Source organism: Peromyscus maniculatus, chromosome 18, assembly GCF_049852395.1.
Source record: "Peromyscus maniculatus bairdii isolate BWxNUB_F1_BW_parent chromosome 18, HU_Pman_BW_mat_3.1, whole genome shotgun sequence".
NCBI classification, from domain to species: domain Eukaryota; kingdom Metazoa; phylum Chordata; class Mammalia; order Rodentia; family Cricetidae; genus Peromyscus; species Peromyscus maniculatus.
The window spans coordinates 2,800,098-2,867,500 of NC_134869.1; the positions used below are offsets into that span (position 1 = coordinate 2,800,098).

The 67,403-nt window shown below is 47.7% G+C and overlaps 1 protein-coding gene across 1 annotated transcript; it reads left to right on the top strand.

Annotated features, from left to right (window-relative positions):
* Window positions 1–26,552: 26,552 nt before the first annotated feature.
* Ckap4 (cytoskeleton associated protein 4) lies at window positions 26,553–34,998 on the top strand. Its single transcript, XM_006986979.4, has 2 exons — window positions 26,553–27,137; window positions 32,562–34,998. The coding sequence occupies exons 1-2, from the start codon at window positions 26,700–26,702 to the stop codon at window positions 33,867–33,869; spliced, it is 1,746 nt and encodes a 581-aa protein (XP_006987041.2). The 5' UTR covers window positions 26,553–26,699; the 3' UTR covers window positions 33,870–34,998.
* Window positions 34,999–67,403: the final 32,405 nt, after the last annotated feature.

Sequence of the window (67,403 nt, forward strand, 5' to 3'; positions counted from 1 at the left end):
GCCAAGGCAAAACTTAGTGTTGGTAGTCAAACTTGGTAATGTATAAAAGTCACCCAGGCGGTACTGGTTTTGAAGTCATGAAGGGGTCACGGAGAGCTGCTGAGGCTTGGCACTGTGAGAAGCCATTGTGAAGGTGCAATCTCAGCGGCAGCTGACGGCCAGGACTGAAGGGGTCATGCAGAGAAGTTGAAGCTTGGCGCCATGAAGAGAACCTATGAGAGGCTATTGGTGAAAGGGTAGCCCAGTTGCAGCAGAAGACCCAGCATTTTGGAGATGCCAGTGCCATGGGATGACCACCAAGAACAACAGCAGCAGTGGAGTGGAGCCAGCTGGAGACTAGAAGACAAGCTGTGTGTGCTGCAGAGGGCAGAGCTGGAGGAGCGACCCAACCCCTTTGGAGGAGCCCGGAAGATGGCGAGTGGATCCCAGACACTGGACAGCTGGAATTTGGTTTTGCTTTGATTTGATTGTGACTGTGCCTTAATTTCCCCCTCTTGAAGTAAGAAAGTATTTGATTTGTTTTTTATTTTACTGGCACCCACAGTTGAGATGGGGCTAATATAAAGTTAAGGGAAGCTGGCAAGAAATAAGCCAAGCTAAGGCTGGGTGTTTATAATTAATAATAAGCCTCTGTGTGTGATTTATTTGAGAGCTGGGTGGTTGGCCCCCCAAAAGAGCAAAACAACAACAGAGAGTGTGTATTTACTGTGCACCCCTTAGGTGCTCAGGATCTTGAGGTGTTCGCATCCAGAGAATCTAACAGTGAATAGAAGAGGCCACAACTTGGCCTTAAAAAGTTTAGATTTTTTTTTAAGCTGTGCATGGAGGCACATACCTTTAGTCCCAAAGGAGGCTGAGGCAGGCAGATCTCTGTGAGTTCCACGCCAGCCTGGTCTACAAAGAGAGTTCTAGGACAGCCAGGGCTATAATACAGAGAAACACTGTCTTGAAAAACAACAAACAAACAAATCAATTAAAATAAAAAATTCAGATTTTGATAAGGGGAGATATGCAGCATAGAAAAAAAGAAAGAAATGGATTGTGATTTCATGTCCATCAAGTGGTATGAGGAAAAGCAAAGCAGAATAAAGACACAGAAGTGTGTAGGGGGCTATCTGAGATAGTCTGGTCAGGCAAGGCCTCAGTTTAAGAGTTACTTCATCTGGAGCAGAAATCTCATCATACTGAGGGTGTGAGCAGGAGTCGCAAGTGCCAAGCTTGAGTGGAAGCACACGGGCGTGTTTGAGGAGCAGACATGGGCTAGGGAGATGCTCAGTCTGTAAAGTGACTGCCGTGCCAGCATGTGAACCTGGGTCTGTCCCCCCAACACCCACGGGAAAGGCTAGGCCTGGCAGTCCAGGCACATATCTGTAACTCCAGCATTGAAGTGGGGGCTGGGGTGCAAAGACAGGGGGACCCCTGGACCTCAGTGAGCGCGCAGTCTAGTGAATCAGTGGGTTGCAGACTCAGTGAGACACTCTAGTTTGGGTGGGTGCTCCACCTCACACAGCTCCTCCCCAAACCTGCTCCGGACGACTCCCACAGGGGATACACAAGAGGCATCCTGAAAACAGACTTGTGGTTGGTTCTTCCTGTCTTGTCCCCTTCTCCTCTCTGTGGGGCCAGGGAATCTCCTGGAGCGCTTTACCCATTAAACCTGGGCTTTTCCTGATTCTGTCTGATTCTGTTTGCTGCAATGGCAGCGGAGAGGCCTTCAGGAGGCCTAAAACTTATCATCTCTGTCTCACAAACTAAAGTGATTAGTGATAGGAGAGGACACACACAGATACACATGCACAATTGTGCACACACAGTCATATGTGCATACACACAAACATGAACACACATGCACTACACACACACACACACTAACAGTAGTAATAGTGATAACACACGGGTAAAACAGAGTGAGTTAGGAAGAAGCAGGGTGAAGAAGGGGCGCTGGGAGAGGCCATGCCCTGTGACAGTGACAGAAGGTGAGTGACATGTGTAAGCACTGTTCCAAAGGACTAACTGCTTGCTGAAGACTGGCACACAACGGGCCGAGGAGGAGGCAGAAAGTCAGTGGGAGGCTGCCACATAACCCAGGCTGTGGGTGATGGGGGCCGTGCTGGTGGCAGTGCTTTTGACGCCGACCCTGGGGCCAGAGCATGTTTGTGGACATCAGCTGCATGTCACTCCCTTCAAGTCCTGTCCTGGGTTACTCTGAGAGGCAGCTTCCTGCCTCAGCTGGGGCAGGATGGAAAGGCTGGACATAACTGAATGGTATAGGAGGAAGAAGACAGGGTCACCAAGGGCCATCAGTAAAACCTCCGGATGAAACCAGACACTCTGGCGTCCTTGTAACTACTCCTCCTGGCCAAGGCAGCAGGTGCACCGGGGGATGAAGGGAGACGTGCCAAGATGGCTGCCTGAGTGCACTCAGCTGCTTTGGGCTCCAAGATAGGCACCCAGCACACACCAGCTCACACAGCAAAGAGCAGGAAGCCCCTTGGCCTTCTGCTTGCTCACACAGTTTCATATGAATCGCTTCATAGAAGAACTCTCTGACCTGTCCACTCCTTAGCAGGCACTTACTAAAAGTGTAAATATCTTCCTTTCCAAATGGGGCCAAATATAGAGTCTTCCCAGCCCCACAACCCCACCCCTGGGGAAGTAAGAAAAAAGCGAAAGTCCCTGTCTGCTGAGATAAGGGGCATTGCCTTCACCAGGGAGCATGGCTGTGAACTGCAGCCCCAGCCTCACCATTCTCTGCTCCTCAGTGTAGTGAAGAACAACAGGTTCCTAGATCCAGATGATCTCTGGGCTTGACCAAGCCGTGTATTTGCTGAAAGTTGGGTTGTGTGGTCCCACTCACTAGCTTCAGCCTCTGGACTGTCTTGGTCAACAGCACTGGCACCCCTTTCACATCTGGGAAAAAGCATGTGGCTCCCTTCTCGTGGGCTGTGGATGCTGCCAGTACACTGTTTCCTCATGTCTGCTCATTAGCTCTTGTTTCTAGTCTTCTGGGCACTGTGGAAGGTGCCGGGGAAGAAGCAGTGCCTGGAAGCCATGGTGCCCTCCAGTACAGTGAGGAGGTTCCCGAGGGTCGCCTGCTTTTCCTGTCGCTGTGAGAAAACACCTTTGGCAAAAGCAACTTAAGGGAGAAAGGGCTTATTCGGGTCCAGAGTTCAAGGTACATCTCATCCTGGTGGGGAAGTCAAGGCAGAAGGGGCTTGAAGCAGCTGGTCACATGACTTCTACAATCCGGAAACAGAGAAGGGTGAATGTGTGCTGCTACCCAGTACCCTGTCTCCATTTTATACAGTGCATGATCCCAGCCAGGGAACGGGCCTGTCCACAAAGGTGAGTCTTCCCGAATCAGCGGACACTATCAAGACAATCCCCACAGGCAGATCCATCTCTCAGTGATTCCAGATCCTGCCGACTTGACTCAACCCTAACCATCAGTGAGGGAGCTAGTTCGGGGAAGAGATAGTCATTGTCTATCATGTGTGAGACATGCCCTGTTGGTGAGACATGCCAAGGCTGGTGGGAAAAGACGAACTCCATGTGAGGGGAATTGAAACACACACACACACACACACACACACACACACACACACACACACACACACACAGACTTTAGAGAGGAAAGGAAAGGTAGGGCTGTGCATGCCTTAGTAGGAAGGAGTTCATCGGCAGTCATGAGATGGAGTGAGTAGCCTGATGCTCCAGGTGGGGCAGAGGGCAGGTTATCGGATTCGACCATTTAGTGTGCCGTTGTGTCCTGGAGAATAGAATGCTAGGGCGCTAACAAGCTGGGCCTGGAAAGCTAGATTGTGGTTGGAAAGAGACCCACTCTTGTCGTGGGTGATGAGTGTTCATCAGGAGAGTGAGATCTGTTGATCGCTCTCGGAAGCCAGGAGTTGGGTAGACTTGAGAGGGCCTACTGGAGACAAGGTTGTCTCTGCTTGGAAAACACTAAACTTAGGCAGTACCTAGTACCTCACCAGACCACTAGATGGGGCAAGTGTGCCAAGGCAGCTTGGTTGTTGGCTGCTTGAGAAGCCAGCATGGGCAGGAGAAGGCCCAGGCAGCTGCGGTTTTCACCAGCTCGAAGCTTCTTAGGCAGGTGTTCAAAATTCTGGAAGGAACTGTGATGGTTTTAAAAATTCCCCAAGACAAGGCTGGAATGTGTTTGATGGTGCAGCAGTCAGTGATGTGCGTACTGTGTAAGAGCCAAGACCCGAGTTCACCTTTTCAGGATCCACGCATAGAGGCGGGTGCCTGTAACCTGTGCATTGTTGGAAAAGGGGGATACAGACAGGTGGATCCCTGGAGTTTGCGGCCCAGGAAGCCTAGCCAAATGGACGAGTTCCAGTTTAGTGAGAGACCCTGTGTGGCGGTGGTTTCAATGAGAAATGTCCATCACCAGCTCATGTATTCGAACCCTTGGCCCTTAGTCAGTGGTACTGATTAGGGAGGATTCTGGTTGGGCAGCCTTGCTGGAGGAAGCACATTGCTGGGTAGGCTTTACGATTCCACGGCCTCACCCCACTTCCAGTTCTTTGAGCTCTCAGCTCCCTGCTTCTGCCATCCTGCGGCTGCTTGCTGTCATGGCGGAGTCCTATGCCTCTGAAACCGTGAGTCAAAACAAACTGCTTCTTCCGTAAGTCCCCTTAGGGCATTGGTATTTTGTCACAGCAACAGAAAGGTAACTAATGCCTTCTGTCTCAACAAATGAAGGTGCAGAGTGATGGGGACAATGCTTGATGTCAGCCAGGGGCTTCCTCTGCATGCACTCATGTGTGTGCACCGTTCATATTTCACCTTATACTGCCATCGAGTTTTAATGATTCTCATTTGCAATGAGAATCCCTCTTTATAATAATAGTGGATTTAAAATATATCAACTTAAAGTTCATTTTGAACTTTAAATTTAAAGTATATTAAGCCGGGTGTGGTGGCTCTTAATTTCAGCACTCGGGAGGCAGAGGCAGGAGGATCTCTGTGAGTTTGAGGCCAGCCTGGTCTACAAAAAAGAGACAGATAAAGTCTGTCTCAGAAAAAAGAAAAAAAGAAAGAAGACCAAAAACAACAACAACAAACATTTTAACTATATACACTGAGGTAAGAGTGGATTCCTACAATATCCTTAAAAAAAAAAACCCATTGATTTTTAACACTCAATTTCAAATGACTAGCAATCACCTTAAAAAACAAAAATATTTTCATTACCTTAAGTCATTGAATTTGAGAGAACATGCATCTAGATGCAAATAGACCTACCTGCCTTGTGATCTTGGGCAAGCTCTCAAAGCCTCAGTCTTGTGTGTGTGTGCACATGTGTGTGGAGGTGTATGCACATGTGTGTGGAGGTGTGCATTCATGTATGAGTGTTCATTTGTGTGGAGGTGTGCTTTCATGTGTGTGTACACATGTGTGTAGAGGTGTGCATTCATGTGTGTGTGCACATGTGGAGGCCAGAGGACCGACACTGTTCGTCTTGTTTGCTGAGATAGGGTCCCTCACTGGCTAGTGAGCCCCATGGATCCACTTGACTCCCCTCCCCAGGACTGGAGTACTAAGCATGCACCTGTACCCTGGCTTTTTTCTCTTTTAGTGTGGGTTTCAGGGATTAGTCTCTGGTCCTGATGCTTTACTAATTGAGTGGTCTCTCCAGGCTCTTCAATTCCCCCCCCCCCCCCCCCCCCCCCCCCCCGCACTTTGGAAATCTGACACACTATTTATCTTACTCACTTCTTTTGAAGAGTCAACTGATCTGTTTGAGCAGCCACTACAATAACTAACACAACACATAGCATGTGCTCCATAGACATTAGAACGATAAAGCAGTTTGTCTTGGCAGCCAAGGGTTTCCTGATCATAATTGAAGCTCAAGCCAAGCCGAGCACAGCCACAAGGTTCTTTGTAAAGAAAAAAAAAAATTGAAACTGATATCGAGGCAGGCAGCATTCTTCGTGATAGTCAAGGTCAGCAGCCCCACCCCTCTTCCTTTTAAAGCATCTGAAGATTGGTGTTGAAAGGAGAAGAGACAGGAAGCGGAAGCGAGTTAAAACGGACATCTCAGCACACACTGACTTCCTCTGCAGAGCCCTCAGTGTCCTCTGTTGCTCAACCACTGAGGCTTGCAGATGAAAGGTGCCCTGAAGGTTGGTGCAGAGTTAGGGTTGTGAGATTAATGTCAGTCCACAAATGCTGGGTAATATGCAAAGCAACCAGAAGAATCTCAGCAGCTGCCTCCAAAGAGGAGCTTTGGAAGGAAAAAAGGAGGCATGTTAGATGAACAAGCAGCTTGAGAAAATAACTCTTGAATTTCTAAGGGGCCTCTGATGTCAACTTGACATAACCTAGAACCACCTGGGGTGCGATTTCAGTGAGGTATGGTCTACATTGGGTTGGCCTATGGGCATGTCTGTGGGGCATTATCTCAGTAAGCCAATTGGTTGTGGGAAGATACAGCCCACTGTGGGCAGCATCATTGCCAAGGCAGAGCCTACTGAACTGTGTAAGAGAAGAGAAATGGAACTGAGCAAGCAAGCAAGCATGTATGTATGCCTGCATTCATCTCTCTCTGCATGTGTGCATGCCTGCACTCACCTCTCTGCATGTGTGTATGCCTGCATTCATCTCTCTCTGCATGTGTGCATGCCTGCACTCACCTCTCTGCATCTGTGCATGCCTGCATTCACCTCTCTCTGCATGTGTGCATACCTGCATTCACCTCTCTCTGCATGTGTGCATGCGTGCATTCACCTCTCTCTGCATGTGTGTATGCCTGCATTCACCTCTCTCTGCTCTCAACTGTGGATGTGTTGTGAGCAGCTGTTTGAAGTTCCTATGACCTTGACTTCAATGCTATGATAGATTCCAACCTGGAATTGTGAGTTAAGCAATCCTTGTCCCTCCTAGGTTGCATTTTGGTCAAGGTATTTTATCACAGCCGCAGAAATGAAAGTAGAAAAAGCCCAGGTCTCTAGGTTGTTCCATTGCCTTGAATCCCAGGGTCTCTGGTCCTACTTCTGCTATAGCACCTGTTACTTGTGTGGGGTACTTCTTACATGAACGGTGAGTTTTTTAAGGGACTTAAAGATTAAGATATTGCTTGTTTTTTCCCTAGTTTCCTGTTTGGCATCATAGAAAATTCTCAATTAAATGTTACATATAAGTGTAACACACACACACACACACACACACACACACACACACACACTGTAGTTTGGATGTTGAACATTTACTAAAGGCTTTGTCCCTAGGGTGGCACTATTGAGAGGTGGTGCAAAGTAGTGAAGCTTAGTGTCAGGTCTTTAGGTCACTGGGACACACTCTTAAATGAGATGGCGAGGATTTCACTCCATTCTTCCTCACTCTCTACTTCATGGCTTGGGATGTGGCCACTTTCTCCTACTTATCTACTACCGTTACCACTCAGCATGCTCACCAGAGGCCTAGGTCTAGTTAAACCTCCAAAATCATGAGCTAAGCAACCAACTTCCCTTTATTAAATTGGTTGCTGTAGGCATTTCATTTCAGTAACACAAAGTTAACAAATGAAAACAGATTAAAAAAAAAAAAGTTTGTTCTCCATAAACACAAGAACCTTGCAAGAGGAGAGGGTTCTGCTGCAGTGAAGAGCCCTTTTGTCCAGCTGGGCACCTGGAGAGCTCAGAGCTGTCTTCAGAGTGAGCTGAGGAACTTCTGAGTCGAGAGAATACTGACTTAGGCATGTTGCATGTGTGCATGTGTGTGTAAAGCAGTGCGAGGGAGGGGGAGGGAGGGAGGCTCCAGGGAGGCACTCCACCAAGGAAAGCAGCCAATGAGAACACATTTCCCAGCATCAATGCCACCGAGTTGGCTTTGGTTTGCTTTTCACACGGATGTCTAAGTTCACTCTGGAGCTGTCTGAGTTTCTCCTCGGCTCCCCAACATGTCTACCGACATCTACATACTCAGACTGTCTTCTAAGTGGGGCATGCGTGGGGGGTGTCCATAGAACAGAGGAAGAGCTGCTGTCCATCTGGACCAGAGACAGGAAGGTGGAACATCTCAGTGTACAGGTTCATGAAGTCTAAAGTGGCAGGGATGCTAAACTTCAGAAAACATGTTTCCAAGCAACTCATGGGGTCTTGGGTAAGGCCTTAAGTTTCCTCAGGGCACTGATTTTGAAATTTCTCCTGTGGTTTATCTTGTAATGTGGCAAGAGACTGCAGCTGATATCTAGGTTGCAACAGGAAAAAACGAAGGGAGAAGAGAGAGAAGGAGGCATTCCTTTCCCCAGGCTCTTGGAGAGGGTCTGGTTACGTCTGGTTTATTACACATCACTTTACTGTACTCTTAAGATAAGCACATTTCCAAAAAAATTGTTTGTTTTTATTAACATGTATTAATTATACACATTGATGACATTCAGTGTGGCATTTCCACACATGCATGCACTGTGTACTAATGAAATACAACCTCCTATTCATAACCCCCTCAACCTCTGTCTCCCCTGTCCTTTTTCCACATGTGTGTATGTGTGTGATGTGCGTATATGTATTGTGAAGTGTGTATGTTTGTGTGATGTGTGTATGTGTGTGATGTGAGTATGTGTGTATGTGTTTTTTGTGTGTGTGATGTATGTGTGTGTATGTGTGTGATGTGAGTATGTGTGTATGTGTGTGATGTGAGTATGTGTGTATGTGTGTGATGTGAGTATGTGTGTATGTGTTTTTTGTGTGTGTGATGTATGTGTATGTATGTGTGTGATGTGAGTATGTGTGTATGTGGGTTTTTTGTGTGATGTGTGTATGTGTGTGATGTGTATGTATGTGTGTATGTACATATATGTGAGTATGTGTGTGATGTGATGTGTGTATGGGCATTTGCACATGTATGGACACGTGTGTGAGCACATACACATGTGTATGCATGCATTGGATGCTGAAGGTTGATGTCTGGAATCATCCTTGATCATTCTTTCACCTCATTCATCGAGGCAGAGCTCTTAATCAAACCCAGAGCTTACTGATGGCTAACCTGGCTTGCTCTGGGGATTCCTAGTTCATTTAGGAAAACAACAATAGTAGCTTCTCCTCTGGGATCCATGACTAAGGTCATGGGCTTTGGCCTCGTTTCAACTATCAGACATGAATTCCCTTCTGTGGGACAGGCCTCAAATCCAGGCAGAGAGCAGTTGGGTGTTCACCCCGTAACAGCTGCCATTACTGCACCCACAGCACACCCTGCCTGGCAGATCTAGTGTGACATCTGTGTAAGATCAGCTCACAGATCAGCGCACAGCGCACACGGCTATGTGAGACTGTTGGTGACCAGCAGCCTGCGGATCCCTTCCGGCACTGTGGAAGCCAGCAAGCCAGGGGGAAGCATCCAGCTCAGTCCCAGCTTGACTTCTTGGTGTCCTGCAACCACCGTGTGTGGTGCTTCCAGCAGCAGGACCTTACTATCCAGTTCTGGATGCTCTTCTTTATGGCTGAGTAATATTTCATTGTGAACATACATCACATTTTCCTTATTAATTGATCTGTTGAAGGGCACTTAGGGTGATTTTGTGTCTTTGCTATTATGAATACTGCCTTGATGAACTCAGATACTTAGGTATCTTGTTGGTACACTGGTTTAGTTGCCCTTTCCCACCTGAGTGGGAAAGCTAGGTCATACAATGATCAAATTGTGGGTTCTTGAGAAACCACCATATTGTTCTCCACAATGGACATTTTTTTGGTAGTCATTATAACTGAGATGATATGGAATCTCATTGTGCCTTGGATTTGCATTTCCATGATGGCTAACAATAATAACCATTTTTCACATAATAGTTGTCCATTTGTATTTCTTCTTTTGGGAAGTATCTGTTCAGATAATTGGCTCATTTAGAAACAGTGTTATCTGGGTTCTGTTGTCAGAACTGTGATTTTACAAGTGAAAGGTTTGGGTAACCTGCATGTACCATGGCAGGTCTGCCAGTGCCATTTCCCCATCAGCATGTATTAATTTCATTCTGTGTTACACTTTGGTTATCCCCAAAACATCTCAAACTTCTCCACCAATATTATCATGTTATGGGGATCTGTGATCAGAGTCTTTGAAGTTACTATTGTGATTGCCAACATACTGACACTGACGGGAGCCAGAAGCCATTGTGGAAATGAGGTCAAAGGGTGTAGAGCCATGGTTCTCAACCTTCCTGATGCTGGGACCCCTCAATACAGCTCCTCATGATGTAGTGACCCCCAACCATAGCGCTATTTCATTGCTACTTCATAACTTTAATTTTGCTACTGTTATGAATCATGATAAAAATATCTGTGTCTTCTGATGGTCTTAGGTGACCCTCATGAAAGGGTCATTTGATCCACAAAGTGGTTGTGACCCACAGGTTGAGAACCACTGGCACAGAATGTCATATACACTTAGTTGATAAAACAGCATCTGAGAGAATTGAATAATCTTGAAAGAAGTTCCAGCCTGTGTAGTGGGTAGCCATTCCAGCTTTGATCTGGAAGTTCCAACCCCCATTGAGGCTTCGGTAACTGTCATGCCTACAAGGGGTGGGGGGTGAGGGAGGGCCCTGAAGACCCAAGCAGGAAGAGACCGATCTCGGGTCTTCATGGTCCTCCCTTGGCCCCGGCTTGTAGGCGTGATAGTTACCGAAGCCTCAATGGGGGTTGGAACTTGCAGACCAAAGCTGGAATGGCTGCCCGCTACAAGCCTGGGTAAAACACATCAAGACAGCACCCATTGCCTGCTGTAGAGATGTCTTTTGTGAAAAAGAAAACTCACCATGACTTCCCTGCCATGTGGACTGTGTCCTTAAACTAGGGGCCCAAATAAGTCCTTCCTAACTGAAGTTGCTCCTGTCAGAACTTGATCTTGTCAATGGGATCATTCTGTCAAGTTATTTGAAGAAATTACCACAGCCATGTGGGAATTCTCCCAACACAACCACTTCAAGCTTCATCAACATCCACCCTGATAAGACAGTAGCATTCACACTGAGTCAAGATCCCCACCTTCAAAGGATTAGGACACGTCAAAGACTCAGATGAATCATAGTGATTATTTTAGCAATAGTGTGTGCTTAAATTGTTGGACACAATACTATCACACACTTAATGGGCTATAGCACTGGGTAAAGACAACTTGTATAGACATTGAAACCCCAGTAATTCTTTATGAATTTGTTTATTTTTAAATTTTATATGTATGAGTGTTATGCTCACATGTATAATGTGCAAAATGTGCATATCTGCTGTGTTGGAACTCATGGAACTGTAGTTACAGATAGTTGTGATCACCATGTGGGTGCTGGGAATTTATCCCAGGTCCTCAGTAAGAGCAAAAAGTGCCCAAAACCACTGAAACATCTGCCTCCCGAACCCAGTAACTCTTGCTTTAGTGTGATAGGCTCTTTTATTACTGTTGTCTGCAATATCTCTGAGTATGCCAATGTGAACCCTGCATGTGAGAAAGAGCAGCCCACAGGGGACAGTATAGAAGGACACCTGTGAGGATGGACAGCCCACAGGGGACAGTATAGAAGGACACCTGTGAGGATGGACAGTCATGAGGACAGTATAGAAGGACACCTGTGAGGATGGACAGTCACGGGGACAGTATAGAAGGACACCTGTGAGGATGGACAGCCCACGGGGACAGTATAGGACACACATAGATCAGACCTGGGCTCAATGTTCAGAGACAAGCGCAGAAGTTTTCAAAAATGAGCTGAGCCTTGAGCTAGCCTTGAAAAGTATGTCTGCTACTCAAATGCTTATTTCTTTCAATATGTAGTTCTTTATTTGTACAATTTGATATACATTACTTATCTAATATCTTTTCTTCCTGGGAAAGTTGGGATGGAACGAGACTTTGACTCTAAAATCAAAGAGCCGGGCTCCAAATCTTGGCTCCTCTCTGTGTATCAGCTGTGTGTTTTTGGGCAAGTTACTTAAGCTCTCTGAGTCTCGTCATCATGGTAAATCAGAGATAATGGAAGTATCCACCTTAAAGGGTACAAGAGAAATGCTTAATAAATGAGTCCATTTCTATTTAAGTTTATTGACCACAACTTAGAAAATACAGAGAGAAGCAGAAGTAAAACCCACAACAGCTTCACCACACAAAGAAACCACAGTGGACAGCTGAAGTATCTTTCTAGTTTCCAGCCAAAACGTGACTCGGCTTGCTTCCCCCTTTTTGTATTGTCTGCATTCTGAGTATAAAGTTCAAGCCTGATGTTTCATTACATTTTCCTCACCTACTTATTTACCGTGGGGGTTTTGGGGTACACATGCCAGGGTGTGCATGTGGCGGCCAGAGGACAGCTGTCAGGAGTTGTCAGGTCTCTTTTCCCACCGTGGCAGTCCTGGGGACGGAATTCAGATTGTCAGGCTTGGCGGCAAACGCCTTTATCTCCCAAGCCACCTCACAGGCTCCCGAGTCTAAGTGTCCGGTTGGGTAACGTAGGCGAGCTTCCGTCTTATGACCATTGCGCGTATTAAATTGGGTTGCTGTGGTATATTCACTCAGTCATTCCCGCCTGCTAGACATTTGTCTGGATTCTAGTTACTCATCCCGTCCCTGTTCTAACAGTTAATAATCAGGTCCATACACAATCTTTTTAATTTTTCTTTAGAAACAGCTTCCAGAGATGAAACCATGGATGTGGTCAGTATGAATAGTTTCAGTGATCCTGCTTGTCACCAAAAATAATTCAGAAGACAGCTGAAAAGGCCTCCATGCTCAGATTCTGCCCCTCCCACCCCTGCCCTCATGCTTGCTTCTTTTCCAAGAGGAGGAAGAGGAGGGGTTGAGCAGGAGGCCTGGGCGCTCCTGGGTCCTCTCTGCCAGCGGGCAGAGTCCCAGCTTGGGATGAAAGATGCTGTCCTTCTTCCTTCCCAGCTCTCAGATGCATCCCAAGAGAACTAGCTGGGTACACGGACATTGGAGGAAGCCTGGGCATTTCCTTTTCTCTTTCTTCTCCCATGTGCTGGGCAGACTTCCTCTTTGCCTCTGCCTGAGCTCCGGATGGAGCCCTCTCATCTAGTGCAGACAACGCACACATGCTTTGCTGTCTCTCCCTGCTAACAGGGCGCCAGACAGATGTGCAGGGAAGGCTGCCTCGGAGTGTCTAACTGCAAGAAGGCTGAATATTTTTGAGGTAGAATCTTGTTTTGAAGGTGGGGCTGGAAACCCTCTAACACCGAAGTTGCATGGAGGAGATTCTCTTCATTTGTGATTCAGGGCAGCATGAAAGTCCCAGGTGGGATTTAGGTGGGCTCAGCATCGATGGCTGCCTGATTCTCAATTCTCTGGATTGTTAGGGACAAGAATCCAGCCTGTGGTTCCTTCAGCAAAGCTGGGAGATGTTTAACAACTAGCTATCCAGGGAGGAAGGGAGGAGAAAAGGAGGGAGGGAGGGAGGGAGGAAAGAAAGAAAGAAAGAATCTGATTTACAGTGTTTTCAGATTCCCATAGGTTAAGTACTTCCACCCGGGCTGATTTCAAAGGCATTGGACAGTTTACACAGTCCCTGACCAGAGGTTGGCCACAGGCTCTTGCAAAGCAAAGAAAGCCCACTCCAGCAAAGCGAGGGCGGCAAACCCAAGGCTGATTCACTCACTCTGTCACAGTGAGGGAAGAGGAGGCTCGCTTCCTTTGTGATGTGGCACAGAAGTGACCTCAACACGGATGAGCACCCAGAGAAGCACAGCCCTGTAGGCTTCTCTCTGCAAACCAACCCATTGTTGCCATGGATTTGTGCTCTGCAAGTCAAGGCATGGCTGCAGCAGGCCACTTTGGGAATTGCCTCCTCACTGAGTCACAGCTAGAGACAAAGAAACTGTCATCAGCCCTGGCTGGAAGAATCCTAGGAAAGGCTGTTCTTCCTTTGCCACAGGCTGAGGGCTGCCCAGTGGTGCCGAGGAAGATGTACCAGCCTGACAAGGCCAGCACTTCCCTGTGCTGGCCTCTGGACACTATGACAAAGGCCAGAGAACTGACTTGAAGGAGGAAGGATTGATTTGGCTTAGTTCAAAGTCAGCTAGTTCCACTGCTTTCAGGTCAGAGATGATGCAAACCATACTGGTGACCGGCACATGTGGTAGAGAAAGACGCTGTCTTCGTGGGAGCTCCGAACCATAAGACAGAAGGAGGACAAGGAACAAGGTATATTCGAGGGCATGCTCTCAGTGACCTCCTTCCTCCAGCTAGGCTGTACCTCAGAGTGTCTAACGGCTTCTACCCATGCTGTTAAAAGACAGATCTGTCCATGCAATCCACTGACTAGGTCAGAGCTTTCACGCTCTGGTCACCTCTCAACGATGCCACCAGCGAGGGTCTGCTCCTTCAGTGCTTGAGTCTTTTGGAGCATACACTCCCACCATAGTTATCATCTTAATGCCACCAGACTCTGCTCTCATTTGTGATTGTCTCCAAAGTGTTTGAACCAATGACATCATGAAGGAGCTGTTTCCTGTTACATATATGGGCATTGTATTTTCTTAGGACTTTCCCTTAATCTAAGCTAATCTTGTAGCAAAAATACTAGCCCTCTGTTTCATTAAGTGATTCCATTTTATATCATAAGCAGGTTGCTAATACACTATGTGTTAAATAATTGTACCTTCCTTTCTGTGAATTATGTTCATGGCTCTAGCTCATTTCTGGAGTTTTAAGTTAGTTTTTAATTTCTTCAGTAAAAATGTACTCATGCATTATTTAGGTCAAGTGTCTGTAGACAGAGGCCGTAAGAGAGCCTTTTCGGTAAAAATGGATTGAGTTTCAACTGTGTGTATGTGTGTGCATCTGTGTGTGGGGATGTGCACATGCATGCAGGCACCCGAGGAGGCCAGAAGAGGAAGTCAGATCCCCAGGAGCAAGAGTTACAGGCTTCTGTGAGCCACCCAGTGTGGATGCTGGGAACCAAACTCTGGTCCTCTGCAAGAACAGGAAGTCCCTTTAACCTCTAAGCATCTCCTTAACCACCAGAAAGCCACTAACATAACGCATTAACAACATGTCGTGTTAACAGATACCTTCCCTCTGTGCTGCCATATTTAAAGCACAAATTTCCAGCATGCTTTCTCCACTTATTCAAAAATCTAATTTTATATTTTGTGTAGCTGAATATGATCTACTTTGCCCCTTTACCCAGATCATTTTCATCGATGCTGAGATATTCCAGTTTCCCATGAGATTTTAAGAGATGACTCATTTTATTTATTTCTGGTTTTCCTAGGTGTAAAAGTTTTATACACTTGATTATCCAATCATTTTTATTTAGTGTGTTTGGGGTGAGCCAAACACTGAAGCTGGCAGTTTACCAGGCATTCAACACTGCCTAGACTCCCCTCCCTGCCACTCCATCTAGACGCCAGTAGGCAGAATTTTGGTCAATGGGCCAGTGAGGTAGAGCTTGTTCGGGACAGCTGCCGTTGCACCTTAGGAAATTTGGTGTAGGAAATGATGAGGAATGATTTTATCTAGAACAAAGGTTAGCTTAAAAATATTTTTGTCATTTTAGCCTTTCTGTAACAGGCGTTTTGGTTGTATGTATGTCTCCGTACCACGTGTGTGTACGATGCCCTCAGAGGCCAGAAGAATTCATCACATTCTTTGCAATTGGAGTTACAGATGGTTCTGAGCTGCCATATGGATAGTGAAAATCAAACCAAGAGGCCACGCTGAACTCAGTGACAGATTTAGGAGGCCAACAGCCTACCCTCCATGGGAAGGGAAGGGAGCCTTTAGGACCATGAGAGAGAACATGGGAGTTCAGACAAAGAGTCCTCCTGCTTGGCTCAACGATCACACCCCAAAGCCTACTTGTGAACTTGAGGGGAGGTGGGTTTCAGTCCCATTTGTCCGCTTGCAGGCTGGGAGCTGGGTGGGATGCTGGTCCTCTCTGAGTCTTTCTGTTGGTCTCTCTCTCTCTAACCACAAACACATGTATTTACCCTCCAGGCTTGTGATGAGTCAAGGGAAACTCAAAGACGAACACCTGGCCCAGGCCCTGACAGCTGCGTGCATTCTTTCCTCTGCCCTCCCCTCCGCTGAACCTTTGGCCCTTGCTGGACTGGCCTGGTAACTAACTTTGGGATGAAGAGTTAGGAGGTATTTGCAGAGAAGACATGCTAACACACATTCAGGTGAGCAAGAGTAGAAGGTCTGAGGAGCCCTGTAGTTCTAGAGGCTCTGACAGCCTTGTGGAGCTTCTCCTGCCTCAGAGAACCGAAGAGAAGCCAGAGCTCCGTGCAGGCCTCAGCTTCGTAGCATCATTCTTCGGGCTCATAGCTCCATAGCTTGGCTGAGGCGGAACCTGGCTCTGTGACAGGGCACCTTAGTTCAGTCACAAATGTCATCTCAGCCCTGGGCAGCTTGGCCCGTGAATCTCAGCCAAGGTCAGCTGTTATGCAAGCGACACAGCTCCAGTCATTCTTACAGAGGAAAGTTCCTCACTTCAGTCTGTTTGCGGAGTCAAGACTCATTTCTAGAGGATGGAACACACCTTCTTCCTGCTCCCAAGACCTGCCAACCTCCACTTTATAGCACTGATATCCATCTGTGATTTGACAAATATTTATTGACATCTCTCCTGCTTGGCAGGTACTTGAGAACACAGTAATCTGCACAGTAATTGTTTTAAAATGACTTTTCATGTCTTCTAGATTAACACGAAATATTGATGTTGAGATTAACAGCGGATCTGGATTCCTTGGAGGTCACTCAACCAAAGGCAGTGTGGGTGACAGAAAGGAGTAGGGACCCGGAAAGCAGACACGTGTGGTCTGTGACTCCTGGTTGACCCAGCGTGCTTTTCCTCTAAATGAGATTCTCTTTCTTACTCTAAACCTAGTTTTCTTCCTCAGAAAGCAGTTTTTTTGGCTGCGTAGAGATGGATGCTAATGTGATGCCAGAAAGGGGGGGGGGGAGGAAAGGAGAGAGGGGAGGGAAATCTCTTGCTGCAGGGAGATATCTTAGGAAACTAGGAAGATAACTTTGGGACTGTAGGAGAAGAGCCCTCCTCCTGCCTGCCACATTGATCAATGGGGACTTAGCGATCTCTGGGAACTGATGGGTGGGCTTGAGCTGCAGGGGATGAATGAGAGTCTCCACCAGTGAGCTTCTTGTCTGACTTGCCTTCCCGTACATCGGAGAAATAGGTCAGGAGATGAATGGCATTTCATGCTCTTGAAGCAAGCAGAAGGGGATCTAGCTGGGTTTGTTGACACAAGAGAGGCTTAAGTTAAATAGTAACATGGGCTCTTCACTGTGCGGAGGGAGAGAGCGAGCGAGGTTTACCCCAAGTCACCAAGCCCTCTGAGAGACCGGAAGATGCATTAAGTGGCTCTCGATCTCTTGCATGTACTGGACAGGTCCCCACGTTACTACAATGCTCGTTCGAGTTGGGAGTTTTTGGGTGAGTCCATTTCCTTGTTTTGTCAATCTCCTTGGAGGCAGAAACCTGGGAGGTGTATTCAAGTGTGAGACAGCAGACTCCTCCTCCTGGCTGCCACCCCATCAGAGCTGATAAGGAAGGATGCCAGGCCCAGGGCTCAGGCGCCAGCTAGCCACAGACCTCTAAAGGGATAAGAAGTCTCAATTCAAACTCCTGCCCTCCCTCTGTCTCTTTGAAAGAGTAGACACAGCCAAGGGGACCTCATGCTGCATTGTATACAGTTATGGTGTGAGGATGTAAGGACACAAGAAGTCTCCAAGGCAGCTGAACTTCAAGGCATCGGGCATGGATGGTTAGGGATGGTGGCCTCAGACAGTGAGATTCGGCTGCCCGGGTTTAGCATTGCTGTGGGTACTGGGTTGTGGTGCTGGAGAGATATGGTCAGGAGTTCATAAAGACAACGTTGGTGAACGTGCTGTGTGTGCTAGGCTCTGTTCCCTTTTATTTGATAAACAGTAAATATTTATGGGACGGATCGCTCACACAAACTGGCTAGACTGGTCTCTTTTCGGTTTCCTGCATGTACCTCATGATCCTTGCACTTGCTCTTATCTACCCAGAAGCCTCCTCCCCCACAGATTTTGGGGGGCTGGACCTCACACTTTTTTTTTTAATCAGAAGTCCCCTTCTCATTGTGGTATCTCCGACCACATAATCCGATGCCATAACTCCCATCTCTACCCAGTACCCGCTGTTCACTGTTCTTGTCTCAATTAGCACATAATGATCTCAGAATACCTTACTTGATGGGTATGCCTGATCTCTATGACTAGCCCGAGAACCCCAGAAGACAGGGACTTTGGACTATTTTGTTCATTCCTATAATCCCTCACCTGGGTCAGGTACTCAGCTTTGTTCAGTCAGTATGTGAATTGAATGGAAGAAATGCTTCTTTGGTATAGCCAGTATGTACCCAGCGATAAGCAGCAAGATAGCTCAGCAAACAATGTGCACAGGAGGGCCGTGCTGGTGGAGAGATAAGATAGGAGACTAACTACACCATAATAGACATTCTCCTGAAACAAAACACGTCACTACGACCTCACTAGTACCCTAGCCTTAGGGACTAGCAATCCCAGCATAGAGCGGTTATATAGGCTTTTTTTTTTTTTAAATAACTGAAGATACCCAGGTAGTTTCTGAATGATAGAGGCCTGGACTTACTTAGTTTTCACACCTCAATAAAATATTTATATATAACACACACATATATGTATATTATATATACATATATACTATATATACATATATTATATATACATATATGTGTAAACCTTACAATGGGCTTTTTAATATTTATTACTTCTCACATGTCCTGTGACGCAACTTTTCAAATGATGAAAACTGAGGCTCCAGTACCACATGCGCAGCGTCTTCCAGACAGGATCAGACAGATGCAGGGATGGCCGCCACTTGTGCTCAGGCCCCAGGATAGGGGGACTGGCCTGGGGAAAGAGAAGGAGGCAGTGGGACTTTCCAGGTCAGAGGGCTTGGAAGAGGGACCTGAACAAAGAACAAAAGCTTGCACATAGCTGGAGGGCAAGGCTGGCAGACTGGTTAGAGGGCTGTGGAGGCAGGATTCCCACACCCCAACCCTCCTCCCTCCTGCTGCTGTGACTGATTCTAATAAGTAGATGTGGGAGGTACGTGAGCAAGGCGGGGCAGGATAAAAACCTCGTATGGGGAGTAGGATTTTTATAGTTACTTCTCTGTCTTCATTTCTTAGGAATCCATCATGTCCACTTAAATTAACAATACATATTTATAATGTATTGTCTGAACCTCATATAAATCATTGCTTTACATATAATACGTACTCTTACTAAACTTTCAAAGTTTTAGTCCTGATATTCCCTTCATCTAAGGGGTGAATGCCTGACAATGGAGGATGTTGAAAACCAAGTTCTAGATCCTGTACTGTCACATCCATCCATTCATCCATCCATCCACCCACCCACCCATCCACCCACCCATCCATCCACCCACCCATCCACCCACCCACCCACCCACCCATCCATCCATCCATCCACTCATCCATCCACCCATCCACCCACCCATCCACCCACCCACCCACCCATCCATCCATCCATCCACCCATCCACCCACCCATCCATCCACCCACCCATCCACCCACCCACCCACCCACCCATCCATCCATCCATCCACTCATCCATCCACCCATCCACCCATCCATCCACCCACCCATCCATACATCCATACTGCGTTGAGTGTCCCTTATTATCTAGGTAAGCTGCTGTTCTGTATAGTTTTGTGTCAACTTAAGAGTCATCTGAGAGGAAAGGATCTCAATTGAGAAAATGCCTGTACGTCATTTTCTTGGTGATTGATGCAGGAGGGCCCAGCCTATTGTGAGTGATGTCATCTCTGGGCTGGTAGTCCTGGGCTCTATAAGAAAGCAGGTTGAGCAGACAATGTGAAGCAAGCTAGTAAATAGCACCCCTCTATGGCCTCTGCATCAGCTTCTGCCTCTAGATTCCTTCCCTGCTTGAGTTCCTGTCCTGACTTCCTTTGGTGATGAACGGTGATCTGGAAGTGTAAGCCCAATGAACCCTTTCCTCTGCAACTTGCTTTTTGGTCATGGTGTTTTATCACAGCAACAGACCCTACTTAAGACAGCCACCCTGATGCTCTAGAGATGAAAGCGGGAAGAGGTCACAGGCTCTGCCTTGTTCTGGGGTGACCAGCAGTGAGTGACAGGAGTTATGTCAGGCTGTGATGAGTGCTAGGACCTACCTGGGAGTTGGAGGTGTGGTTGGCAGGACATTTTATCCAGGATGAGAATGGAGGCACGAAAAAGCAACAACAAGCTGAATTCCTGAGAGAATGGCCAATCAGGGCAGCTTCGGGGAAGCACAGCTGGCTGTACAAAGAGCAGGAAGGGGCTGAAGGAAGAAATGTGCTAAAGGAGAAGAGCAGGAATTAGATGTGGAGGATGTGAAGCGCCATGCTCAGCCAGCGGTTCAGGAGTTAGATGTGGAGGATGTGAAGCGCCGAGCTCAGCCAGCGGTTCAGGAATTAGATGTGGAGGATGGGAAGCGCCGTGCTCAGCCAGTGCTTCTCAGAGCTTCTTCCCCTGCCTACGACTCACCCACTAGTGTCACCAGAAGAATCAACATGGAAGTACACGTCCACGGGCAGGCTGAGGTGAGGTCTTCTTCCCTCCCCGTGAGATACCTGATGAGCATGAAGAATCTGGATCTTATCCGAAGGTCAGATGGCGCTGGATCAGCTACTTACACACTAAGCCTTCTTTTACATTTCTCTACATGTGTGTGCTGTTGTAACTGTAGGCTCAGTGTCGGGATTCTAGCTGTCCACCACAATTCTCAAGCCATGTCACCTTGAAAAATTTGCTCACTTTCATCAGTAAGCTGTATCAGTACTGTGGTACCTACCTTAGACATTTATTGAGTCTGAGAGGAGATGCAGGCACAGCTCTGGCCATGGAGGTTGGCTTGCAGGATGCAGTAGGCAACCAGGAAGTGTGAAAGATCACACAGGCATGTATTAGTTAGTACAGCCCTATGGTATCAGCCATCATCATGGTCTCGGTGGTTAGCATCAGCATCATCACCACATCCTATAACCATCACCACCCTCATCACCCATACCACCCCCATTGGCATCCTCGTCAGCTTCCCCATCATCATAAGAGGGTCTGGGAGGTTGCCGTTGCTGGCTTCCTTCCCACTACTGTTCTTCCATGTGGTTGTCTTAGACCCTAGATAGATGAATTTGAATAATGCGATATAGTATCAAAGAGAAGACCCTAGAGGAATTTTGTTTATTTTAAAGTTTATTGTTCACTGACAATATATAGAAATATGGTTGATTTTAAAAGATTTATTGAAAAAAATTAGATTTCTTTATTTTCTGCATATGAGTGTTTTGCCTGAATGTATACCTTCTGAAGAGGTTAGAAGAGGGTGTCAGATCCCATGGAACTAGTGTTACAGCTGGTGAAAGCTACCATGTGGGTGCCAAACCTGGGTCCTCTGCAAGAGCAACAAGTGCTCGTATCCACTGAGTCATCTCTCCAGTCCCTTAAAGATCTTTGTTTGTTTGAGACAGGGTTTCTCTGTGTAGCCTTGGCTGTCCTGGAACTAGGTCTGTAGACCAAGCTGTCCTCGAACTCAGAGATCCACCTGCCTCTGCCTCCCCAGTGATGGGATTAAAGGCATGCACCACCACATCCAGCTAAAGATTTTTCTTATTTTAAATGACGTATTTGTGTGAGTGTATTTTGATTTTTTTTGTCCCTCAGCTCTCCACAGATCCCCCTAATATATCCCCCCATTAAAATTTCATGTCCTTAAAAAAATACCACTGAGTCAAATTAGTGTTAACCCTAGATCCCGGAAACCTCCGCAACCAGCCAATAGCTCCTCGTTAGGGGTGGGCTTGGAGCGCACCCCCCATCTATGCCCCGTTTGGCTCGCTTGATCTTGTACAGCCGACCATAGCCGCTATGAGTCCATGAGGGCAATGGCCTTGGCATGTTGCATAGATAATATTTTTACAGCATTCTTCCTGCCCTTTGGCTCTTACATAAAGGGGTTTTAGCAATGTGGTAGTCATAACATTTATTGAGCCCCTACTATATACCAGACATCATTCTAGGCACTGGAGATACAAACTGAGTCAATGAATGTTTTGCTTGTGGAGCTGGGAGCTTAAATTTGTGTGAGAAGAAACCCGTAAGAATCAACAGGCAAATATGTAGTTGAGAAAAATGAATGCTAGAGAAAGAAGTTCATACAGGACAAAGTGGTCTTTAAAAGGAGACCATCAAGGAGATAAGGTTAACCAGGCAACACAAAGGGAACCGGGGAACAGAAAGTCCCTAGGTATTAAGATGTCTGGCACACTGAGGATACCGGCCAGTGTGACAGCCCAGCAGTGAACAGCTGAGAGTGACTGGCGAGGAAAGACGTGACACAGTTGGACTTGTGTCTTAGTGGAGATGTGCTGACTTCTGCGCTGAACACAGATAATAAGCCATCATATCCTTCAACAGCAAGGCCAGGCTGGAGGGTATTTCAGTTACCCAGTTGTGAGCAGCTCTGACATCCCTGATATACCAGCTCGGGGGGAGTGGGAGATGCTGGGTAAAATGTGAAGGAAAAGCCAAAAAGAAAAAAAAAAAAAAGACTGCTAATACGTTGTTGCATTGAGAGGTGGGTGGCCCTGACTCTCCAAAGGAAAATTATGAAGTTGCACCACTGATTCTGTAGAGCACTGGGGACTTGTGGCTTGGCTTCCGGGGACTTTTTCATCTCAGCACACAGGGGAAGCAACTGACATTCCTGGGGGCTTTTCATTCAGGCACTCTGGCTGAAATGTGGGAGGCCAAGGCTTCAGGCCCACGGAACTCGACCTTATAATTTAGTCCATGCAATATGAGGGTGTCTGGAGGCATCCTGGCACAGCTGGATTCCTGGAAAAGATGTGTCTGGCTCCTCCTCCATTTTCCTGGTCCCATCCTACGCACTTCAGAGTAGAAAAGGAAAGAGGGATGAAGGAGTTCAGATGATCCGGAAACAGAGAGGGGCAAGTCCCCTGAATGCATGCTGTGCCCATACAGAAGTCAGCAGGGTGGAAATCTCCAGAACCCCCAGTGCCTACCAGCTTTACTTCCACGATGGCTCTGGGCAAGTCCCCTCCTCCTATGGGTGTAACCAAACACCCTACTTCAGAGGAAAACACTGGCTGCCTTTTAAAGTTGAACACATCATAGCCTGTGGTTTGTGAGCCACATATGGCCTGGGGAGCTCCCAGAAATGACGATGAAAGAAAATCCTTGAGATCTGGACACAGGGGCTCTGTGAAACCCCGCCCGTCCCGAGTGGTTCTGCAGACGGCCATGAGTACCCTTTCTTCACAGAGACGCGCTATGACGTCAGCATCACAGGGGGTCACTCCTCACAATGTGGTGAGCCCATTTTTATCCCATTGGATAGATGAAGTCACTAAAGTTCAGGGACAGCATGTTCTACGGAGGTTCTGGAACTGAATGTGACCCCAAGTCAGCGTATTGCAGAGCCAGTCTCGATCATTGTACCCATGGGCCCTGCCCTGTGTGTCGGTGGTGTGTGTGTGTGTGTGTGTGTGTGTGTGTGTGTGTGTGTGTGTGTACGTACATGCACGTGAATGCAGAGTCCAGAGGAAACCTCAGGCACCATTCACTAGGCACCATCTATCTCTTTTCTTCTTTAGAGTCAGGGTCTCTCACTGGCCTGGAATTCATCAAGTAACCTAGGTCGGCTGGCCAGGGAGCTGTGAAACCTGACTTTGTGTGTGTGTGTGTGTGTGTGTGTGTGTGTGTGTGTGTGTGTGTGTGTGTTGTATGTTCACATGTGTGTACCAGTGCACAACTCCATGTGCACTCCTGTGAAAACCAGAAGATTTCAGGTGTCCTGCCCTATCGTTCTGCACCTTACTCCTTGGAGACGAGCATCTCTCGATGAAGCTGGAGCTAGGCTGGCGGTCAGCAAGCCGGGCGGTCATCCTGTCTCCTCACCACCTTGCTCCCAGCACTGAGGTTCCGCTCCCTTGCAGCCAGGCCTGGCTTTTTCTGTGGGTCCTAGGGACTTGAGCTTAGGCCCTTATGTTTGCGCAGCAAATCCTCTTACCAGCCAAGTCATCTTCCCAGTCCTGGTGTGGCCTTTAACACAGGCTCTGGGGATCGAACTCAGGCCCTTGTGCTTGTGAGCCATTGCTCTGTCTGTCATCCTCTATTCTTCCAGTGCTTAAAGGAAAAAACCTGAGAAACCTTCCATTCCCATCTCCGCCCTATACATGTAACTCCTTAAAAAAAAACAAGACAAAAAACTAAACTGATTATTTTCACTAACAAGTAAGTGACTGTTTTCTCCAAGGAACAGATTAATGTCATGATAAGAAGGAGCTTTAGAGGTGTGCTTTACAGAGAAGGTAGCCCTGAAATCCACAGGGGAGGCTAAGTTCACTTCTCAAGGTCGCAGTGGCAAAGCCATGGCTCAAAAAGCAGACAGGGCTCCTGCCTCCAGGCCAGAGCTTGGCTGGGTTCCAGCAGGCCACCCTGAATTACTGACCCTGTCCTCTTAACACAGACGATGAAGGAGGGTCTCTGTACATCGACAACTTTAAGCCCACTTTGAACTTGGGTGGTTTTTAAGCAAGGTAGTCCTGAACATCTTAGGACAACCCAGCTTTTTGTTTTCATCTGTCCCTCTGTCCTGCATGCTGAGGAACCCGCGCTTTGTCGAAGTAGGAGGCTTTTGCTATAACTCCTGCTGTTCAGCCCATGGAGGGGTGTTCTCTTCTGGATAGAGCAGGTGATCTCACTAGAGCAGGTTCTAGTCCAAACTTAATTTACTCTGTGTTATTTCCCCTACAATAACAGAGATTCTTCTGCTTGCTCAGCTACCTTCTGCAGCCTGCAGCCGCTCCACCCAGCTCATCTCTACAGGCAGCAAACACCCTTCAAGTCAAGACAGGTGTCCTGGGCTCACCCCACTTCCGCCTCAGAAATAGCCGTCCTGTTCTCCCACTATGCAAATCCACTCTCCAAATTATTCTTCATCCTGTACTGTGTGTACAGCGCAAGGCTTGCTTTCCAAGTTCTCTTCACATTTACACTCTCAGTTCGCGGGTGTTGGCCCTTAGCATGCTCCGCAGGTGTACTGCAGATGCAAGGATCGCAGGCACACATGCGCCCATGCAGATTTACGGGTGAGCTGTGAAAAGAATGAGGAGCAATGGCTGGCCTCAAGGAAGGGATCTGTAGCAGCTCTCTGGCACAGAGTGGACCTTCAGCAAGGCTTTGCTTTTGTAAAGGTGCATGTACAATGTCTCCTTGCCATTGCTTATGCCAAGAGAGGTACTGGGCACGTGACAGCCAAAGTACGGAAGTGGTGGTATTTGAACTTGACTTTCAAGATGGGAAGATTTTGGTTTTGTCTTTTTCTTCTTTCTCCTCTTGAGCAGATTCGGAGGAGGTTACAGACAGAAGAAATAGCATCCCTCCTCCCGCCGGGCACACACCAAGACTGCACCAGGAGCCAGTTGTGTGTGGGATGAGCCCCAGAGCAGGACTGACTAGAAAGCCAAAGGATCTGAGCTGATAGTGGGCAAGTTTGCTCCCCAGGCCCTCGTTCCCCTCCTGATCAGAGAGGAAGTCCCTCAGGCTTCAGAAGCACCAGCAGCAGGTTCAAAGCGTGGCTATGTGTGACCTTGAGACGTTCTGTTGGGGCTGAGGATCAGTCTGTTCCCTTCCTACAAAATGGGCAAATGTAATATCCCAACCTTTCAAGGCTTCCGTGAGGGGTTCAGAACCCAAATAAGCTGATAAGCCGGGTCCTGTCATTGTTGTGTTTCTTTTTACAAACGTGGAAGCGACAACCTTGACCTGTGTCCCTCTAAGTATGAGTGCTGGTGGCTTCCCCACATTCAACCCAGAGCCTGCCTGGGACAGAAGCTGTGGTCAAACTGTATGATACCCCAAAAGAAAACAGAGTCAAGGGGGCTGGCGAGGGGCTTTGTCTACAGCCGACTGGCCGGGCCAAGAGGGCCACACAGTAACTCAGTCCCTTGGACAAGTTGCAGCCCACATCCAAGGTGCCAGGGCGCAGTCCTTTGAGCCTAAAAACCCTTGGGAAGAGACAAGGACCGGCCCGGCTGCCGGCTTGCAGGGCGGCCCTTGGGGGAGGGGTGTCTCAGGATTCGCGGTGGGCAAGAGGGGCGTCGGGTCCCCACCCTCTAGAGCCGTGCTCCCCGCGACCCCTGCATCCCCCCCACCCCGCCCAGGTGGGGCTCACGCTCAGCACCGAGCCTCAGGGTCACCCCCACCGACTCCACTCGAGGGTAGCCCGGGCACTAGGAAGCTCGGCCACCCCGGCAGCCGCGCCCAGCCTTGCCCTGCCCGGCCCCGCCCGCCCTCCTCCGCGGGGTCGCGGCGAAGGGAGGAGGGGCGGCGGCCGGCTTGCGTGGCAGCCGCTCGGGCTGGGCTCGGCCTCCCTTCCCGGGAGGCGGGGTCGGCGCCGCGGCGGCGGCGGAGCCAGGCCCCCTCCTCCTTCCGCGGCCGGCCTCTCTGCTCGCCACCCCGCGCTCCGGGCCGCTCCGACGCCGCCGCCACCGCGCCCGCGTGCCGCCAGCACAGCCCCCGCGGGAGCCCGAGCCAGCGTCCCGGGCCGCTCGCCCCGCTCGCCCACCCCGCCGCGCCGCCGCCGCCGCCATGCCCTCGGCCAAACAAAGGGGCTCCAAGGGCGGCCACGGCGCCGCGAGCCCCTCGGACAAGGGCGCCCACCCGTCGGGCGGCGCGGATGACGTGGCCAAGAAGCCGCCGCCGGCGCCGCAGCAGCAGCCGCAGCCGCCCGCGCCGCACCCGCCGCCGCAGCAGCACCCGCAGAATCAAGCGCACCGGGGCGGCCACCGCGGCAGGTCCTCGGCCGCCGCCGCCGCCGCCGCCGCCTCCTCCTCGGCGTCCTGCTCGCGCAGGCTCGGCCGGCTGCTCAACTTTCTCTTCTACCTCGCCCTGGTGGCGGCGGCCGCCTTCTCGGGCTGGTGTGTCCATCACGTCCTGGAGGAGGTCCAGCAGGTCCGGCGTGGCCACCAGGACTTCTCCCGTCAGAGGGACGAGCTGGGCCAGAGCCTGCAGGGCGTCGAGCAGAAGGTGGGTACCCCAGCTTTGGCGGGGTCGGGACCCCACTCCTGCCCTCCCTGAAGGGGCTCTCGTCCTTTCCCTGCCCAGGCCTTGTGGCAAGAGCTGGCACCCCAGCTCCCCAGTAGCCAGGGCGGCCCCAGACCCGCTTTGTTAATGGTCCTGGAGAGGGATGGAGCAGGCTATGAGGACGGCCAGGGCATCGGGGGAGGGTGGGCCAAGGGCCTGTCACAGGACATTAGCGGTGACCTGTAAGGAGGCCGGCAGGCTCAACGGAGCCCATTCTTTTTGCATTAGAAACCGCTGAATGGGCAGAGTTGCCTGAAAAGGAGGCGAGAAGAGAAGCCAGCACATCCCTGGAAGCCTTGGGTCACGGCTTCACCGCGGTTCTGCCAGTGGGAGTCATCCGAGCCAGTTTTTAATAGACCCAGAGCTTGGGGGAAGGAAAAGCCAGTGAGCTGAGCTTAGTCACTTGCTAAGTTCAGATGAAATAGTGTCTATCTTTAGGTCCCCTGTCCTTAACTGGACCAACGAGCCCATGTGGGCCTTTGAAGTAGCCTAGCTTTAGAGGAAACGCAAGGCCAAAGGTATCAGGTCACATTTATGTGGTATGTAGACTCATGTATTTAATTTTCTAATTCGTAGAGTTAACCCTGGAGGGAGGGAAGACTGACATGTTTGACTCCATTTTGCAGACCAGAAAATTGAGGTTTAGAAACATAAAGTGAGTTGACAAAGACCCCCAACTGACTGAGTTGCAGATTGTCTAAGAAAGTCTGGGCCACCACGTGATGAAGAATCCCTAGTGAGAGCTGTTTCAGGAATGGCTGAACCCAACTCCCGAGACAGAAGGCTTAGTTTTTCCACCCTTCCAGCCAGAGCGTAGCCCCTTCCCTCCCAGGCCCCCTCAGGCCTCCACCATAGTTTTGCTCAATGAAACTCAGTTGCTGGACGGAAACAAAAAATCCCGCCACTTCTGAGCCCGGAACCACGGCCTCTTTTTCCCAGCATGCTGCTTGCCCTGCCAAGTCTCTGCTTGGGTTGTGTGTGCAGCACCAGGAATTTCCTCTTGAGACTGGAAGAGCAACTGGAGTGAGTCAGCCTGAGAAGTGGCGAGGGAGTCCAGTCAGCAGCTCTGCTGTGCCTGCTGCACCCTGCCGCAGTGGGATCCTTAGCTCCTGTTTCCCCTCTGCCAGCCACCCACCTGCTAATCAGTCATAATATTTATCGAAGCCTGATGGTTGCGTGGCTCTGCGTGGGCCTGTGGAGGACTTGGGGGAGAAAAAGGCACCGAGCAAGCGTGCAAAGCGGCACACTAAGTGGGTGTGAGTGGTGGGTCACTTGCGCACACTTTGGGAAGGGAGAGCTGGTGAGGTTCCCTGGGTCCGTATTTGGGGGCTTGGGACAGTGTAGCCGTCAGAGCTGTTGGGAGAGGGTCTGGAGAGCATCCAGGGAAGGGGACAGTCTTGACCATGCCTGAGGGACAGAAGGCCTTCCTGTGACAGCGTGGCAGGGGATGTTGGAAACTGAGGCCCGAATTGGGGATGTCTTGAATCCAGGTTGAAGAAACTGGGTGTTATTTCCACCTCTCCCCTGGTTTTACTTTCCTTTCCATTGCAGCTGTATGCCAACCACTTTCCTCTTTGGGCCATCAAGATTTGTAAGAACTGGGGCTAGGGGAGGGGAGATGGGGATGGCCCAGTCAGTGTTTACTATGAAAGTGTTAGGACTTGAGTTTAGATTCCTAGGACCCATGTAAAAAGCTGGGCCTGGTGGTCCACGCTTGAAATCCCAGTGTTGGGGATCACAGACAGGAAGATGTCTCTGGGGTTCACTAGCCAGCCAGTCCAGCCAACTCAGCGTGCTTCAGCTCCAGTAAGAAGCCTTGTGTCAACAAATAAGGTGGTGAGCAGTGTCCACCTGTGGCCTGCACACGTGTGTGCATCCACACCACGCAGCACATTCACATGTACTATGCACACCCGTGCACCGGCTTTGCGGGAATCCTCCTGCCTCCGAAGCTGTTGAAGTAGTGACCGCCCTCGAGAAGAGTTAATGGTGTTAAGAAGCTACTATTTAACGTATCATGTATATTATCCACTTAATATGTGACTGCCTATACCACAGGACTGTAGGACGTCCAGGGCTTCAGCACATGTGGGCAGCTCAGCGACAGCCCTAGCTAAGCCCCCGGTGCCCTGGTCCATCCCAAGGCTTCATAAAGCAGAAGTAGCTCAGGCTGGTAGGGGCAGCTTGTGAGAAGACTGGCTATTGGTAGAGAGTGAGTCTCTGTCTGTGCTGTCTTGTTTCTCATCTGGGCTCTGTGAAGAGGAGCCAGGGCTTGCTTTCGGTGGTGGCAGCCCTCTAGGCCTCCTTTGGAATAGTTCGGTCCTGAAGTCAGACATCCTGGGATTCTGCTGCGGGGCTCCACCACTTACGCTCTGTGTAGTTATTGGTGCACACTAAGTGCTCCGCTGACTGTCAGCCATTGGTAATCAGTCTGTCCATCCTCACCCCAGCAAGGCTTCCTGAAGGCAGAGATGAGGTCTAGCTAGTATTTTGTCTCTGGCATTTTACCCATCACCTACCACACAGTGGACATCCCACACAGCCCAGAAGAACAGATGTCTAATGCATATTAATTGTTATAAACTCTTTGTGCATAAAGATGGACATCCTACAATGCCCTCGGGAGGGGAGACACTGGGTCCCTTTTGGGGGTTGGTAAGGGTTTCTGATCGAAATCACTTCCTAGCCATTTGTAAAGAGCCAACCTGGTACTGAATAGGGACTAGCCCCCCCCCCCCCAGCTCTACCAGGCGTTGCTCTGAATCCCTCCATCCTTTGGTCCATTGAGAAAACACTGAAAGTGCCTGCCACGGAGCAGGTGCTGGGCTCGGCCACTCACCCGTGCTTCTGTTTGAAGTGCGATGCTTAGAACAGGGAGGCATTGTGATTTACTAACCTAGTTTTAGAGGTCACCTCTCTCTAGTGCCTCCTCACGGTGTTCTTATGTCTCTGGCCGTGTTTGGTTGAGGAGGGATATTGTCTGCTTTCTGGATCCCCCATGCTAATTCTACCTTAAACAATCACCCATGCATGGAGATAGAGACTTGAGAGACCCCCCCCCCCATTTGCTAACAACCTGGGACTTGGGAAGTGAATATGAGTTTGAGTTCCTGGAGCATGGTGGGCATGCTTTTGGGCTCGGGTATCCTGTCTGCATCCCTGTGGTGGTCTCAGTTTCTCCACGTTTGGCATTGAGTGGAAGGTGCTGCTAGGACTCCTGAGCTTCTGAGGAATTTAAGATAGAGCTTAGCCAGGATGAAGACGGTAGCGGCGGTGCGTTGAGCATCCACGAGTCAGGCACAGCTGAGCACTTGATGGGTTTGAACTCATTTAGTTCTCGTGTGACGATCCTGTGAGTCAGGTGCTATTTTTGTTCGCCCCCCACCCCTTTGTTACACAGACAGACCGTGTAACTTCAAGATCCGACAGCAGCAAAGCGTTGACCTGAGATTTGCCTACCCAGTCTGGCTCCGGAGCCTGCCTTGTTCTGTCCATTCCCTGTAGTCTAGGCTAGCCTCAGACTCACCGTGTAGCTTAGGATGACCTTGAACTTCTGATCTTTCTGCTTCTGCCTCCTGAGTGCCAATGTTATAGGCGTGTGCTGCAGACCCAATTTATTAAGTGCTTGGGCTGGAATCTAGATCTTGTGAAGGCTAGATAAGCAGTCTACCAGTTAAGCTATCAGCCCAGTCACAGTGACAGCCTCTCTCTATACACATATATACACACACATGCGTGTGCGTGCGTGTGTGTGTGTGTGTGTGTGTGTGTGCCCCTGATTTCACATGCTTGTACTGTTTTTAAATTGAGAAAATCACCCCAAGATTTATTTTTATTTTGTGTGTTTGGGTGTTGTGTCTGCACGTACACTGTGTGCATGCTTGGTACCCGAGGATCCAGAAGAGGACATCAGATCTTATGGCACGAAAGTTAAGGATATTGTGAGCAGCCATGTGATTGACAGGAATTAAACGGAGGTCCTCTGGAAGAGCAGCCAGTGCTCTTAACCACTGAGCGATCTCTCCAGCTCCTGAAAACTCTGAAATTTAGTTTAATCTAGAATGTCTTCCTCCCTCCTTTAAAAATACATTTAATTGTTGACTATTAATGACATCATTTATCCTACAGAACCCGCCACACTTTGGATTTAGCTGGTGACAACCTCATGACATCATAGTGAGTCTCTTTTATGTGTTCCAGAAATGGGGAGTTGAACCTAGGGACTTACAGAGTCAAGGCCACACTGCTGGCCTTCTTATTCTTCTTTCCTTAATTTTCCCCCCACCAAATGGTACAGGTTTCACATGAGAATAAGGCCTAGCTGTTTGATCAGCACAGCCTCTCAGTGTGTTAGACAAGCGCGTTCCGAGGGCCCCCATTGAACGTAATTCAGAATGGAGTTTATGTAGAATGGATGTATAGCAGCAAAGAAAGTCACAGTGTGCTCATAAGGCCAGAGTGTCCTAAGGAATCATCCGGCCCACTGCTTGTGTGTGTGTTTTTTAGTAAAAAGGAAGATTTATTTAGTGGGTGACTTACAAAAAGGGAAAGGTAGGTCGCGGGGTCTGGGGAAGGTGTATCGCAGTCCAGCGGTGTCCTCTGGAGCTCTGCTCGGTCCACCTCCACCGTTCAGGGTCCCGGCACAGAGAGCGCTGGCCCATCCAGCTCTCGGGTCTGCATGCCTCCCCACTGCTTGTGTTTTTAAGTGAGGCACTGAAGTCCAGGGAAGACAGTGACATGCCAGAGACCACACCAGCATAGACCTGCCCTTGGTCTCTACACTTTGTGCCAAGTGTCTCCGTGTGCCTCAGATTCTTTCCTAGGAAACTGTGTGGTGCTCAGTTGCAAGAGTTAGAAAGCCATCCTTCAAATAGAGAGAGGGAGGGAAGAGAGAAGAGAGAATTGGAGGGTGGAAATGCTCTGATTGATAGAAAGCTCAAGAGTAGGTTACGGCTTCCGAATGTGATCTGGCCTTGTTTCAGCTCTGTCTCCCTGTGTGCTGTCTTGATTGATGGGTGGGTATTGGCCACATGCTGGTCTGAGCAGCTCCAGGCCTCCCTCATCCAGTGGGAAAAGGTGTTGCCACCTCATCAGCCTGTCTACCGCTTGTCCGTCCCTGGCTCGTCATGTCAACTGAGAGGTAGGGATTGAGAGAGGCAGACGGACTGTGTTGACTGGTCAGGTTGGGTAACGAGCCGACTCTGAAGTACCTGGAGGGACCCTGCAGTTGGTTACAACCACCGTGTAACTACCTTAGAGGAGCGTGCTGGCAAGGAGGATACAGCAGGTAGTGCAGAGAACCGCGGTAATGTGTACAGACACGCCAAACACTGCTCTCTGTGGCTGACCTCTGGATCTTGCTTCTAGGTACAGTCTCTGCAAGCCACATTTGGGACTTTCGAGTCCATCTTGAGAAGTTCTCAGCATAAACAGGACCTCACAGAGAAAGCTGTGAAGCAGGGGGAGAGCGAGATGAACCGTATCAGCGAAGTCCTGCAGAAGCTGCAGAATGAGATTCTCAAAGATCTGTCGGACGGGATCCATGTGGTCAAGGATGCCCGGGAGCGGGATTTCACATCCTTGGAGAACACGGTGGAGGAGCGCCTAACGGAGCTCACCAAGTCCATCAATGACAACATCGCCATCTTCACCGATGTCCAGAAGAGGAGCCAGAAGGAGATAAATGACGTCAAGATGAAGGTTGCCTCCCTGGAAGAATCCAAGGGCGATCGCAGTCAGGACCTGAAAATCCTGGAGAAGGCCCTGAAGGAGGTCCAGGCCTCTGTGAAGTCCAGGGAGAGGGACATTGAGGCCCTGCAGAGTTCCCTCCAGACCATGGAATCGGATGTCTACACAGAGGTCCGGGAGCTCGTCAGTCTCAAGCAGGAACAGCAGGCGTTCAAGCAGGCAGCTGACTCAGAGCGCCTGGCCTTGGAGGCCCTCACCGAGAAGCTTCTGCGGTCTGAGGAGTCCTCCTCTCGCCTCCCGGAGGACATCAGGAGACTGGAAGAAGAGCTGCAGCAGCTGAAGGCCGAGGCCCATGGGGCAGAGGAGGCCACCGTCTTCAAAGACTCCAAAGCCTTAGATGAGCTCCAGCGGCAGATCGAGGGCCTCGGTGCCAGGCTCCAGTATGTGGAGGATGGAGTCTACTCCATGCAGGTGGCCTCTGCTCGCCACACGGAGAGCCTCGAGTCCCTCCTGTCTAAGAGCCAGGAGTACGAGCAGCGCCTGGCTGTGCTGCAGGAGCACCTGGAGAGCCTGGGGTCCTCCTCTGAGCTGGCCAGCACGGTGAGGAGCCTGGGGGAGGTCCAGCTGACGCTGGCCGGCGAAGTGAAGGAGCTGCAGCGAAGTGTGGGTGAACTCCCCGACACAGTGGGGTCGCTGCAGGAACAGGTGCACTCGATGCTCGGCCAGGACCACGCCCGGGCCACGGGCCTGCCTCCCCAGGACTTCCTGGATAGACTCTCCTCTCTAGACAACCTGAAATCCTCAGTGAGCCAAGTGGAGTCAGACTTGAAAATGCTCAGGACTGCCGTGGACAGCTTGGTTGCCTACTCCGTCAAGATCGAAACAAATGAAAACAACCTGGAATCAGCCAAGGGCTTGCTGGATGACCTGAGGAATGATCTGGATAGGTTGTCTGTGAAAGTTGAAAAGATCCATGAAAACATCTAAATGAACTGCTTGTGCGGGGCACACATTTATAGTCCAGTTTCTTACGACCAAAAAACAAAACAAAACAAAACAAAATCATTGTTCCCTCCCAGGGACCCTCCCCCCAGCCTCTTCCCCCTTCCCCCACGAAAAGCAGGAGACAGCATCTGAGCATGACCGCGTGGTGCTCTGTGCCCGGTTAATTTATTTGCAGTTATTACCACACACCCTTGGGTTCTGAAATCCTGTTTCTGCCTTTGGTTTAGCTTCCTGAAGGCCCAGCCCTGTGCAGAAAGGTGTCTGTTGTCAGGGAGACCACAGTGGCTTTAACTGGGGATTGACAGGGAGCAGATTAACCTAAAAAAAAAAAAAAGAAATAAAGAAATCCTGTCTGGCGGACGGGTCTGTGGTGAAGCACAGCAACAGCAGGGGGAGGCACGTTAATTGTCCTTAAGGAAAATCAATTTCACTTTTTTTATACTCTCGGCCCGAGTTTTTATGTCTCTTGTCTTCCACTTGGAACTGGTAAGAACCACAGATGTGAGCTCTGAATGGGAGGAGGCCAGGGCCCCAGAGCCTTCTGCTTGAGGGTCACTTCCAGAGGCGGGGTCCCTTTCTGTCCCTGAGTCTAGTGATATCCAAGGCAACTATGCAAATTCAGAAGGTTCTGAGTGTGAAAACCGCCCCGGGAGGTGCCCTTCCTTACCTCCCGGTGACCCACCTGTGCCGCCACAGTAGGGGAGGGGTCACCGAGGACGTTTGGAATCCCAGAGGGGAGGCCTTTGTGTCTGCCATCCTCGGAGCTGTACTTCCCACAGAGGATGTGGGCACCTCCCTGGGGCGGTGAGCCGGCTCTTTTTGTTTTGTCACAGTGTTCCTGAGCGAGTCTCCTGTCGCCCGGCCTGTCTGTCAGTGAGGACCATGTGTGCTGCATTTCTGTGACTGTTGCTGTCCCGTGCCCTCAGAGCTGTCCTTCTTCAATGGCTGCCTTGCCCTTCCCACTCACCCCACCCCCAAAAAAAGAAGAAAAGAAAAATTAAAAAAAAAAAGCTGAAAAGAAAAACAAGGTTTGTTAGTTTACTGTGAAATGAACTGTATGGCTTATTTACAGTATTTTTAATTCTTAATAAACACTTGAGCTTTGTTATGACTTTTTCAGCTGATGAATTTTTACTAAGAATTTGGTAATGATGATGTATTTATATCATCGTGAAGTATTCGGGATTAGAAAATTGATAGGTTTTCCATTTTAAGACTTTCTAAAATGTAGAGTTTTTAAAGAATCATTGTTTGGGGGAGGAAGTATTATTTGGGGGAGGAAGTGTGTGTGTTACAGCGCATGTGTGGATGTCAGGGCTCTCAGGCTGTCAGACTCCACTCCCCCAGGTCTGTAGGTCTCTCAGCAGGTTGGTTCCTAGCCATTGCCTGCAGTCTCGACGTGACACCTATTATGCTCTTCCTCAGGATCTGGGTGAGGGCCTAAGACTGGCTCCAGTCTTTAAATGACTCCCTAGCTGGCTCTAGGGTGTAGGTAGGGTACACCACTGTCTTGGAAGCACCTTAGATGGCTGATGCACACCTGGGCATTTCCTGGGCATCCCCAGGCCCGCATCCACAGCCTCATAAAGTCAGCATTGCTTATTTTGAACCTGAGCGCAGGCATGGGTGGACACTGTAAGCATTGGCTCCCACTCGCCGTGGGCAGCAAGCTGAGAAGCAGGACAGGAATCATGGGATGAGGTTGGACCCGGTTTCTGCTCTCTCATGTCTTCCTCCTCTGCCGTCAGGCCTCTACTACCTGCTTCAGGGCCTGAAGAAGCAGGCAAGTGTCGGACTCACAGAATAGAGGGAGCCTGGATACTGATGCACATGTGCTTTATACCTGCTTTTCTAGCTGGCCGGCCATCTATTCATTCATTGAACATTTACGGGGCCCACAGTCAGACATTTTGCTAAACTTTAGTGAAGTGAAGACCTGGGATATGATCGCGATCCTGGTTCTTACAGCCCAGTTGAGACAGTCCCATAACCTGGTGTCATGAGGAACTGTAGGCGTTACACCTAGAAATAAGGGTGGTGGCAGAGGTGTAGTGACTGGTTCTGCTGGGATTGTACCAGAGGTGGTTAGAAGAGGTCTACAGAGGCCAGTGAGAGGAGAGGTGGGCATGGAAATGTCAGGTTGTGTCATTGAATAAGAATAGCTGTGGGGTGCTGAAGATGTGTGTAGATGTAACCAACCGTCTTATTAAATAAGAAACACAGAAACAATGTAAAAGAGAAAGCCGAGAGGTCAGAGCTCAGAGCTAAAATCTCACCCTTCCTCCTGCTGTCCCAGCTTCGCGAAAAGAGACCTACTTCCTGTCGGTTCGTATTTTTAAAGTATGTTGTTCTGCCTTCTCATTGGTTGTAAACCCAAACACATGACTGCCTCGTCACTGTCTGAATGTACAGCCCCCTAGGTCTTAAAGGCATATGTCTCCAATGCTGGCTGTATCCCTGAACACACAGAGATCTTATGGGATTAAAGGCGTGTGCCGCCACCGCCACACTCTTGCTATGGCTCTAATAGCTCTGACCCTGAACACACAGATATCTATGGGATTAAAGGCGTGTGCCACCACCGCCACACTCTTGCTATGGCTCTAATAGCTCTGACCCCCAGACAACTTTATTTATTAACATACAATCAAATTAATATTTCAATACAAATCAAAATAATATTTCAATACAATTAGATTACCACCACATTTCCCCTTTTCTATTTTAATAAAAAGAAAAAAAGCAAAAGGTTATGACTAACAAAAGAAAAACTATATACAAAAGTACAATAACTATATACAATATATACAAGTAATAAATACCTAAACAGGTATTTGACGAATCAGAGAAAATAATTCCATTATCTATCCTATTTTGATAATTCCAAGATGTATCTAATGTACTTTCTATCCTAATTAATTTTCAACTATAACTAACTAATCTTCAACCATAACTAACTAATCTTCAACTCCCTCAGAGACCCAAGAAGGGAATAATATTAGCTAACAAAAATAAAAACAGGAAGTGCATGCAAGCAACTTCCAAAAAAATTTTGTGAGTTGACAGAAACAGCCAGCTGCCTGGGCAGTCACCTGAGGTTTCTCCGCAGTGTTGGGGCATCATCTTCAGCCTATAGGCTTAGTGTATCTGACAGACTCATTTGTGAAGTAGGATGTACACAAGGTCAACAGTTCAACCTCACATTGGGTGAGAGCAGTCCACGTACCAGAAACACCTGAATTCCACTAGTGTCCTGTCATGATTCAGGATTTTAAATTCTGGAAATTGTTGACAGTTTTTTAATTCAGCTGTCCATTCTTCTTGGCTGTGTATATATGGCTTCATCTCAGCATCCCCTTCTTCTCCACATCCCTCTATTAAATGCCAGTCTACTTTTGAGAGGCATGAGCTTTCAGCTGCTGTTCCATTGTACAACAGAATCCATCGGCCCTCTGCCTGTTAAGCTGCCTTCGAAGAAAAGGGCACCGTACCTTTTCCGGATGCGAAGGCCACTTCAGGGATGGGACCATATTGTCCTGGCCTCAGAAGATGCCTTTTGATAAAGCCATAATCACACTTGTTTTGGCAAGAATCAGTAGTCCCTTGTTTCGTGATCTGTCTGTCCATTTTGTCCTGTTGATTCGAGGATACTTTGTTGTCCAGTGGCTAACTTTTGCCAGAATGAAAGTTGACTCCATATGCAGTTTCTTCAATGCCCATATTTTCTCTAAAGTAGATTGGTACTGCCAGGAGCCGACATGTCTCAAAAAAGAAAAATTTTCTAAGTTATTAAAACATTTTAAATGCCATATTCTGTAGATCTCTGAAGGGTTTGAAGATGACCTGTCTAAAACATCTCTGCTCAATTTTTAAAACATATCTAATATGACTACAAGTTCTATGATAATGTCTAACTACTAGCTTTCATTTCTTTATATCCTAATAGTTGATAATAATAACATTCAAGGATCAGAAATTTGCATTACATTGTTAAATGGATGGAATAAATACAATTAGAAATATACATATAGCATTTTCTAACAATATCAGTTTCAAATTTGTGTACAATATAAAACAATTCAATCCAATGTAAAGTATTTAAAACTAGTAATTGTCTTTTTCTTTTCTTTCTTTCTCTTTTTTTTTTTTTAAACAAGAACTTTAAATCTAATCTCCTTTGCTTAGCCTCTTTCCTAACCCTTGACAATAACTTGTAACCAACCCCCCTAAATACTGAAAATTATCCCAGACCCAAAACCCATTAAAAAGACCAAAAACCCACCCGCCCCACACCACCTCTTTGGGAATGTGGGCGTCGTATTCTTAAAATTGCTTCCTGCTGGGTATGGGCGAAGTTTTCTTTATCCTGAAAGAAAAATTTTAGGTTAATTGTCAAATTCTAAGAGAGGTAACTATATCCTTCATTATCCAGTCTGTGTATAATGCCAAAGTTCAGGGTTTATCTCAAGTCCTTATTCAAGTAGTCTTTGAGACTGGATCATCTCAGCTAGTCATCTCAAAATTGCTCTGAGCACCTTGTAGTTCAAAGCTGATCTGTGGATGATGTTTGTCAGCTTAATGATATTATTATTGTCCACGTGGAATTGTTGTTGTTGTGGGGCCCCATCTTCTTTCTGGAGACTTCAGTTGATGTTAGGCCAGGCCGTGATTTCCTGCAGAAAACTGATAAGAGACTCGAACACAAAAACATATATATGCAGCTAGCCTTTTTTCTAGAATTAGTTAGTACTCTATGTGACCATTCATATCTTAACAAAGTTTAAAATGTATATATATATATTAATCTTGTAAATTTTGATATAAAATTTATACTTTGAGAACAGTTTAAAGAATCAGAATAGAATCAAAGAGTTGAGATTAGTAATAGAATAGTCCCTTAATTAATTTTGCTTTTGTCCTGTACCATAGCAGAAATGGCTCTTATTCTGGCATGATACAGGGAGTTTGCATTTTCCTTTTAACAACATGCTTGATTTTAAAGAAGGAGAGAGCCATTCTCCAACTCCAAAGTCAGCTTTAAATTTTAATTGAACTGGGACTGTTAGAAGACCAATAGTGTTAAATCTTTAGAGAAAAGCAGAAACAAACATTTAGGAAGACATAAAATTTTTTTAGATAATATATACCCATACACCGTTTCACTCTGTTTCTTGGGATAGATGATTTGTCCCTTTTCTTCAGTTGTCTCATTTGTCCAGTGTTCTTCAGATTCCTTAACCTTCATTCTCCTAAAAGACAAAAACAAAAACCTTTCCCCAAGACTAATTTTGGGGATGTTTCCTTTTGACAAGTTATTATCTGATTAAATGAAAAGGCATGTATTATTGATACAAGTTAGTTTAAATTGGATGTTCATGCTGGTTGATGAACTATCACCTCCTCTAATTAAGAGGTCTCTCTTGTTCAAATCGAACCTTTATCAATTTTGATGGTACCCACAGCTTATCTTCTCCTGTAGAAACAAAAGCAAAACCACGTCCCCAATGTAATACATACCCTGGTTTCCATTCTGAGGTCAGCACATCCTTAAAGTATATAGGCTGATTTAATTCTGTAGTTTTTTCTATTATCCAATGTCTCTCTGCAGCTGTTGTTCCTTTCTCATTGGCATTCAGAAAATTCAAAGTTAGAAGAGCATTATGCAGTCTATTTCTGGGGGTTTTTGTTACCCATTTCTGTTTATTTAGCATATCCTTTAGAGTTCTGTTTGATCTTTCTATAACTGCTTGACCTGTAGGATTATGTGGTATGCCTGTAATATGCTTTATATTGTAATAAGCAAAAAACTGTTTCATTTTAACAGAGACATATGATGGAGCATTGTCAGTTTTGATTTGTGCAGGTATACCCATGATGGCCATAACTTCTAGCAAATGAGTGATTACAGAATCAGCTTTTTCAGAACTCAAAGCAGTTGCCCATTGAAATCCTGAATAAGTATCGATAGTGTGGTGTACATATTTCAATTTTCCAAATTCTGCAAAGTGAAACACGTCCATCTGCCAGATTTCATTTCTCTGAGTACCCTTTGGGTTACATCCTGCTGGTAATGGCGTCTGATTGTAGAAGGAACAAGTAGGACATTTCTTTATTATTTCTTTGGCTTGTTGCCAGGTTATGGAAAAATCCTTTTTTAAACCTTTACTATTAACGTGATGTTTTTTATGAAATTCTGAGGCCTCCAGCACATTTCCTATCAATAATTTATCAATCTCTTCATTGCCTTGTGCGAGAGGGCCTGGCAGACCAGTATGGGATCGAATGTGAGTTATATATAAAGGATGATTCCTTTTCCTGATTGTATCTTGTAATTGAATAAATAGTGAAGTTAATTCTGAAGCATCAGGGATAAATTCTGCAGTCTCAATATGTAACACCACTCTTTCAGCATACTGAGAGTCAGTTACTATGTTGAGAGGTTCTGAAAAATCCATTAATACCAACAGAATAGCATACAATTCTGATTTTTGCACTGAATTATACGGACTTTGAACCACTTTACTTAAATTTTCTGATTTGTAACCTGCCTTTCCTTCTTTGTTGGCATCTGTATAAAATGTACGAACTCCAGATATGGGTTTTTGCCGTACAATTCGAGGCAAGATCCATTCAGCTCTCTTTATAAGATCAATTCTATTGCTTTTGGGATATTTGCTGTTAATTTCTCCCAAAAAATTACTGCAAGCTCTTTGCCAAGGTTCACTTTCTGTCCATAATTTTTCAATGTCCTCCTTAGTTAATGGTACGACAATTTCTGCTGGGTCTATGCCTGCTAATTGACGAAGTCTCAATTTTCCTTTGTAAATCAAGTCAGAGATTTTTTCCACATAAGTTTTTAATTTTTTATTTGGTTTATTTGGTAAAAATATCCATTCCAATATAATATCTTCCCTCTGCATTAATATTCCAGTAGGAGAACGCCTAGAAGGTAAGATAACCAAAATGCAATCCAGCTTTGGATCAATACGATTCACGTGTCCTTCATGCACTTTCTTTTCTACCAAGGCTAATTCTTTCTCAGCTTCAGGTGATAATTCTCTTGGACTATTTAAGTCCTTGTCACCTTCTAAGGTTGCTATTTCCAATGTGGCCTTGAACTCACAGAGATCCAGAGGGATTTCTATCTCTGGAATGCCAGGATTAAAGGCGTGTGCTATCACTGACTAACTAGTGGCTTGTCTGTTCTCTGACCCCAGGTAAGTTTATTTATTAACATACAATCAAATTAATATTTCAATACAAATCAAAATAATATTTCAATACAATTAGATTACCACCACAGATGTGGACTAAACTGCAGATCCCTCAGCAGTAAGAGGCTGCGGTGAACTGCAGCATGTCAGCGTGTGCGGAGGCTGTCCACCTGCAGATGGGGAGGGAGAAGCCGAGCGTGGAAGGGATCTCTCCCATGGCAGTTGTGAGGGGTGAGTGAGGCGATGCGCCGACAGGGTCAGCTTAGAACGGCATCTGGCGCCTAGAACTCCAGAGTCCACACACGTGCAACCAAACCAGAACCAACAAGACTTCAGTAAGCCGGGCATAGTGGCACACAACCGTAAACCCCAACATTTTGGAGACTGAGAGGAGGTCATCCTTCCTGAGCCTGTCTGGCTACAGAGTGAGACCCTGGAGGTGAGGGTTGGGAAAGTAATCTTTAAACACTTGTAGGTCTTAAAATGCATGTGTGCATGTGTGTAATTTAAACAGACGACTGTGTAAAGAGGTCCTTATATCTGACAGGTGTGCGGAGCTACAAGTCAGCAGGCAGAGACCCTGGGTTTGGAGTGGCCAGGAGACTGGAGAAGTTGAGAGCAGTTCTCGGGGCAAGGAAAGAGGGAGCCATGCTGGGCAGGGCTCAGGGCCACCTACTCTTGTCCTGCCTTTCTCCTAGCCTGCCAGTAGGGGGCACAGTGGAGTGGGGCTGAGGCTGGAGGATTCAGTCTGGAATCCTAGTCTCCAACTATGGGAAACCAACAAAGGACTTTAGGCAGGGTGGCGGCATTACCACTGTGAATTTTGAGCCACACCCGCCCTCCTTGCAGGATTGGAGGAGAGCAAGGTGAGAGCGGGAAGACACCCGAGAGCTGGTGATCGCTTGGTCTCCCGAAGGTTCAGACAAGGGTCCGGAGGAAAGCTGCTGCAGAGGTCCCAGGGCCAAGTCACAGACGGGCCTAAAGCGTGGGCGGGGGCGGGGGCGAGGAGGGGCGGGCGCGAGGAGGGGCGGGACTCTAAGATAATGGCCATCCTTGACAACTGGAGAGGATATAAGGGGCAGCTGGCATTTGTGTGGCAGATATCGGGGCCTCCGAGTCTGGAGCTCAGTCAAGAGAGAATGTTCTTCTGTTTTCTGAGTGACTCATTCTGAAGATTCTGAAGGAAATGTGAAGGGAAAGAGCACACAAGAGGGTGATCAGAGACTGGAGAAGAAAGGTACCGGGGCGATGCTCATGCTAAGGAAACCTGGAAAAACCAGCTAGGGCTCACACGCGGTGCGGTCTCAGTCATCAGACATCTTTCAGGGAACAATTTGTATTAAATTTTCCCTCATTAAATTGCTAATTTGATCTATTTCCTGACTGGGCTGTAACTCACATAGGAGTTCTGCAATGGTAAAGCCCCTGGGGACACAGACAATGTACTGTCTCTGGTGACTTCCCGTGAGGTCTACACCGCTCTGGAGTGGCCGCCTAGGAGACTGATGTCTGGGGGAGCTTTGCAGACTTCTCCATGGTGCACTTCTTCCTAAAACATCACCTGCTGTGAACACACCAGCCCCAGGGGTGCCTCAGTTGGCCCCAGCCGCCTGGAATCTTCTTCAGATGTCTGGATCTTGTCCTGCTGCTACCCACAGTGTGACAGTGGTGCCAGGCAAGTCCCATCTTTTATTTTTCTGGGTCCCATTTTCCTCGTCAGCATAAGATAATACAGTCCAGACCACTGGCTCTCACATGCTAAGACCAATCAGCGAATCAGGAGACCATGTTAACACACAGACTGCACAGCTGAGAGGCGGTTCAGTCGGTCAGCTGCTTACCGCCCATGAATGAGGACCTGGACCCCCAGCACCCACGTAAAAAAGCTGGGCATAGGGAAAACCCCAGGAATCCACAAGGATGACCCCCGCTAAGACTCCTCGCAACAGTGGAGAGGGTGTCTGAACTGGCCTTTTGTAATCAGATTGATGACTACCCTAATTGTCATCATAGAGCCTTTATCCAGTACTAATGGAAGCAGATGCAGAGATCCGCAGCCAAGCACTGGGCCAAGCTTGGGAGTCCTAAAGAAAGGAAGGGATTGTACGAGCCAGGCAGGTCAAGGTCATGACAGGAGCCCATGGACTCTGGACCTACAGCTGTGGCCTTGAATCTCTGTGACCACAGAGATTCGCCTGACTCTGCCTTCTGAGTGATGGGTTTAAAGGCATGTGCCACCACCGCCTGGCTTTATATTTTTTATTTTATGTGTATGAATGTTTTGCCTGCATGCATTTATGTACATCACATGAGTGCCCGGTGCCGATGGAAGTCAAAAGAGGGCTTTGGATACCGTGGATCTGGAGTTATGAATGGTTGTGAGCTACCATGTGGATGCTGAGAGTGGAACCTGGGCCCTCTGCAGGAGCAACATGTGCTCTTAACTTCTGATCCATCTCTCCAGTCCCTAGATGTTTTTATGCATATGCACCTGGGCCATTTGCTATCTGCATAGCATTACTTTCCAAATCTCTATGCCAGGCCAGACATCTAAGATACTGATCTGATTTTCTACTAATACCTAGATGTCTCTCCATCCATCTCACTTGGTTTCAGACCCAAATTCTCATCCCCACCATGTAAGTGGGGAACCAAGGATCCTTACATCACCTAAGCTAAAGCTTAGGCATTACCTGCTTCCTATCTCTTCCCTTCCTGTGTTGACAAGTTTTATGTCAACTTGACACAAGCTAGAATCATCACACAGGAGCGAGCCTCAACTGAGAAAAGGCCTCCATAAGATCCAGCTATAGGCATTTTCTTAATTAGTGATTGATGGGGGAGGGCCCAGCCCGTGGTGGGTGGTGCCACCTCTGGACTGGTGGTCTTGGGTTCTATAAGAAAGCAGGCTGAGCAAGCCATGAGGAGCAAGCCAGGAAGCAGCACCCTCCATGGCCTTTGCATCAGCTCCTGCCTCCAGGTTCCTGCTCTGCTTGAGTTCCTGCCCTCACTGCTTTTGATGATGAACTGTTACATGGAACTGTGAGTGAAATAAACCCTTTTCTCCCCAAGTTGCTTTCGGTCATGATGTTTCATCACAACAATGATAACCCTAACTAGGACGCTCCCCATTTCCACATCCCTAGGGTTGAAGCCCCAACATACCAGCATCCTCTTTTCCCAGCTCCCCCTTTACTCCCTTAACCAGAGGCCTAAGCTCCAGAAGCAGCTGCACTCGCCGCCACCCCCCTCCCCCCAACACACTTAGCTTTTTGTTGATCAAGAAAGAAACTTGGGTTTTGGCTCATGATACTTGGGGAGCACCTCTCTGTTCAGAGAGCACCACTTTGGACATGAAGGAGACATTCAGGAGACAGCGAGACAAATGGGATCCTGCCTTTACTGTGATCCTGGTCCAGAGGGGAGACAGGTGCTAAATCAGGAAATGGCTGGATACAAATGAAGATGATGTGGCGTGTGCTGCAGGGACAGGCGTCGCCTCCTCACGGGCCTTCCTGTCTCTGGCTCGTCTTTGTTTGGGGACACCCCCACAGAAGATGAGCACAGGCTTTCCCAAGTGTCAGCCTGTCTGTCCCTTTCCCACTAAGTCTTTCTGTGCCTGCCTTTGGTTGCATGCATGACTAGACTCCAGTGTGGCTTAGACAAGTTGCCCTCTGCCTGGCTCCCGCCATCAGCCTGCTCTTCTGGGCTCTCAGCTTGGGGCTGATTTCCTGCACCCTTGTTGTGACACTTTCCTCCTTTCCCAATCAGACTCTCCGCCGCGAACCGAAACCCTAAGCTGACTGGAACGCTCCACCCAGGGTCGCACACCCCAAGCTTAGACGTTCTTCTCTCTGAGTTACAATGGCTTGCATGGCTGCCTTCTTGCTGAAGGGCACCCGCCCGCCCCCACATCTGGTAGTCCTCTCTTTCATCTCTTAATCTGCAGACGAGTCACCATGCTTGGTCCCAGGAGTAATAATAGCAAGATGTAACACTTCTAGCAGGCCTGTGGTGGCGCACGCCTTTAATCCCAGCACTCGGGGGGGGGGGGGGGGCAGAGACAGGTGGATCTCTGTGAGTTTGAGGCCAACCTGGTCTACAGTGCAATTTCCAGGACAGCCAATGCTACATAGAGGAACTCTGTCTCAGAAAACCAAAGACAACAACAACAACACCCCCCCAAACAGTAATAACACTTCCTGAGTACTGATTATGCACAGTCGCTCTTGTAAAGGCTTTACAACAGCCCTAAGGGGAGTGCTATGATTAGCACCCCCTTTTGAGAGATGAAGAAGGCCCCACAGGGGTTAAGTAATTTGTTCAGAATACTTCCTGGTCATAGCAAGGGGTAAACCACATCCTCCCCACTGCCCTGCTCCAGTGTTTTGTTGTGAAAATAGAAAGTGTAAAACAATGGTTTACTCACTTATCTGCTCTTTAGTTACCACATGTAATAATATGTCTGATTATCCCATCTAAAAACACACATTTTTATTTAGCGCTCTGTATGTGTGTCACACATTCAGGTGCCTTCAGAGGCCGGGGGTGTCAGATTCCCTGGAGCTGGAGTTATGGGTGGTTGTGAGTTGTTCAATGTGGGTACTGGGAACTGAACTCAGGTCTCCTGCAAGAGCAGCTGAGTCAGCTCTCCAGCCCTTAATTACCCCACGATCCTTTTCTTATGTGAGGAAAATTCCCTAATTAAAGGGTTTGTGTGTGTGTGTGGGGGGGGGCATGCAGGGTCTTACTATGTAGCCTCAGGCTGGTCTCGAACTAACAATAATCCTCCTGCTTCAGACTAATACTAGGATTACAGATGTATGTCAAGAGGATTGGCCCTCTAGTTAACTTTTTTAAGGGGGAGAAACAAATAGAGAAAACACACACTTGCAATATTTACAGTATGTAGATCAGAGAACCTACAGTGACCTACTTACATCAATCCCATGAGGTGCTGGAATCACTTCTAATAACTGTGAGAGGTACGCCCGTGCAACAAACAGGCCTCACACGGTTAAGATTAAAGAGGCTCCAATGTAACCCCCCCCCCGCCCCTTTTCTCCCAGATTGGGGCGGGACAGCCCAGGGAGGGGATGCTGTTCACCCAAGCTGATGAACCGACCTACCCAGGAGACAGGCCCCCTGGTTCCTTGCTCTGGCTGCATCCCAGCCAGGCAAACACCAGGAATGCCTGGGAGCAAGCAGAGGCTCAGAGCAGCTGTTCTGGGTGGGGAAGGGGTGGCCCTTCCTTGGGGCTGTGCAAGGCAAGCATGTTGGTTCCTGACACCGGTGAGCAAGACCTGTTGGGCAAGGGGCCTGTGGTGAAAGCATGGCCACCTGTGTTCAGACGTGGCGGTTCTGTGGGAGGTCATGTTGCCGCTCGCGCAGCTTCCCCTGAGGTAGGACACGTGAGTCAGTCTGAGAAACACGACCAGAACGTTCCCCACCTCTCATTTGCTTGCTCGGCTCTCAAGGGGAGCGGAGTTCCTGAGTGGAATGATGAGGACAGCGTGCAGGAAACTGGATAAGGGTGCTGGTCTGCCAGGCTGTGCCGCCCTGGGTGACTTCGCTGTCTTTTCTGGGCTTCCACCAGTTTTCCTTTCTCTAAGTAAAGAGAGAGAGAATCATAACCATGTAGCTGGAGAGTTTTCTCTCCGGGTCCCGCCAAGCCCTGGAAGTCCCTTAGCCCACTTATAAAATAAACATACAAATGCTTATATTATTTAAACTGCTTGGACATTAGCTCAGGCCTGTCATTGTCTAGCTCTTACTCTTATATTCAGCCCATTTCTATTAATCTATACTTTGCCACGTGGCTCGTGGCTTACTGGTACCTTACATCTTCCTTGTCCTAGTGGCGGCTGTAGACAGTCTCCCCCTCTGCCTTCCTGTTCCCTCAATTCTCCTCTCTGTTAGTCCCGCCTATACTTCCTGCCTGGCTACTGGCCAATCAGTGTTTTATTTATACAGAGCGATATCCACAGCATAACCACATTCTCCCTCAGCTCCAACTCTTCTTCACTTTGTCACCTGCCCTGATTCTTTTGGAGCTTCCTGGGGGGAAGGGGGGGAAGCAGGAGGGCTCGGGAGGACGGTGGAGGGCTGGGGAGGATGGTGGAGGGCTAGGGAGGACGGTGGAAAGCTGGGGGATGGTGGAAGACTGGGGAGGATGATGGAGGGCTGGGGAGGATGGTGGAGGGCTAGGGAGGACGGTGGAAAGCTGGGGGATGGTGGAAGACTGGGGAGGATGATGGAGGGCTGGGGAGGATGGTGGGGGGCTGGGGAGGACAATGAAGGTCTGGGGAGGATGGTGGAGGGCTGGGGGTGGTGGAGGTCTGGGGAGGATGGTGGAGGTCTGGGAAGGATGGTGGAGGTCTGGGGAGAACAATGGAGGGCTGGGGAGGACGGTGGAGGTCTGGGGAGGATGGTGGAGGTCTGGGGAGGACGGTGGAGGTCTGGGGAGGATGGTGGAGGACTGGGGAGGATGGTGGAGGACTGGGGGGATGGTGGAGGACTGGGGAGGACGGTGGAGGGCTGGGAAGGACGGTGGAGGGCTGGGGGGGTGGAGGGCTGGGGAGGATGATGGAGGGCTGGGGAGGATGGTGGAGGGCTGGGGAGGATGGTGGAGGTCTGGGGAGAACGGTGGAGGTCTGGGGAGGACAGTGGAGGTCTGGGGAGGACGGTGGAGGGCTGGGGAGGACGGTGGAGGGCTGGGGAGGATGATGGAGGGCTGGGGGGATGGTGGAGGGCTGGAGAGGATGGTGAAGGGCTGGGGAGGACGGTGGAGGGCTGGGGAGGATGATGGAGGGCTGGGGAGGATGGTGGAGGACTGGGGGGATGGTGGAGGGCTGGGGAGGACGGTGGAGGGCTGGGGGGGTGGAGGGCTGGGGAGGATGATGGAGGGCTGGGGAGGATGGTGGAGGTCTGGGGAGGATGATGGAGGGCTGGGGGGTTGGAGGGCTGGGGAGGACGGTGGAGGGCTGGGGAGGACGGTGGAGGGCTGGGGAGGATGATGGAGGGCTGGGAAGGATGATGGAGGGCTGGGGATGATGATGGAGGCCTGGGGAGGATGATGGAGGGCTGGGGAGGATGGTGGAGGGCTGGGGAGGACGGTGGAGGGCTGGGGAGGATGATGGAGGGCTGGGGAGGATGGTGGAGGTCTGGGGAGGATGATGGAGGGCTGGGGAGGATGATGGAGGGCTGGGGAGGATGGTGGAGGGCTGAGGAGGAGAGTTGGGGGCGTTGAGATTGCCTATATTCCCAAGGGGCTGAATGGCTTTTGTCTGAACCAAGGCCCTGTTTCCACCAGAGACTGATACACAGTACTCAACAAATGTCTTCTCACTTATTTGGGTAAAGTTGGAGTTATTGGCTGGGGCGAAGTCTGTAAATCTTGGGAAGATGCCTGGTAACAGCAAAAAATCTAATGCTGTTCAAGCTCTTGAATTTTTTTCTGCTGGGAAACTTGTGGTTCAGGCTCAGAGGAGAATGTGGCGCCATCTAGTGTCTGAGCCCATGATTACAGGAACGCATCTTAGTTTCAACTCTGGTGTCAGCTCCTGCGCTGTTACAGACAAGCCATAAGCCTACTATTTAAAAAGACCGACATGTGCACTTTTACAACTCATGTACCTTCCTCCTCATTAATTACCTTTGGAAACCTAAAGATAAGGAGTTTTGTTCATATGAATCTTTGGAAGAGTGGTTCCAAGGACTTTTCTCCTTCCCACACCCACCTAGTCCAGAGGGCAGGCAAGTCAGGTGGGGAGACACTTCAATCATAACCTCCCCTAATTGTGAATCTGTGTTAAATGTCACACCCTGTGGGACACACGTATTATCTGACACAGCTCAGGTGACCGTCCTAAGGAATGGGTTGTCTCTGACAAAATCCGATTTCTAATATGCCCAGGATGCAAGCCTGCATGCTCGCACTGAGTACCCTGCACTGGTAGTTAAGAAATTGGATTCTGAATTCAAACTCCAACCCCTACCAATCTGTCTGCCAGTAGGAAAGATTCTTGTATTCTGTGCCTCAATCTCCCCACTAACAAATGAAGCCCATGGCACTGACTGACTTCATGGAGTTGCTACAAGGTTTCAAGGAGTTACTAAATCTCTTTTGCTTAGGACATAATAAAATAGTAAGTAGTGCTTAACAATTGACCATGGTGCAGGGAGCTGGGATCTCAAAGCTTGTGAAATAACTTGCCTGCCATACGTCAGCAAGATGTGTGTTTAGAGTCCTGTCTGCACACCTGAGGCCCCGAGAGTCTCCCAGGGCTTCATGCTCACGCACATCGACATCTTAACCCATTTAAGACTCTGGCTCCTATAGGCACTTGCAGTTTTTAGATCCTTGCAGTTTCCAAGATGAATACATGGAAATTGTTACCCTGAGAAATGGAAGCTTTGTGGGACTCTTTGAAGGCCTGTGACGTCACAGTGTTGTACATCAAAGATCTTTGGGTTTTCTTATTGTACTGTGTGGTTTCTCCTCCAAAGTCAGGGGTCTACTAGCTAAGAGCTCAGGCACAGGCAGGTCATCCCTCAGCCCAACCTGGGCTCTGTGTTCTTTCTGACTGGCTTCCACATTGTTTATCTTCTTCCCTTCTTCAGAGGGGGAAACTGGGACTCCAGCAGGCAAGAAGGAATAGATGAGAAAGTGAAGTCTGCAAAGAGACAGCTCGGAGACAAGCCCCACAGGCCCCAAGGAAGCCCGTAATAGGCAAGACTCCTAGAAGTCAAATGCCTCCCAGTGGCTGTTTCCATGTGTCTCCAAGAGAGGGCAGTGTAGAGCAGAGGACAGGATGGGGCCAGGTGGCTGGCATTGAAGGTCATGTAGTTGGGAAACCTTTGTGACTTGTAAGATATGGCGCCTGGCCCAGATTTTCCTCATGATCTTTTCTATTGGAGCATTTTGTAATCCTGAATGGAGAGAAGGGATGGGAATCAGTCAGGAATTCCGAGGAAACAAGAACAAGGTGGGCCTGCTGGGAAAGTTACTTGTGGGAGCTCAAACATTTTTAAGTGAGCCCATTGTGGGGAAAGCTTTAAACAGGTTCTCCCAGAGTCACTTGTCCGAGTCAGGAGGCTTATCAGGGCACCCCAAGTTGTTGAGAGTTCAGCATGAGAGTGACCTCCTGCTCTTTCTTGGGGGTGAATGCTTAATCCCAAAGGCATCATTAAAGATGAGGGCACCACACACTGGTGGTCCCCATCTCTGTGGTTTGTGACAGTAGGTCTGGTTTCCTTTGGAGATGGAAATTCCTTCCAGAAGCGGCTTGATGCTGAGCCCATGCTGGCTTCGGGGTCCCTTGGCAGAGATGGAAAGTGAAATCAGCAATGAAGCTCTTCCAGGCTCAGCCCTGACAGCCACAGACTGTGCTTGGGAGACCCTCATCAAAATTGTTCTTTTTCATTTCATACACGTGTGTAATCTGTTCTGATTACTGTTGCCCCTTCCCCTCCCTGCTCCCTTCCTGTCCCTCCACTATTCACCCTTTCCTACATTCTCGTCTTTTTATTTTGTGACCTGCTGAGCTTAACCAGGGTGGTCTCTGGCTATACTGAAGTCTAGAAGGCTCATCAGTGGGTATGCAACTGAAGACAATGACCACCTATCTTAATGAGGGTTTCTTTTGCTGTGAAGAGACACCGTGGCCACGGCAACTCTTATAAAGGAAAACATTTAATTGGGGCTGACTTACAGGTTAAGAGTTTTAGTCCTTTATCAACATCAGGGGAAGCATGGTGGCACATAGGCAGACATGGTGCTGGAGAGGTAGCTGAGAGTTCTACATTGGGATCAGCAGGCAGCAGGAAGAGAGAGAGAGATTGGGCCTGGCTTGAGCATTTGAAACCTCAGAGCCCACCCCCAGTGACACACTTACTCCAACAAGGTCACACTTCCTAATAGTGTGACTCCCTGGTGACCAAGTATTCAAATCTATGGCCCTATGGGGGCCATTATTATTCAAACCACCACACCACCTTTCCCTTAGGACCTTCTAGCAGCTCGTAGTTCACTGAGAAGGGAGGAGAAGGGGCCTTCAAGTTCCTCCTTTCTCACTTCACAACTGTTAACAGGCCCAGTCTTGCACAGGCCATTGCAGGCAGTTAGCTGCAGCTGCTGTGAGACAACGACTGAATGACTCAGTCATGCCCAGAAGATAGTTCTCTCCCAGCCCTACTCCTTACTTTCTGACCCTTACATTCTTCCCTCCTTCTTTTCCTCAATGCTCTCTGAGCCCTGGACGGAGTGATATAAATGCCCTGTTTAGGGCTGAGCATTTAACCATCATCATCACATCACATCATCATCATTACCACCATCATCATCACCATCATCACGATCATCATCATCACCAACATCATCATCACCATCACATCATCATCATCATCATCATCATATCATCATCATCACATCATTATCATTATAGTTTTTGTTTGTCTGTTTTGAGACAGGGTCTCTCTCTACAGAGCTACAAACAACTCAGCCTGCCCTGCCAAACAGGGCCCCTGCCTGTAAAGCCAATGAACGTGGTGGGAGCTTAAGGAAGCCAGAGTCAAGCCTTGACTCGGCTCAAGAGGGAACACGTGGCTGGATTTAAGCTTTAGCCGGCTACGCTTTTCGTTCTCTCTCTCTCTCTCTCTCTCTCTCTCTCTCTTTCTCTCTCTCTCTCTCTCTTTACACCTAGGACACTAGGTGGCTGTTTTGAAATTTCCTTGAATTTCTACTGTTCTACACAGATTTGGTAAGTCACAACATATCAGATATTTTAAAGGAAACTATTTAAAAGTGAATTTTTTTCCACATTAAAAAAATGGGTTTTATGTGTACATTGGAAGAAAATTGGGTTTTGTTTGAAATTTTAGGCAGTCTGACAATGGAACAACTATATGAGAAGATTAGTATTGGTGGAATTATGCAGTTTATCACTATGCTAATCCTCATTTTAATATTTAAAAAGATAGTCAATTTAAGTGCCAGGATGACAGCTTTAGAAAAACTTGTTAAACCTGTAAAAATTCAGACAGAAGAAATTAACAGTGAAGTTGTTTCAAGTTTGGATCATAAGGTTACAGAAAGAAAGCCTGTTTTCACACAGTCACCCTTAATTTATCCTGTAACCGTATAGCAGTTGCCTGATCAAATGACTACACAAAATATTTGGGCTCCAATTGAAATGTTGGATTTAAAAAGGTTTAAGGAGGCAATAGCATCTTATGGCATGCATTCCCCATATGTAAACCAAATGTTAAACTCTTGGTAAACATATAATAGGATTGTACCACAGGACTGGCGGGAGCTGGCACAAGCTGTTCTTGAACCCAGCCAGAGGCTTCAATTTCTAACTTGGTTTATGGATGAACCTAAAAACATAGAAAAACAATGGAGGGATAAAGGAATACAAGTTTGCCAGGATCAGCTTATTGGAGAAGTTCAATATGCATCAGTACAAACACAATGTTTATATGATGTCCAAACCCTAATTTTATGTTGAACGGCAGCCTTGAATGCATGGGACAGAGTTGAGGAACCAGGAAAAAAACCTGAGTCATTACAAAGATTATGCAAGGCCCAAGAGAATCTTTCACAGATTTTTTACAAAGACTAGCTTCAGCAGTAAAGAGAATGGTCTCAGATTCAGAAGCTGGTAAGATAATAATTGAATCTTTGGCCTTTGAGAATGCGAATGCAGCATGCAAAAGAATAATCAGGCTGTTAAAGGCAAGATCTGCACCTTTGGAAGATTGGATTAGAGAAACAGTTAATGTTAAGGCTCATGAGCATGATGATATGTGGGTAGGAGAAGCAATTTCAAAAGGTTTGAAGGAGTGTTAGATGTTTTGGATGTGGAAAGCAAGGACATTTGAAAAGGGACTGTAAACAGGTCATTCCTAGAAACAATGTTTCTTCAAGGAACAATGGCAACAGAATGCCCCTTCCTTCTGGAGTATGCAGAAGGTGTGGTAAGGGAAAACACTGGACCAACGAATGTAGATCAACAAAGGACAGACAGGGTAATCCTTTGCCTCAGTTTTCGGGAAACTCCCTGAGGGGCCTCATGCAGGCCCCCATAGCAAATCCAGTTCAAACCTTTCCTGCAGCTGTAGAGGAAACCCCTGCTCAGAGCAATTAAATAACCAAATGCCTATTGGAATAAATCATGCTGGTCAGAATGATGAAACAGAGAGAATAGAAAATTCAGGAGAAAACATAAAGAAAATTTTTTGGTCATATAGAGTACTAACTAATTCTAGAAAAAAGGCTTCAATTAGCTGCATATATATGTCTTTGTGTTCGAGTCTCTTATCAGTTTTCTGCAGGAAATCATGGCCAGGCCTAACATCAACTGCAGTCTCCAGAAAGAAGATGGGGCCCTGTAGATGTAACCAACCGTCTTATTAAAATAAGAAACACAGAACCAATGTAAAAGAGAAAGCCGAGAGGTCAGAGCTCAGAGCTAAAATCTTACCTCCTGCAGTGCTCCTAGCTTCCCCAAAAGAGAGCTACTTCCTGTTTGTCTGTCTTTAAATAATCTTTCTGTTCTGCCTTCTCATTGGTTATAAACCCAAACACATGACTGCCTTGTCACTGCCTGTAAGTACCACCCTCCAGGTCTTAAAGGTGTATGTCTCCAATGCTGGTTGTATCCCTGAACACACAGAAATCTACCTAGCTCTTCTACCAAGTGCTGGGATTAAAGGCGTGCGCCGCCGCCACCGCCGCCACCGCTGCCACCGCCGCCGCCGCTGCCGCCGCCGCCGCCACCACCACACTCTTGCTATGGCTCTAGTAGCTCTGACCCCCGGGAAACTTTATTTATTAACATACAATGAAAATCACATTTCAGTACAAATAAAATACCACCATAGGGCCCCACAACAACAACTCCACATGGACAATAATAATATCACTAAGCTGACAAACATCATCTACAGATCAGCTTTGAACTACAAGGTGCTCAGAGCAATTTTGAGATGACTAACTGAGATGATCCAGTCTCAAAGGCTACTTGAATAAGGACTTGAGATAAACCCTGAACTTTGGCATTATACACAGACTGGATAATGAAGGATAAAGTTACCTTTCCTAGAATTTGACAATTAACCTAAAATTTTTCTTTCAGGATAAAGATAACTTCACCCATACGCAGCAGGAAGCAATTTTAAGAATATGATGCCCACATTCCCAAAGAGGTGGTGTGGGGCGGGTGGTTATTTGGTCTTTTTAATGGGTTAGGGTCTGGGATAATTTTCATTGTTTAGGGGGGTTGGTTACAAGTTGTTGTCAAGGGTTAGGAAAAAGGCTAAGCAAAGGAGATTAGATTTAAGGTTCTTGTTAAAAAAAAGAAAGAAAAGAAAAGAAAAAGACAATTACTAGTTTTAAATACTTTACATTATTACCAACTATTAGGATATAAAGAAATGAAAGTTAGTAGTTAGACATTACAATAGAAATTGTAGTCATATTAGATATGTTTTAAAAATTGAGCAGATATATTTTAGACAGATCATCTTCAAACCCGTCAGAGATCTACAGAATGTGGCATTTAAAATGTTTTAATAACTTAGAAATTTTTCTTTTTTGAGACATGTCAGCTCCTGGCAGTACCAATCTACTTCAGAGAAAATATGGGCATTGAAAAAACTGCATATGGAGTTAACTTTCATTGTGGCAAAAGTTAGCCACTGGACAACAAAGTATCCTTGAATCAACAGGACAAAATGGACAGACGGGACACAAAACAAAGGACTACTGATTGTTGCTAAAACAAGTGTGGTTATGGCTTTATCAAAAGGCATCTTCCAAGGCCAGGACAATATGGCACCATCCCTGAAGTGGCTTTCGCAATCCAGAAAAGGTACAGTGCCCTTTTCTTCGAAGGCAGCTGAACAGGCAGTGGGCCGATGGCTTCTGTTGTGCAATGGAACAGCAGCTGAAAGCTCACGCCTCTCAATAATAGACTGGCATTTAATAGAGGGACATGGAGAAGAAGGGGATGCTGAGATGAAGCCATATATACACAGCCAAGAAGAATGGACAGCTGAATTCAAAAACCGTCAACAATTTCCAGAATTTAAAATCCTGAATCATGACATGACACTAGTGGAATTCAGGTGTTTCTGGTACATGGACTGCTCTCACCCAATGTGAGGTTGAACTGTTGACCTTGTGTACATCCTATTTCACAAATGAGTCTGCCAGATACGCTAAGCCTATAGGCTGAAGATGATGCCCCAACACTGTGGAGAAACCTCAGGTGACTGTCCAGGCAGCTGGCTGTTTCTGTCAACTCACAAAATTTTTGGAAGTTGCTTGCATGCACTTCCTGTTTTTATTTTTGTTAGCTTATATTATTTTCTTCTTGGGTCTCTGAGGGAGTTGAAGATTAGTTAGTTATAGTTGAAGGTTAGTTAATTATCGTTGAAGATTAATTAGGATAGAAAGTGAATTAGTACTGTGGGATGGTCTGTATGTCAAATTGCTCTGATTGGTCAATAAATAAAACACTGATTGGCCAGTGGCCAGGCAGGAAGTAGGTGGGACAAGGAGAGAGGAGAATTCTGGGAAGCGGAAGGCTGAGGCAGAGAGACACTGCCAGACGCTGCCATGACCAGCAGCATGTGAAGACGCCGGTAAGCCACCAGCCACGTGGCAAGGTATAGATTTATAGAAATGGGTTAATTTAAGCTATAAGAACAGTTAGCAAGAAGCCTGCCATGGCCATACAGTTTGTAAGCAATATAAGTCTCTGTGTTTACTTGGTTGGGTCTGAGTGGCTGTGGGACTGGCGGGTGACAAAGATTTGTCCTGACTGTGGGCCAGGCAGGAAAACTCTAGCTACAAATTAGATACATTTTGGACTTACTAAAATAGGATAGATAAGGGAATTATTTTCTCTGATTTGTCAAATACAAATGGACTAGACATCGTTTAGGTATTTGTTACTTGTATATATTGTATATAGTTATTGTACTTTTGTATATAGCTTTTCTCTTTTTTTCTTTTTTCTCTTTTGCCTTTTTTCTTTTTATTAAAATAGAAAAGGGGAAATATGGTGGTATTTTATTTGTACTGAAATGTGATTTTCATTGTATGTTAATAAATAAAGTTGCCTGGGGGTCAGGGCTATTAGAGCCATAGCAAGAGCGTGGTGGTGGTGGTGGTGGCGGTGGTGGCGGTGGCGGCGGCGGCTGCACACACCTTTAATCCCAGCACTTGGTAGAAGAGCTAGGTAGATCTCTGTGTGTTCAGGGATACACTCAGCATTGGAGACATATGCCTTTAAGACCTGGAGGGTGGTACTTACAGGCAGTGACGAGGCAGTCATGTGTTTGGGTTTACAACCAATGAGAAGGCAGAACAGAAAGACTATTTAAAGATAGACACACAGGAAGTAGCTCTCTTTTGGGGAAGTTAGGAGCACTGCAGGAGGTAAGATTTTAGCTCTGAGTTCTCACCTCTTGGCTTTCTTTTATATTGGTTCTGTGTTTCTTATTTTAATAAGATGGTTGATTACATCTACAACCATCATCATCATCACCATCATCACCATCATCACCATCATCATCACCATCACCACCATCATCATCATCACATCATCATCATTATAGTTTTTGTTTGTTTGTTTTGAGACAGGGTCTCTCTACAGAGCCCTCACTGGCCTGGAACTCACTCTGTAGACCAGGCTGGCCTTGAACTCACATAGATGCACTTGTTTCTGCCCCCTGAGTGCTGGGATTAAATGTGTGCTCCACCATGCTTGGCTATCGCATTATTCTTAGGGCCTTGAGTAGCCATGGATCTTGGAATTCTCTGCCATCACTGCAAAGAGAAGCTTCTCTCATTAGTGCTTAGAGTAGCATTTGTCTATAGGTATAAACAGAATATTTAGATGGCAGCTTGGTGTCATTAATTTAGCTAAACAACAGCAGTGAGATCCCCCTAGGGCCTAAGATCCTAAGATCATTTGACTGTGCTTATGTTACCACAAGTAATTCCCTCTTACAGAGCAGGCCTCAAATCCAGTCAGAGAACAGTTAGTTACCCTCATAACAGCCACGCCACTATTATACCAGTGGGTACATACTGTGGGTTGGTACTGTAGCTCATAGGGTTCATGGTTGGGTGAGACCCCAGATTGCCTTGTTTCCCCCAGCAGCCTGTGTAGCACCTTCCAGCACTGTGAAAGCTGCCAGCAGAGAGGAAACTTCCAGTCAGTTCTAGCTTGACTTTTCTGTAGGTTGCAACTAAGGCGTGTGGTGTCTTCAGCAACAAGGCTCGGGCAACCATGAGGGATGGCAAGAGCCTGTATTGTTCTGTGAGTCTTTGGGGCTCCCTGACCTGCAGCTCACAAGGAGGTACCCCACATCTGACACTGCGATTTTCGTTTAATACCCACGGAATTTGGAAATAGCATTGTCCAACCCTGCAGGATATCTCTCCTCCCCCCACCCCTCCCCTTGGTGTTCTTCTCTCTCTCTCTCCCTCTCCCTCTCCCTCTCCCTCCCTCCCTCCCTGCCCCCCCTTTCTCAATCTCTCCTCTCTTGTTTTTAACTTATATTTTTCATTGCCTACAAAGTGGTAAGTTTCCATATAGATTTTTTATACGCCCTTCATTTTGGTTAATGTTTCCCTCTTCCTCATGTTCCCTATGCCCCCCCCATCATGCTTAAACTCCCCCTCCCTGCCCCTGGCATTCCCCTCCCTGGTTTTTCAGTGTGTATGTGTTTTGCCTGCAAGTATGTCTGTGCCCTCTCTGTTTTTATATCGACTATGTTCTGCCCTCCTCCCCCCAGGTGTCCCCCACTACAATGGCCCTTTTCTTCTTTCCTGATGTCTGTAGATACTTAGAGTCAATTAAGTGACAGAATCAAGAACAGCACATTAAAAGAGCTTTAAATGTTTCCCTTGTCAATGAGAGCAATCAGGCATGGTGGGTAGCTCCAGATCCATGCATCTTCTACCAGATTCAGAACACCACAAATCCAGTGCCAAACTTACGAACTTGGGACAAGGGAGACTTGTTCAGGACCCTCCCACATTCTCGTTTCCCCACACTGTTGGACTTGTTCCTGAAGCTATTGGAGATGGGACAGCCTTTAGAAGCACAGGCTTTGGGGGTGTATGAGCTAGGTGTATGATGTGGGACAAGTTAGATTCTTTTCCTTGGCTCCTCAATGAAAAGTTTCTGCACCCCGATAAGCCTCTCTGCCGATGCAGCAATCTAAATCAGACCAAATCAAACCGAATTAAGAAAAAGCCCCAGTTTGATGGGTAAAGCGCTCCTGGGTGACCTTCTGGCCCCACAGAGAAGAGACAGGGGAGACTGAAAAACCACGTGTCTGGGGTGTAGTTTAAATACCCGATGGGAGTGATCTTGAGCGTCTCTGGGGGAGGGTGGTGGTTGGTGGGCTTTCTGAGGGGCAGGGTCTGGGGAGAGAGAGAGGTGGACCTTCCACATAATCATCCCAGACTCTTTGGGTCTATGGGTGCCAGGGTGCCAGAGGCTGAGGTGGAGCTTCCACCAGAACACTCACATGTAAAATGAGAGTGATTCTAAGCAGAACCTACCTTGTTGAGTATTTGGTGTTGAGTATTTGAGTAAAATTAAAAACATTTTAGTGCACGATGGTGATTTATGGAATATAAACATACTTGACTATATGTGATTAATGTGTACTGAGAAAACAATTCCAGAAGAAAATACGTTAGAGTTGTGTCTTCTCATTCTGTTTCTAACAAGGTGGAATAAAGGGCTGGATTAACCGCCTGCCTGAAAGCACTCAGTAGTAAGGACAGAATGAGAGCTTTTCAAAAGTAGGCTGTTACTCTTGTTTTAACCCTAACTCATTTATTCATTATAACAAGTGTGGGAACATGTTCAATTATTAAAACCCTTTACAGACGAGGAAGTCAAGGCTTGGGGTAGGGTCTCTTCACTAGTTAGAGGTAAAGATGTGGACATCTTTCTTTCTGTTTATACATTGTTGTTGAGACTTGGTGTAGCCGCCTACCTGTCTCCTGCATGTCTCTAACGTCACCACTAGAGGCGCTGTTCTGAAAACTGCGCCACTGTTGAGGAAATGAGATACCCTGCTCCCTCCTCCTGGCTCTACTCAACCTCAAATGTGTGTTGTCTCTCTCCCATTGCTGGGGGGGGGGGTGGGGGTGGCGTTTAAAATAACCTCTATTGGCCCAAGGCGTCACCTCTGCAGGTTACTCACCAGCCTCCTATTCTCAGCTCCCCTCTCTGCTACCAAGATGGTTCCTCCCAGGTCACCACTTCCCCTCTTTATCTCTCTTAACCTCTTACCCTCCTATTCCAGGCGCCCACTTCCCCCTGTCTCACCTGCGCCAGCTCGTCCTACGCCACACCCCCTTGGGATCTACGGGGGGGCCCTTTCCAGCAGACCTGAGGGTGTGGTCCTGACTCTGCACTGAGTGCTTGCTCTCCACTCTCTTTCTGGCTGTTCTCTGTAGGGTGTCACAAGACTGACGCACGGTGCAAGCTTATGCAATTCACCGTGCTCCGTGTGAGCTCATTATTTATTCCACCAAAGCCGTCTTCTCCAGTAAACCATATGGGAGCAAACAGCTTTTCCATCTTCCAGCATCTCATGTCAGAAACCTTCCTCCCCATCACCGTCCACACCCAGCAGCTGAATCTTATTGGCAAATGTTTCTTGAGACCTGTCCCTGATCTCCTGGACCATGAGCCTACTGTCTTGCTTGGTCTCTTGCTCCTAAACAGTGTCCTTGTGTACCCCAGCAGTAATACACACAGAGCCACTGCGGGTTTTAACAAGGCAAATCTAATTATATCATGCCCTTGCTTATAACCACAGTGGATCATGGTGTTTACAGCATGTAGGAGTGAAATATTTGACGACAATCACATAGAAAGCAAGAAGCGGGATATGGAAGGATGCTGTGGTGAGGTTCCAATGTGAAGTAGCATCATATGCTTGAAAGGAGCCTGTGAGTTAAAGATGTAGCTGGGTATGATGGCGCACACCTTTAATCCCAGTACCCAGGAGGCAGAGGCAGGCAGATCTCTGTGAGTCTGAGGCCAGCCTGGGCTACAGAGTGAGTTCCAGGCCATCCAAGGGCTACACAGCTCTGTGTCAAAAAAAAAAAAAAAAAAAGAAAAAAAGAAAGAAAGAAAGAAAGAAAAGAAAAGAGGGAAAGGGAAAAGAGAAAAGAAAGATGGTTCTTAGTAATCCCAAGTATTCACTAAAGTCACAAACAAAAAGTGATATTGTAGTAAATGAGCCAAGAGAGGAGGGGATTTGTGTAGTGGAAGAAATGATTCCAAGGGCTGGAGCGGTAGTTCAGTGATAGAGTGCTTTCCTTGTACACATGAGACCCTAGGTTCAATCCCCAGTGTTGGAAAAAAAATCCTAAGAGCATAAAGAACACGTTGGGAGTGGTGGGTGTGGTCATTGTGCTGTTGGGGTGATGGGGTGATGGCACATGGGCATGTTCATAGGTTAAAGCCACCAAACTGTGTGCTGTGATGTGGTTCACGGTAGAATCTCTAAACCATGTGCTGTGATACGGTTCACAGTCTAAGACCTAAGCCGTGTGCTGTGATACGGTTCACAGTAGATTCCTAAGCCATGTGCTGTGATACGGTTCACAGTAGAAGACCTAAGCCATGTGCTGTGATACGGTTCACAGTAGATTTCTAAGCCGTGTGCTGTGATACGGTTCACAGTCTAAGACCTAAGCCGTGTGCTGTGATACGGTTCACAGTAGATTCCTAAGCCATGTGCTGTGATACGGTTCACAGTAGAAGACCTAAGCCATGTGCTGTGATACGGTTCACAGTAGATTTCTAAGCCGTGTGCTGTGATACGGTTCACAGTAGATTCCTAAGCCGTGTGCTGTGATACGGTTCACAGTGGATTCCTAAGCCATGTGCTGTGATACGGTTCACAGTAGATTCCTAAGCCGTGTGCTGTGATACGGTTCACAGTAGATTTCTAAGCCGTGTGCTGTGATACGGTTCACAGTGGATTCCTAAGCCGTGTGCTGTGATGTGGTTCACAGTGGATTCCTAAGCCGTGTGCTGTAATACGGTTCACAGTCTAAGACCTAAGCCATGTGCTGTGATACAGTTCACAGTAGATTCCTAAGCCGTGTGCTGTGATACGGTTCACAGTGGATTCCTAAGCCGTGTGCTGTGATACGGTTCACAGTAGAAGACCTAAGCCGTGTGCTGTGATACGGTTCACAGTGGATTCCTAAGCCGTGTGCTGTGATACGGTTCACAGTAGAAGACCTAAGCCGAGTGCTGTGATACGGTTCACAGTAGATTCCTAAGCCGTGTGCTGTGATACGGTTCACAGTAGATTCCTAAGCCGTGTGCTGTGATACGGTTCACAGTGGATTCCTAAGCCGTGTGCTGTGATACGGTTCACAGTGGATTCCTAAGCCGTGTGCTGTGATATGATTCACAGTCTAAGACCTAAGCCGTGTGCTGTGATACGGTTCACAGTAGAAGACCTAAGCCTCTGCATCAGTTCCTGTACCAGATTCCCATTTCTAGGTTCCTGCCCTGACTTCTCTTCATGATGGATTACAACAGTAAGCTGAAATAACCCTTTCCTCACCAAGTTTCTTTTGGTTATGCTGTTTTAGACAGCGGTAGAACCCTAAGACACACCCTTCCCAGGAAACCGTCAACGTTGCATTTTCTGTAGCCTTCCTTTTATTTTTCTCTTACTTCCTTTCAACTGATTCCTTCCTTGCATCTCTTCCTGGCTTTCCATCACCTAAAATGTAGCTGAGGTTCAGAATCTTTCCCTGGGTGTACAGCAGTGTTGATTTTCTTACACATAGTCTGCTGAGCTTGGTCCAGGAGGTACAGTGTGGTCCTCAGAGGCTTTTCTGGGCCTCTAGCTTCCGCCCTTCACGCCTCTATTCTCACCACCCTCCCACCCCACCCCCATCCCTGCCCACTGCAGGACCTGCAGAGCAAGAACATGAGGCCAGGGAACTTCTCTCCACTAAGTCTCCCATCGAACAGGGAGACCACACCCCCATCTGATGTCTCAGAAGAGAGATGACCTTGAACTGCAGTACACACACACAACACTGACCTCTTGAGATATGCCAGAACTTCATGCGAGCATGGGTAGTGCATGTGTGTGTGTGTGTGTGTGTGTGTGTGTGTGTGTGTGTGTGTTTATCTTAACCACAAGTTTAAAAAGCAATATTAGGAACAATGATGTGGCTCAGAGAGGGTTTGCTGGCAAGCCTGATAACCCGTGTTTGATCCTGGAACCCTGTGGCTGTACACCATGGGTGTGGATTCTGAAAAGCAATTTCTTTTGTGCTTTCTTCAAGAGACTTTCATAAGTGCAAAGGCAAATTGCACTGTTTGGGGTGGGGGTAGCAGGGATGCAAACCCCAAGTAACCAACAAGCACACAGGGTAATTACAGAGCAAGGGGAGAGAGGCTGTCGGCCATGCATGGGAGGAGGAAGAATACTAATTCTCTTAGTATCCTTCATGTGGAGGTGAAACAGCCATGAGGATGAGCCCATTTCGTGCCAGGTTGGAACAAAATCTTTTAGTTCTTACTAAGGTGGAAAACATACTGTTTGTTGGGAGGATAATCAACGTCTTGACCTTCTTCAGGCTCTGGGTCTCCTAGCGGGAGGCTGTGACTCAGCTTCTGTGACATATGGCTCTAGTCTAATGAAGGGCCCGACCCCTTGAGCCCTGGGTAATGAAGCCCTGTGTTTACACTTTTCACCTCAGTGAGAACATGGACTTCCTGCTGACCTGCTCAGTCTCCCTTTACATGCTAGCAGTGTCCACAAAGCCTGTGCGTGTGTGTGTGTGTGTGTGTGTGTGTGTGTGTGTGTGTGTGTGTGTTGTTTTATATATATTTTTTTTTTGAGACAGGGTCTTTCTTTGCTGCCATGGCTGTCCTGGAACTCAGAATGTAGATTAGGTTGGCCTTGAACTCACAGAAAACTCTCTGCCTGCTTCCCAAGTGCTGTGATCAAGGGTGGCATGTGCCACTCTGCCTGGACTAGGCCTGATCTTTAAAAACACTTCAACTGTCAATGTCCTTGACTGTTGTTACTAATTGCCATACACTCAGTGCCACATAATAATATGAATTTATTCCCTTAACAGTTCTGGAAGCCATAGGCCAAGAGGAAGGAGGAGAGGAGGGATTTGCCTTACACTAAAAAGACAGTCACTGCTGAGATGGGATCAAATTCTGGGTTAGGACCCTCTGTCCTTCTGCTGCGCTGGGATTTGAGGGTGAGCTTCGGTGGGTGGCTGGGATCCTTGCCACGTAAATCATAGGTTTGCAGAGTGGAAGTGATGAGTGGGCTTGTGCCCGCAGGGTGTGGGAAGGACTGACTCAAACGTTGCAGAAGCTATACATTCAGCTCTACTTCGTGAAAAAAAAATCATCAAAGGCTTTGCTCTGCAAAACAATTCCCAGAACACTGTAGTAAGGACAGCGGTGGCCAGGCTAAGGGAGGGGAAGTAGTTAACCCATGACAGTAGTCTACAGGCTGCACAGTCTGTCTGACTTCAAAGCCATATTCTTCATGGTGGTATTAAGAACAAGAGGAAAATTAAGAGTACGTGTTTCTATATACTCTAATAGCAGGGCATTTTGCTATTTTGTTTAATTTACCTGCAAGGTTGAATTAATAATACTCCAAGGGTAGAATGGAAATTTATGGAGATATTCTGGGCACCGAGAGGTTGAATAACTTATCTAATGCCACAGAATCAGACAGCATCAAGGGCAGAGAGAGATCCCTGAAGCAAAGTCAACTGTTGGGACCCCTGCAGGAAGAGTCCCTGGTCATAAATGTGAGACCTGAACAGGCTGAAGGACCGTCCCCTTTCCAAAGGACAGAGGTGTCAGTGAATGGATGATGGCAGGGTAAAGTCAGCTCCCTGCCTATGGCCACAGGGCCTCTGTGGTGACCTGGTTCCTACTTTCACAGTGTGTCTCCTGTTCTCTAACTGCTCTGGTCTTTCCTCCAGAGCCTTTGCATGGATTAGGCCCTCTGCCTAGAATGCGCTGTCTGTTTCTTGCTGACAATCCCCTGTCCTTCAGCCCAGACACCCACACCCATTCCAGGCAGCCTTCCTCACTCCCCAGCCAAAATGACTCTAGAGCTTCTTATCTATAGCAGCTAGTCTGTCCTGCAACATTGTGACTTGTGTTTCTTTGCATTCACAATTTGTTTGTCCGCTAACTTTTCTTTTTTTTGGTTTTTCGAGACAGGGTTTCTCTGTGTAGTTTTGCACCTTTACTGGAACTCACTTGGTAGCCCAGGCTGGCCTTGAACTCACAGAGATCTGCCTGGCTCTGCCTCTCGAGTGCTGGGATTAAAGGCCTGCGCCACCACTGCCCAGCTCTTCCATTAACTTTTCATTTCTACCCCTAAGACTCTAGTAATCTTCACGGAGTGCTGGAGGGCCTGGTCTGACTATTGACAACTCTGTCTCCCAGCTCCGGGGGCACAGCAGGACCTGAATGAGCAAGCATTGACTGGGTGGATGAAGGTGGAGGAGAGGCTCTCTAGGACCCGAAGTGGGGAGAAGAGCATCTGTAAGGCATGAGATGTACAGAGAACAGGGGTTGTGGGGTGTTCATCTGTGGGATATGGCTGTGGTAGCGATGGAGATATGGCAGAGGAGATGCCGAGGGGTGGGCTTGCATGGGGTATTGGATGCCAACTTAGAAAATGTGGAGAGAGCCTGTACAGGATCGTGAGTGGGGGAAGTGTCACTCTCAGACTCTGCTGGTTTATAGATCATTTGGTTGAGCATGAAGAATGGATTAAGCCTTGGATGGGGGTATAGCTCAGTTTGGTAGTGTGCTGCCTACCATGCATGAAGCCCTGGGTTCAGTTCCCAACACTGCAGAGACCAGGCATGGTGGCCTTATACCTAGAATCCCAGTACTCAGGAGGAGCATTCAGGAGGATCACAAGTTCAAGTCCATCCTTGGCTATACAACAAGTTCAGTGCTAATCTGGCAAACAGGAGATGCTGTTTCAAATAAAAGAATTAGAGTAGGCTGAGCAGGGTGATCCGCTGGAAAGTGTTGAATTGCTCAGAAAGGAGCAAGGCATTGAATGCATTGCTTTTCCTGGAGATGTTGCCCATGATTTAGGTGACTGTGTCTTATGTTTTCATTTGCTTTTTGTTTTTTTTTTGGAGACAGGGTTGCATACTGTCACCCAGGACAGCGTTGAATTTGTTATGTAGCCCAGGCTGACCTTGAACCTATAACTTAGTGCTCGCTGCATGTTTACATTGATTCAGTATCATACCTCAGCCCATTTGCAGCATGTATTGTCAGGACTTCACCTTCAGTCTACTCTGAGTCATGCCAAAGGTTCCTCTCATGGAACTAGATATCTGCAGGGTCTATTGTAGGGCATATTCCCTGATATCTCTGGTGAGATGGAGTCTCCATTGCCCACAGTGGGAGGCTGATGGTCAAAGAACCTTCCCATGAGATGTCTTCCTTTGTTTGGCTTCCTTGAGTCTTTTCAGTGCTCTCAGGATCAACAAGCAAATGAATGACTTCCATTCAGATCCTTGTCTCAAGGTCTGTTTCTGGGAGATGGTAGCTTTGGACATTGCCTTTCTCCATGTACACTTCTGGAGCAGAACAACATATCCTGGGAAGCTTGCAAATAACAGAGATGTAGTTTTCAGTGTGGAGACCGAGAAGCCCAGCATCAAGTGTTGGAGATTTAGTGCCGGGTAGTGATTCACAGATGGAAGCTGCCTGCCATGTCTTCCCGTGGTGGAAGGGAGATGGAACTCCTTTCTAAGGTCACAGCATGTCAATAGACTCAATCACACCCACGAGCCTCTACCTCCTAATGCTGTCACCTTGGGGGGTTAGGATTTTGATAGAGAATTGGGGGTGGGAACTAACATGCAGTCTGTACCAGACAGCGTTCCTCAAATACACTGTACTCTCTGGCTTAGGTCTTTTGTGTTAGTTGTCTGGGTTTGCAGACACATGCAGCTGTGACTAGCTTTTATGTGAATGCTGGGGATTTGAACTCAGGTCCTTACAGGTCACTGATGGAGTCATCTCCCCAGCCCCTGCATTTGCCCTGCCTTGCCATTCCTGGCCCCTCTTAAAAATTTCATTCCACATGTTCATTGCACATAGTGCTGTGTTTTCCCTTTTCCTTCCTTTCTTTTATTTTGAGACAGACTACTTATTATGTAGTCCAGGATGGCTCGAAACTTGCAATGTAGCTCAGGGTGGCCTCTAACTTGTTATCTTTCTTCCTCATCTCAGCTTATTAAGTGTTGGGCTTACAGGCAAATAGCACCATATCTGGCTCCATTTAGCCTTTCACTGCTGTTAGAAGAGTTTGGTGTGCAATAGGATATATATTGGGATCAGATGTGATATCAAAATACTTCATAACTGGAAAGCTAGGCATGATCCATTTAGATGCTCACTGGAAATGGCTGATAAAGCCTTGCTGGGCATCCTGACTGACTCTCTTAGCCTTGTCTGGGGCAGTTGAAAATCTGGGGCTTTGCTCACCAGCAGATCAAGTGATTCTGGGACAGGGCATTGCCAAAGCTAACATCTCTGCTGGTGTTGCTGTAATTTGCAGAAGGAAGGGGAAACTCTCACCTCCAGAGCATTTAATCTTGTGCCAGACCCTGAGCCGGGCCCTTTATGGCTATTATTTAACTTAACATCATGGCCTCTGTTGTTTGATTTCAAAATAAACCCAAGTTGCCTGCTCCAAGTTTTTTTTTTCCTCTGGGCCTTCCCTTTCCTGTCCCTGTGGCCACCTTAACACTGCACCTGGCAGGTAAAAAGGCACTCAGGAGACCCTGTGGTTGATTCAAACCAGGTGGGGAAAAGGGAGTGGGCTGCCCATGTGGTTCCACTGGGACAAGATCCCCAACAAAACCAGAAGGGGTTGTGCCATGAGTGCCAAACACGGAGTGCCTTTTCCATCTGGGTTCCCACGTCATCTTTCTCTGTCACAGGTAACACCGAAGAGCCTTGTACTGAAGCAGGCAGGTTGGCCTGGGGGTTCACAGATAATGGCCTGGGCCACTGTTATTATGTAATAATGAGTCGTGCAACTCATTATTACCATTTTAATGAGAACACTGTCTGCTTTGTGTGGATTTTGGCTCTTTTTAAGACCAGATCTCTAAGTCAGGCTTGGAAAATAGCAGTGGCAATGGGCCCCGCTCCTGGGTTCCCAGTGCATGGAGTGTCAGCTCAGACTCTGCAGA

Coding starts and splice junctions, on each gene's coding strand:
- Ckap4 (XM_006986979.4), top strand. CDS start 26,700: ATGCCCTCGGCCAAACAAAGGGGCTCCAAGGGCGGCCACGGCGCCGCG. Junction 27,138..32,561: donor TGCAGGGCGTCGAGCAGAAG/GTGGGTACCCCA, acceptor TCTTGCTTCTAG/GTACAGTCTCTGCAAGCCAC.